The sequence below is a fragment of the Juglans microcarpa x Juglans regia genome, chromosome 8D, assembly GCF_004785595.1.
Source record: "Juglans microcarpa x Juglans regia isolate MS1-56 chromosome 8D, Jm3101_v1.0, whole genome shotgun sequence".
Taxonomy (NCBI): Eukaryota; Viridiplantae; Streptophyta; class Magnoliopsida; order Fagales; family Juglandaceae; genus Juglans; species Juglans microcarpa x Juglans regia.
In genome coordinates this window covers 4,489,432-4,547,320 of record NC_054608.1, presented here as the reverse complement: position 1 = coordinate 4,547,320, position 57,889 = coordinate 4,489,432, and the positions used below count along the sequence as shown (strand labels likewise).

The window sequence follows — 57,889 nt, the reverse complement described above, 5'->3', positions numbered from 1 at the left end:
AAGGAAGAAGCGATAATCATCATGAGCCTACGATGAGCGTTGCCTCCTCACATGTGATGGCTGTCTTTGGCTATTTACAAACAGTTTTATTATTATTTATAAATTATTTATTATTATTTTATAAATAATTTTAGATCATTTCACTATCAAAATTAACCTAAGAGCTTAATTAGAGGGAAGATCTCTCTCCTCTTATAAGGTGACTATAAACCACATTAAAGGAGTAGAACTCCACCTGGGAGGCGACCACACAAGTAGTCATGGTGGTCATGGTGGAGTGATAGATCTTAACTCCCTTCTCAAGCAGGTTGTAGTGGATATGAGATTGTCTCGTTTAGTTATGCAGATGAGATATTTTATTAAAAATTAAATAAAATATTATTATAATATAATTTTTATTTTGAAATTCAAAAAAATTAAATTATTTATTATATTTTGTGTGAAAGTTTGAGAAAATTATAATGATTCTATAAGGTGAGATAGTTTGATTTTGTGTAACTAAACCACCTAGGGTCCATTTTTGAAAACATGTTTGTTCTCGGGTATTCTCAAATATTTTTTTTCAAACATTACTAAAATACAAAATATTTTCTAATTTCAAATCTTCAACTTTTCATTTAATCATTATATAATCATTACAACTTTTTAAAACTTTCAAACAAAATACAAAATCCTATACACATTTTTCAAAATTGTAAACAAAAATAATATTAAAAAAATATATTCAAACAATTTTGTAACTTTATAATATTTTTATTCAAATTTTTTTCTCTTATCTTCTAAAATCCAATAAAACATCATAACAACTATTTCACTAGTACTAAAAAATTATGTCACAACTATTCACATATACTCTAAAATATTCTTAGGTGAGGTTTAGATAGTCAGTTGAGATGAGATGAGTTAAAATGAAAATTACAAGTTAAATAAAATATTATTATTATTTTAGAATTTAACAAGATTGAATTGCTTATTATATTTATGTAAAAATTTAGAAAAATTATAATTATTAGATGAGATGAGATGAATAAATTTATATCAATTCTAAATCCAAACTGACCTTAGTTTCCAAACAGTACTTATTGTTATCGCAGGCTGCAAATGTCCCCTACACTCATTTATTTTGAAAATTCATCATTTTAAGTTATTTATTAGTATTATTCATTTTATTTAATAAAAAAAATTCCACAGATAATTATTAAAAGCTCCCTATTATGATGAGGTGGTCAATTAAGAACAGCTCCTTTTATTTATTTTTTATTTTTTAAATATAGTTAATCTATATATAAATATCTATTTTATATATATATATATATTTGTGAAACAAATATGAGTCAAGATTGTTTAGAGCTTTTGTCCAATATTTTTTAGAAAATTTTGTCGGATTTTAAGACATAATTAAGTTAGTTCAATAATATTAACTTAATATATTATTCAGATAATCTAAGCAAATAACAATAAATGCTGAACATAAAATTACAAGTATATGAGATTCTGAAAACATTAAGTTCCGTTTAGATAGTGAGATGAGATGAGATGAAATGAAATAAATTTAGATAAAAATTAAAAATTAAATAAAATATTATTATAATATTATTTTTTAATAATATTATTATTTTGAGATTTAAAAAAGTTGAATTGTTTATTATATTTTGTGTAAAAATTTAAGAAAATTATAATGATGAGATAAGATAAAACTGTTGAATTAATTATTATATTTTATGTAAAAATTTAAAAAATTTATAATGATGAGATGAAATAAAATCGTTTATATATCCAAACTGAACTTAATGGGTGACATTTGGCACAGTTTTTGGTGGACCAAAGAAAAAAAAATTTTTGGGTAATTATGAGGGGTCGGATTGCACTGAAATTATTTGGATGGTTACCAAACTTTTATTCTTTTCGAAATTTTATGAAAAACACATAATTTTTATGAGAAATATTATTTATCATCTCTATATTACACATCAATACATGATTTATTAATTTTATTATTTTATTTAAATATTTATATTTAAATAAAATGATAAAAATAATAAATCACATTTTAGTGTGTGGGTGTAAGAGATAATAAATAGAATATTTTAATTTTTATTATTCAAAATAACATATGAAGTAGACAAAAAAGAAACAAATTAAAGGTTGCATAGAAAAATTTTATTCACAAGTTGACGTGAGTAACACACCTACTAAAATATTTACTTGATTTGAAAAATAAAATTTAAATTTTAAATTTTACAAGTAACGTAGATAGTATGTTTTAACATATATAATAGAAAATAAATTTTATACATAAATTACTATTCATTTTCACATTTCGTACTTATAAATTTTTTTTTATAGAGTGTGAAGATCTTTTTTACAAAATGTAAGATGTGCGATAATGAATAATAACGGATAAGAGGAATTTTTCATAATAGAATACTTCAAAATAATTACGGGCATTAAAGGAAGAAAGTTAGATGTGATGGTGAAACTAATGGGCAGTTTATGCTGTTTTTTCTCGTGTTGTTTTTAGTCAATTGCTGTTGGAAAATCATTTTCTTATTTTGTTTTTAAATTTTTTTTTTATTCAGTTCAAAGACTCGAAAGAAACCTTTTTGTTAATGTCTGGTGAATGCTAAAGACAGATACCAACTTAAGAGGAAAGTGATATATTGCGTAATTAATTTATGCATTAATGGACCCCATCTTACTCTTTTATTTTTATTTTATTTTATTTTCTTAGAGCAAAGGACCCCATCTTGACTATAGAACATAATTTCTCAACTACAGAAACCTGTGGTCGAATGCCAGTTAGCATCTTTTAAAAGATCCTTCACAAAAAATTATATACCAAATAAATATAATTTTAAAATAATATATATATGAATTAGATTTTATTATATTCCGTACATTTTTTAAAAAGAATTATATAAATTTAAGGAATTATTAATTATATATACATGTCTATCATTTAATTCGATAAAATGATCGTTTCTAAGCACAAAATGATGGAAGGAATCGAACAAAAAGCAAGTATTCTTTAGAACTTTAGGATGTAATAAAATCCCAATAAAATGATTAGGATTATTATTAAAATAATTATATATGCATAATCATTTTTACTATATAATCATATTTTAAAATAAAAATATTTATGTAAATTGACGTTCGCTTTATAAAATATTTTATAAAAATACCTCTAATATAAAATTAAAGAATTGTAAAAAGGATTGTGCATCTATCATTTTCTTTATTTTATTATTATGATTATAATTTATAATAACATTAATAAATATGATATTTTCTTGAAAGGTAACAATTAATGTTAGATTATTCTTTTAATATCATTATTTTTTGAGAATCAGATTTATAATATTTATTCTAGAAGTGTTTTGAAAGTTTAATTTAGCAGCAAATCAAATTTGATTAATGATTTAATTAAATAAGGGAAATTATATTTACAGTCTTGAATGAGAGATTGCGTGTACAGTCTTATTAATAAATAAGGATAAAAAAAAAAAATCATCTTTAAAAAAATATTATTATAATTTTAAAATTTTTTGTATAAGCTTTTATGAGCACTTCTTATATGGGGTATGTAGATTAACTCATTAAATAAAATGAAAGAAAAAAATAGAAAAGAAAAAGAGGAAAGGGAAATAAATAATAGGAGAAGAAAAAAGAAAGAAATTAAAGAGAGAGGGAGAAGTTGAATGCATGGAAATTAAACAAACGCGTCGTTGTCGTGTCTGGGGGCCACAAGGGTAATATAGTATTTGAACAAAAACTGTCGGTCTCGCTAACTGTGGTTAATGTTTTAACCAGACACCCGGGTCGCAGAATTACGTGCCCGACCGCTCGTGAGCATTCTGTCAGAGCGTCGGTGACTCGGAGCGACCCGTGTGAGTTAACCACGAGTTAGTTTTTAAAATAGGAGATAGAGAGGAGGGAGACTGGTATATAAATGCCATGGAGGCCTAAGCCGAAGCCAAATACCCTCTGCAAATTGAGAGAGAGAGAGAGAGAGAGAGAGAGAGAGATGGGTGATTCGAGCGACTCTGTATCAGTGGATATGGAGGGGATCTCTTTCGGCGGAAGGGTAACCTGCATTCTTCTCTTATCTTTGCATCTATTATTTAATGTGCGCAATGCTTTGTTTGGTTGCTTAGAAATGTAGTACACTGAAAAAAATTAAAAGACCAGTCTCTCCTCCCAACTAAGCATGCTGCAAACATCTGACCAACTTGATGTTCTTTTGAACAAGTTTTAGTTTGGCATTGAATAACAGAGTAATAATCTATTCATTTTGGTTTCTCTTGCCATGATTGTTATATTCTCTCTTTCTCTATAGTCGGTTAATTCATTGTGTTTTCAAGGAAAAATCCGATGATATGCTTGGAAAAATTGTCAGCATTAAAGTTGCTCCTGGTTGTTGACTGCAAATGTTGCTGTTAGGATTTAGTATTAGATTGGTTTCATTTGTTTTTGTATTTTTTTTTTATAAGTTTGTTTTTGTATTTTAAATCGAGCGAAGCTTTACTGTAGTGCCAACAAAACTGGACCTTGCTGTGTCTTTGATTCTAAGGTTGGGAATTCACAAATAGGATGGCAGGAATGGATATTGGGTCTTGAGGAGTTTATTTGCCTATTTAATTTGCTCGGTTCTGAATATGAATGAAACTGTTATGCGCCCATTGAAATATGTCTTGCAGGAGCACCGTATAGAAACTTCTCTTGGTTCTGTGTCTGTTGCTGTGTATGGAGACCCGGACAAGCCAGCTCTTGTCACTTATCCAGATTTAGCTCTAAATCGTGAGTAAATTTAACTTAATTTTTTACAAAGTTTTTTCCGTTCATGTGGATTCGAATTTTAGACCGTCATGTATGCGGGATGTCCAACACTGCATCTTCCTCACCAAGCCCATTAATTTATGGTATATCGATAGATATACTTAGTAATTTCCAATGCTTTTATGTTGATTTTTGGTATATATAGTTTTTTTTTTTTCACTTATCAGTATGGAGAACATGATCAAATTGTCCAAAATTTTGGGAAATATGAGTAACATAAGCATGAATTGCTGGAAACTTGCATCGTCCAGAATTTTTTGTAAATGATAGACTGCCAAATTATTTCAGCTTTAAGTTGCGTAGTTCTGTGGGACAATGAATGTCTTGTAACGAAATGTCAGAAATATGTTTGCTTTCCCTCAACTCTCATCAAAATACATGTGGTCTTCATGCATGGCCATAGTTTAAATTTGAATCCACACCGTGCATGTTTTAGGGTACGAAAAATGAAAATATGCATCATATGTTTCTTTTTCTTATCAGTAAAACAAGGATTTTATTGATAACATGTTTCTTGATTTGTTCCATCAAGAAATTAAGAAGTCAGATGATACTATAAACCTATTTCACCATGCTACCAAGCTCTAACTTATCTTTTGGCTGTATGTGATTGATCAGATGTGTCCTGCTTTCAAGGATTATTCTTTTGTCCAGAAGCATGTTCCTTGCTGCTCCACAATTTTTGCATATATCATATTAGTCCTCCAGGGCATGAGGTTTGTAACTTACTATTTGACATATTTTGGTAATGTTTGATTTTCATATCTGCATTGCATTACTATGTTATTTATTAAATGCAATAATTAACATAATTTATTTCTTCAAGAGCTGTTGCAGTTGGGAGCTGCTGAAATCAGCCCCGAAAAGCCTTTGCTTTCCACTGATGATTTAGCAGATCAGATTGTCGAGGTTCTCGATTTCTTTGGGTAATTTTGTTTCACTTGATTCGTATCTGTTCTCTTTTTAAGCATTGGCTAATCAGGAACTCTCCCTAGGGTTCTCATTTGCCTCATATAGTTTCAGTTTGTATGACTATCCTAGTTTATGTTGGTGGCTAGTAATGCTTATGTAGTTGTCTGAAAAGATGTGATATGACATTTCAAATGTTTATAAAAAAAGATCTCATTTATGTTGTTTTATTCTTTCATCATGATCTGTATATAATTAAGGGAAATGACTGATCTCTCTCTCTCTCTCTCTCGCCCAGACTTGGTGCTGTGATGTGTATGGGGGTTACAGCAGGAGCTTATGTCCTGACCCTATTTGCTGTAAGTTGTCTCCCATGGCACAGCACACATGTTTTGTTTGCGACTTTTAGGTTCTGTTTTGGACACTTGAAAGTCAAATGACCGAACTATCACTCTTGATGACAGATGAAATACAGACAACGTGTTCTTGGATTGATACTCATCTCTCCTCTATGCAAAGCACCCTCTTGGACAGAATGGTTGTATAATAAGGTTCTTTTTCTGAAACTTTTTGCTAATTATTTGGGTTGGAGAATCTTATTCTTATACGAGATTTAATATAATCTGTAGGTGATGTCAAACTTACTCTACTTTTATGGCATGTGTGGAGTGGTGACTGAGTTATTGCTTAAGAGGTACTTCAGCAAGGTATGCCTGTGCTTAAGTTTCCTCCATTGATCTTCATGTTTTGAGACTTTGGTCGGTAGATAACTGGATTTTAAATAATGGTGGCAGGAAGTTCATGGCAGTGCTCAAATATCAGAGTCAGATATAGTTCAGACATGTAGAAGAGTCAGTCCTCCAACTTAACCCATCTTTCCTTTCTTTTTTCTTTTAATAATCTATTTATTAATTGAAAGATGAGTGATAATTGTGGTAAAAGGCTGAGCACTTTGTCTGACTTCCATGACATTATGTTTCCTTCAACAGTCTTTGGAGGAGAGGCAGAGTTCAAATGTTTGGCGGTTTCTGGAAGCAATCAATGGGTAAATCCTGTTTTTAAGATAGTTTTGCTTTACTTTCCATAGTAAGGGTAAAATCCCTGGAATTTAGTACATAGGGCATGAATGTCTAATTTGAAATCCTTCTATGGTTGAGTGCAACCCTAGGGTGCATCCTCACATATTGTTTTATGGAAGAGGACGGGACCGTGCATCCTCAAATATTAATATGCAGACTTTATCACCCATATAATTTATCTTAAATTCTTTATATATCATAACTGATCAGTGTGAGGATTTGCCATCCTCTAGAAAATGTGCTGTTGATTATGTGTGCATTGATTGTTTACTACTTTATAGATGACTGTCTTCCATGGTGTGGGTTACGTTGCCCTTGTGTTTTTATAATTGAAGTCCCACATTGAAAAAACGTGATTCACACACATGCTAGTGCCTAGAGATTTGGAGTAACTCTATTTTTTATGTCTAGCAGGAGACCTGACATTACGGAGGGATTGAGAAAACTACAATGCCGTTCTCTAATTTTTGTTGGGGATAACTCTCCATTTCACTCAGAGGCTCTCCACATGACTTCCAATCTAGATAGGCGATACAGTGCATTAGTTGAGGTATGCAACAGCTCTATCCCATCCTGTTTTATGTTCATATATGGCTAGCGTGAGAATGAGCTTTATTTACTGGGGGTGTGGGGAACAAACATACAGGTTCAGGCATGTGGGTCAATGGTAACAGAGGAGCAGCCTCATGCCATGTTGATACCATTGGAGTACTTCCTCATGGGATACGGCTTGTATAGACCATCTCAATCAAGTGTCAGCCCGAGGAGCCCCTTGAGTCCGTCTTGCATTGCTCCGGAGCTTCTTTCACCTGAAAGTATGGGCCTGAAGTTGAAACCTATAAAAACACGAATTTCTCTGCAAGTATGAAATTAGAAAGATCAAAAGGAGTGGAGGAAATAATTTTTTGTAGTCTATTATATCATAGGGGTTTGCATTTTCTCTTTTTGTTATTTGGGGTTGATAAGTGAGAGGGTAACCATGTTGTTGTATAGATAGAGGTCAAGAAAAGGAAAGATGTACTGTGGAGGGGTGGGGATAGAAAGAAAGCATATATTTTCATTCTTTAATTTGTAGCCATCACTGTTATAAGTTGAGGTAGGCTTGAGCTATAAGCTAAGCTGTCTGTAAATCCTCAAATAATTCTTCATCAACGAGACAAACGAATGATAATAATCACAATAATAAGCCTTGGATATGGTGGCTATGCTTTTCTGATGTTTTAAATATGTCTTATTCTTCTTTGATTTCTCAATGACTATTATTTTGTTGGTAGTGGAGGAATTCTTTTTAGATAATATGCCGAGTTGCTAGACTCTTTTTTTTATGGGAATTTAGGTTGGCTGATAAGTAAGTGGAAGATTTAGTGGGTTTACACTTGTATTCTATGTCTGCCTCTTTTCTCTACGTAGTTGGTAAAAAGCTTTCTGTAGATACATGCATAAACAATGATTAGGACCCTTTTGTGGCAATTAAGTTGGAAAGCAATAGATGAGTAAGGAGTTGTTTCAGCTTTTATCGACCATAGTCACATCACGTGGGTCCAAGAAGCTACTTAAGTCGTGATATTGATAATGATAAGATCAAGAAGCGTATGTGATCATACATTGTTTAGAAATAAAAATTTCTTTGTAATGTTTCAACGAGACATTAGCTGTAAAAATTTTTTTTTTATCAGTTACTATTTATTACTTTACACTATATCTTATAAAAAATACTTTCACACTTTGTAAAAAATCCTCCTACATCTTATAAAAAAAATTGTAGGTATGAAGTGTGAGAGTGAATAGTATTGATGAGTAGAATTCCTTTTGATTGTATCATTGTATATTCTTTTTAGAGTATAGACATATATGATTTGCTCATTCCATTAAGGCATTACAAATATTATCAGAACTTATCTCAACGGTATGTGATAAGGGTATGTGACGTATGAGATCTCACATTGTTTAAAAATGAGAAGTTATTGTTCTTTATAATATTTTAATAAAGTTCTAATTATATCATTAATTAGTTGTTTTGAAGTATAGGTTTCGCTATTGGGCAGTCGTAATATAGTTCTTATTTTTAGGCCTTCTATTTCAGTTTCTGATAAAGAAGACGTAGGATCATATCATTGTTATAGCCAGAAAGATACAGGAAAAATGATTGATGTTTATATTGAGCCAACAATCAGAATTCTTTACAACTACTGGGGAACTGGGGGGTACTATTGCTCGAGGCTTCATGGGCAGTGATTGAACTCGTGAGGAACTTGCACTCAACTGCAAGTACCATTCGATCATTACTGCTTCTCACATTGTATTTCTCTTCAATGAAAAATGGGTTTATTAAATCGAGCAATATAGTCTCAAGGTCCTCCCCATCTTTCCACTCATGGACTTTTGCCTTGATGAGGCTTCGGTTGGTGCAAATTATCTCCCAGATAGGGTAATTCTTCCTTGGCATCAGAAAATCTCCTTCTTCAAGCTTCAAACCAGCGCAAAAATCTGCAGTTCCATCTCCAAGATAGATGATCTTTTTCTTTCCCTCAGCAGGAAGAGAAGCTCGGATCCTTTCCATCACTAAACCCTGTTGGAAGATACATTATTATCAGCCAAAAAGCTTTGAGAAACTTGGGTTGTAATAGCAAATATAAAGGAACATATCTTGGCATTGCAGCAATCGAAATTATTGGAGCAATTATACATATAACTATGAAATGAATAAACGCCGCGTAATCTTTTTGAAAAAGAGTGAAGTTCACTATTAAAAAATTAATTTTTTTTCATGTAGTCTCATGTTTTATTCACTTTTTTTAAAGAAATTACGTTAATTCACGGCTGCAAATATTTTGAAAGAGTAAATATAGATCTAGGACAATTTATATCACCTTGCACATGTTGGGAGGACAACTACTGCAGCCATGAGAATGAGAACTGAAATCATGGTATGGTAAGATTCTAAGCCAGCCTTCCTCATCAATAAAACTTGGGTTCGTGTTGATTTCTTTGAAACATTCAATCAAACCATGATGTTTCAAAATCGTGTCGATGAAAAAGGCATTTGCGTCACTGAGTATTCTCAAATCACACCTGCGAATCGTACACAAAATCCTTAACAGAACTCGGAATTCGTAACTACTACAGCATATGTAACACGTATTACTAATACATCAAATTCTCCTCATGTGTATATGTTTGAAATTTGAGTTGAGCAAAGTACGTACCCAGAAGCATGGGCTGATTTAATTGCAGAGATAATCCTGGGGTTCAGTGTTGCACGTTTCAAACACTCTGCAATGTCCTCAATCGTTTTTCCCCGTGAGTGAAGCTCCATCATCATCCTATCCTGAAAATATAGTAATTTTTACAGAGATTATAAACATGGCGAATTTGCAGGGAGAAAAAAAGTTGTAGGACACGAAGAATATATATATATATATATATATATATAATAAATAATGCATGGAATAAACACAAACCATGAGAGAATTCCAAGGCAAGGTAGGGAGGAACTGGGTAAACAACTCGGATATACCCAACTCATCCACAACCCAGTTATCGCTATCGCAGTCGAGAATCGTCTTGTCGAAGTCGAAAACCACCACCACTCCTGCCATTGCTACAACCACCGCTTATGCCTTACGTACCCTTTTTCAGAGAGAGAGAAACTTGGGAATGAAGCTTTTATACGTAAAAGCAATTTGGTTACAGCTTAGCAAGCACCATGGAGGCGGTCATATATATATATATATATATATATATATATATTCGTCTTCTGGTGTCCTAGTAGGACTCGAGCTCCTGGCATGGTGAAAGAAGAAAGTACATTTATATTTATATGCGACAGAGTAGTACTTGATGTTTGAGAAATGCGTGTCCAGTCACGCCTCTATTAATATGCGACAGTTGTACCTGATGAGACGATTCTGGTGTTGGATATACTGTTCGAAGGATATGGAGTTCGTTTGATTGCATTGAGTGTTTTATCTAATTTTATCTTATTATTATAATTTTATTAAATTTTTATATAAAATATAATAAATAATTTAATTTTTTTAAATCTTAAATAATAATAATATTAAAAAATAATATTTTATTTAATTTTTTACTTTTATTTAAAATCATCTCATTTCATTTTTTAATCAAAACGAACCGTGTTATATATAAGTAGAGTAAAATTCTAAATTCTAAGAAAAATTTATAAAACATATATTATATTCATGTGTAAGTTATTAATATATTAAGATTCATGAAACTTTAAATTTTAAAATAAAACAAACAAAATAAATATTGTAAATAAAATAATAAATATATGCGACACCACTCATGTGAAATTATTTATACTCTAGAAAGCAGGTCTAGGGCATCGCTTTGAAAAATGTAAGAAAATATATATAATATATACATAAAACTAATTTTTTCATGATGAATCTAATTTTTTTTCGGAAGTGATGCTTGGAATTTACACATTCTAAAATTATATTTAACATTAATATATATGGTAAGTCTGAAAAATGTACATTAACGTGATCTAATTTATATTAGATTTAATTTATTTTTTATAAATTAAAAGTCATGCAACTGCAATTGTGATTACATTAGCGTTTATTATTCATGAGAAAATTAAATATTAAAATAGTTAATAGGTTTTCTACTTTTTTTAAAAGATCCATTGGTTTTGAATTTTATTATACTAGTTGTTGGGATCCCCAGATGTACGTGACATCCAATAAAACGCGATTGCATATAATCAAAGGGTGGCTGTAGAGCCACGAGTTCTCGCTAGTATATTTTAGATTTTTTTTAGATTATTTTATATATATATATATTTAATACTTTTAAATATTTTTTAAAAAAATAAAAAAAATTATTTCATTAAAAAAATACTTTCTTAATTACTAAACAAAAAGATTTTTAAAAAAAATATTCCACAGGAGGTCCCAGCTCCTACAGAAAGAGCAGCATTGTACTATAATCATCGCCTACCAAACAAAAAAAAATAAAAAAAAAGAGAAAAAATTCAACACATCAACTTCAAAACATAAAGAATGCATTTAGATGTTAAAGTGAGTTGAGTTAAATTGAATTGAGATAATAAAATATTATTAAAATATTATTTTTTAATATTATTATTATTTTAGATTTAAAAAAATTAAATTATTTATTATATTTTATGTTAAAATTTAAAAAAATTATAATAATGAATTGAGATGAACGGATGATCCAAACGAAGCCAAAAACCCCCCACGGTGGCCTGCGAATCATGTCATTGCATTTTGCTATTATCAAAAGATTCAACACATCAACTTTAAAACATAAAAATGATAAAAAGTGTTATATTAATTAAAAATAAATAAATACAAAACAAAAACACAAGAAAAAAAGAACAGAAAAAAAAAATCACTTAGGACTTAAAAAGGAGAGTAGAGACGTCTCTCCTCGTCCTCATCGGAGCAATTGGAGAACCACCCCACCACGGTGGCCTACCAATCATGTCATTGCATGTTTGATTCCAAAATATATGCACAACTTCTTCCTATTCATATAACTTCCACACAATATATAATTTTTTAATTTTTTTCCTTCTATCCAATATTTAATAAATGAATAGAAGAATTGAAATAATTTAAAAAGAATAAACTCGAAAAAAAAATTTTAAAATATTAAAAAAATTAAAAATTTAAAAAAATATAGTGTGCGGAGATTGGGTAACATCAATCGTTTGATTCAGCTGGCCCTCACAAGGTGGTTTTCCAAGGTCTCCTTCCTTCCCCGGCCCCTCCCCCTCTATCCGGGGGACCTAAACCACTTCATCTAAAAATTTTGTATGCTGCAGAGTACTTGAATCTCTTTGAATACTTTTTATACCAATATCCTCAATACAAACCAAAGGGGGACCTTTAACATTTTGAGTAAGCAATGCTTAATGAAGCACATGCACACTCCAGAATGACGGTTTTAGTTTTTAAGATATCTGCTTCACCTTGACTTGGTATTTCTGGAGTCAAGTAATAATGTTTTCAGAAAAACGATTTTTCAGTTTCTGATCTGCAAATTGCGGCAGCTGAGGTTCAAGAGTCTCGAACCACAATTTTCCCTTTTCAATGTCTTTTTGTTCAACTTTTCCCAGTCAGGAAAGAATTATATTCAATTCACAGAGAGAGAGAGAGAGAGAAAAGAAAGTGAGAAAAGATTTCCAACGAATAGAGCCTATGGAGTTTGATGAAGCACTTGGAACCGGCAACTAATGGAAGACAAGAACTCTAAACTCAATGGAAGGAAATCTTGCATTCTGCAGAAAACATGCAAAACAATTCCACGTATAGTACACAGAATTCTGATTCGCCTAAGGCATTCATGCTGGGAAGCATGTGATTAAGAGAAGTGTAATCATTAAAGCCCCCAACACTTTAATAGAGCACTATGTACAGGATCTAGATGCGGTTTGTTTCTTACAGAATGACAAAGAAACTGTCCTCGAAATTTTCTATGTACCTTTTCTTCCTTCAGCTTCATGTGGAATTAAATCTATGGTTGTTGATGCTTATGTGGTTTCTATGATTGGCTTGGGTTCCTTCCTCATCTCGTTGTACCTTTCTTCTGTTCATCTCAGCATACATTTCTTCAATCATTGGTTTCCACAGCCGAACTCGAGCATTGATGAACCAATTGGATACCTGATCATATAATATAAAAATACAGTTCAGAAGAAATAGTCTACAAAAGAAGCAAAATTCTGGTCTCAAAGGAAGAGAGTGAGGGTGCGCGACTTGGTTAAAGAGTTCTTATGCTTGCTCGTTCTATCTTGTTCTGATTTTGAATTCCAAAAATGCAGTTTTGATTGGTTTTTCATAAAAGGAGGAACACAATAAACATTGCACTTGTCATTATTAAAATTTCCAAATATTCTATATCCTTCAATGATCAATCCACTATAATGGAGGCAGGAAGTACCTGGCTTCTAGTCAATCCACTTTTTACTGCAAGTAAATGCTTCTCTGCATCTTTAGGATACCTGAAATTAATCAAACGTGTAAGAGCTCCTTGTATATCAATCCATGTACATATGTGAAATTCACCAAATATATCTCTCTGATAATTGAACAATAATCTATTAACCTTGGGAGCACAAATGTCAAAATGTTATGCACTAAGAGAGCTTACGGATGAAGAAAGTTTTGAAACATCCATGCCCTTAAAACTGAGACAGATCTTTCCGGCAAGCCTCGTTGGGGTCTCCATAACTGATGATCTTTACTTTTTAGCTGCTGTAGAGCCCATTGCTTTTGGATGAAAGAAGTTTCAAAAGATCTTTTCTTCTCTTTCTTGCATGTGCTGTTAAAATGTGCTCCCATTGCAAGGATATAGTTGCTAATCCTTTCTCTCAGGTTTTTATACAAGAAAGACACTGTTTGCAGAGCAAAACGAGCATGTATCTGGGGGTCCAACTCGGTAGCAGCATGAAATGCAGATATAACAGTATGGATCTCATCCACGCATTGGTTGTATTGGTCATCAACCTGAATCTCCACAGAAGTATAGCTATTCAAGACTTATAAGTGCAAAAATATGGCCTAAAACAAAAAATTTACCATTGAAGTTTTAATATTGAAATTTTTAACATTGAAATGGGTAATTGAAGACACATGGTCAACCATTATTGAAATTTCTATTTTGATCCACTACTGTAAGTTACAAGGTCCCTAACCGTGAATGCCAATATGCATGACAAAATCAGAGCACTAATCTATTTCAACCAGGAAAATAATTAATATCAAGACCCAATTAGGTACATGTTGAACTAACTAGTGGAATAAACCAAACCCACATACCACTTGTAGCAGAGTCAGCAGTTGGGTTTTCTTAGCTTCAACAGTCCGTCTTTGCAATGTGAACTCCATTTGAAGCTCCAATCCACCATCTACATCAGGAACTGTGGGAGACATCCATCTTTCAGCAGGGAAACTTGAAGAGAACGGTATATTTGAACCAGCCTCATTCCTAGCAGTTGGATAACTCATATGGTCTAGATTTTCTAGTGAATAGTTTGCAATTTGAGCAAGTATCTCCTGGATTACATGAAGATATCTTGATCCTAGTATTACTTGAGAGAACTCAGGTGATCTGTGAGAGCCAAAACTTACAGAAAGCTCCTTACTGTTGCAAGTCTGTTCAGAACTTAATGTTGTTTCATTCAAGCAATGGCGAGTCACACCAGACATACCCATTTCAGAGCACTGATCCGGGATGTTAATCTCATTGAGAACAGAAGGCTCAGATGTAGCAAGAGTTAACGAGAGCTCATTATTAAAATTGGAGGAACTGTAAGGAGCATTTGCCGTCACATTTCCACTATGTGATGACATCCATCCATCTGGAATGATACTTGCTGTAGATGAATATGGCTGAGGCTCTGCTCTTACTGGGGATTTCCCAACAAGCTCTAGTGGAGTGGGGTACTTGGTATCCCACTTCGTGTTTGCATTACCAAGTACATCTTCATATCCACAGTTCAAAGATGTTGCAAAAGAAGCATTAGAACAGCCATTTGAAGCATAAGTTCCTAAAACATCCAAAGGACAGATTGAAGGGCCAAAATTGCTAAATTGTTTAGATTTTCTTGAAGACTAAATTTTGCAGCCAGGAACGTAGCATGTGAAGCAGCAGAAATAGCTGCTCCTCCAGCTGCTTGGTCTTGAAACTGAGTGTTACCAGTGAGACGTGAATTGCAAAGCGAGGCATCTCTCGCTGCGTTTCTTCCTAGCAATGTAATCAATGCATTAGAATCAACAACCCGCTCAACATTTGGAGTGTGAAGATTAGTATGGAGACCATTCATCGGTTCTTCTTGCAATCCAGAAAGAACTGGAAATCCAATCATTATGTGGTTTTGGTTGTTAAGGTCAAATGAGTTGGGCTGCATGAGTGTGTTTGACGTTGTCCGTGGTTGAAATCCATCTATGACAACAGGACTTTGGCTTCCCATATCTGTTGGAACTATACACAAATTATTCTCCATCATATGGGACACCAAAAATTACAAGGCATCATGCATTGACGGTCTAAGGGCTGCGTAACAGGATTCTTGTGCTTCAAATGTATTTTAGGCCAGCTTTATTTCAAGAACTGCAACCTGACTCCTGGAAAATCCAGTTACTAAAAGTTCAGGGGAGATCAGAACATGCTAATCCTGATTATCTTCACGCTTTCAATTGTTGTCGGTCAAGTAACATTAACCTGGACCAACCTAAAAAATAAAATAAGTTAAAAATCCATTGTAGCGCACACACCATTACAATATTGAGAAAACATATATTATTGTTGCTAGTACGAGGGAGGAAATCACTTCGAACCGCAATCTGAAGGCCTAATTTGTATGAAATTGCAACTTTCTTTTTTCCCTTCATCTTCTTAGCAAACAAACAAGACATAATACAATATCAATATGCAGAGAGGCAACATGTTAAGTTAATTGAAGTTACCAAATATTCAAGGCATAACTAACCATAAAAAGGTGAAGATTCTGTTCGACAATAATCATTCAACACCTGCGGAGGTGGAACAGATATTGATTAAGAAGATGCATACACGAAGGAACTATATATGAATAGCCATAAACAATGGGAACAGAGTGAGCTGGAAGCTCATTACAATTCAATTTGCTTAGAATAGCTCTTTGAGCTCTCTACATCTTTGGACACACTGAAATTTAAACGATGGGTACAACAGGAGATAGAAGCCTAGAAGCAATACCAAGTCAGACCTAAACCATGTTACTCTAACACAACAAAGTAGTACCAAAACAAGCAGTGGAATGAACCTAAAAACCTGCATCAGCATACTAAGTTTTAGAAAACTTTCAAAGTCAGAATTATAGCAGTTAGCACCATTCTGAGTACATTGCATAGAAGGTGGAAGCATACGCCATTAAGCAAAAGGAAACCTGTAAGAACAACCAACCTCCCATTCATATGCAGAGGAACTATCACGCACAGTAAAACACTCACGAAGACTGCAGATTTCTCCACCAAACCTTCCAGAAAGCAAAAGAGTAGTGTCAAGAATTTTCATGCAGGTTCATAGGATCTCCCCAAATTAGACCTCCGAAATCAAACAGTTTGGCACTGCATAGGTTTTCTTTTGGAACCCAAAACAAGTTCCTGCAGTGCAAAGTTCACAAGTAATCGAGCTTTCTCTTTTTCCACAAAACAGTATGAACCAGAAGTCAGAAAGCAGTGGTTTTAGAAAAAATCCTTCGTTTCTTTTTTTATCAAAAAAAGAGGTGGAAAAGCTAAGAAGATCACGGACGTTGTCCAAGCTCAAACCCCAACAAATTAAAGAGCCAATACAAAAAGTGGGTAAATTTCTTTACATGAAGGGGAAAAAAGTGGGTATTCCTTCAAGAACCCAAAACCCGAGAACCTGAAATTTAGAGCCTCAGTGACTCACTCAGACCCCATCAAGAGCCACAATCTTTCCCCTTTCTTTTTCTGTCCACAAAATTTAAAGGTCAAAACAAAAATGGCCAATGGGTCTGGAAAATAGAGGATATCGATACGCAGAACCCATCAAGCGCGAGACTTAAGAGAGTGCCAAAAAGACAAAAAAGGCTTCTTCAGAGAGCTAGGTGGAGATGAAAAAAAATGGATCCATTCATTGAGAGAGGGGGGGGGGGGGGGGGGGGGGGGGGGGGGGACTCGCGTCACGCGAGTAAAAACAAGGGGATAGGGGAAACACATTACTCCTTGGTGCAGTGCCACTCATTTCTGCTGCAGTCTTTAGAGGGCCCATCCCTTCCCTGTCTCTGATCTCCCTTGTCCTCCCCACAACGTCTCATTATATGCTGCTCTGCAATCATCACAATCAAAATATCTGGATTCTCTCTGTTCAAACTTCTGTTCATGCCAGGTCTTCTCAGCCCCATTTTCAGAGACAAAGTGCTTTGCTTTTCACCTATTTTAAGACGAGAAGCTAATGTGATTAGAAAGAAGAGTAAAATCGGGTAAAGTCTCACACTTTCTCTTAAGAATCTTACAGCCCAAGGGTTAAGGCAACGCAACTGTGCAAAGAGATAAAAAGAACACTGTTTTAGCAGTGTACTTTTTTGTGAGAGAGAAGAGTCTGAAATGATGATGCAAGCAAACTCACTAGGTGATGGGAAAATCTAGTGGGATTGGCAAGATCTTTGACAAAATTTATTGTAGCAATTACAAGCCCCATCTACTCCTCTTTTGGGTGGCTGGCATCCTTTGAGCTCGGACTCAGAGTCTGAGTGATCATAATTGTCTCCTCGACCCTAGTGATTATAAATTTATAATCTCTATAAACCTGTAAAACAGAGGAATCGAATGATGTCTTTTATTCCTGGATCATAGTTATATGCTTTAATGTTTTTAAAATGTCTCCTATCTATGGGGATTTTCTGGGATCACTGATGTGATAATTCAATCTTCCCTGCAATTTGGCAGTGATGAGTTTACCATAAAAATATATATAAAAAAAATAGTGATGTTACATAATATATAAGGTAAAAAAAAAAAATCTACATAACTTTTTATTATTTACATAACTTTTAGGCATTACATTTTTTTTAATTTTTATTATTTTTTAATTTTAGCAAATATTTAATATATAAGTAATAAATAAAAGAATTGAATTAATTTAAAAAAAATAAACTCAAAAAAATTAAAAAATATTTTAAAATTTTAAAAAATATGGTCACTAGAGATTGAGAGATTGTGTTGCATTACTCTTTTAAAAAATAGTATAGTTTATTGTTAAGAAATTAATTTCTTTTATATGTATTTTATACATATTTATTTTTTTTAAATAATTACACGATTTTTATATATTTATAAATATCATTTTTTTATAAAAACAAATTACAATTGAACAATAATTAATGCAGCTGAAATAAATAAACACTATAGCAGAACAGTGTGATGTGCAGTCTGTTTTTTTCCGAAATGACATTTTTTTTAAATAATGAAGAAAAATAATTTTCTTCTTGCAAAGTGTAATAACCTCACCTATAACATTAAATTCTGACAAGTGGGTGTTGGTGTGGTGGTCTCTTTGTAACGGATGTGTTAAATAAGTTCACTTTGTCTGGATACTCACGAGCAGTAATTGTAATTCTCAAAAAAAATATAGAAATGTGACGTCAAAATTTATGGTACAAATCATTTCATTTCATTTTATTTTATTATTATAAATTTTTTAAAATTTTATATAAAATATAATAAATAATTTAATTTTTTTAAATTATAAAATAATAATAATATTAAAAAATAAAATTATAATAATATTTTATTCAACTCATCTAAAATCATTCAGAGTGTATTTAGATGTTAAACTGAGTTGAGTTGAGATGATAAAATATTATTAGAATATTATTTATTATTATTATTATTATTATTATTATTTTGAGATTTGAAAAAGTTGAATTATTTATTATATTTTGTATTGAGATTTGAAAAAGTTGTAATGATGAGTTGAGATGAGTTTACTTTCCAAACGAAGCCTCAATCTCATCTCATCTTACTATATAAAAGAGCCATTAATTTTAAGATATATAATTTAAAAAATCATATTTATAGTTTTAGAATATATAAATTTTATATATATATATATATTTTAAAAATATTAAATATAAACTCACAATTTTTTTTTTTTTAATAATAGACCTAAACTTATGTATCCTAAATCATATCTAGCATAGTTTTTTGTTTTTTTATGATAATTTACCAAATATATACTCAAAGTTTACTTTTTGATAGGCCAATAACTGAAACAAAGATCCACAGCTGTTAGATGCTACTAAGAATATAACACTTTTTTGGATGTTAAATGCTTAATCATTCAATGGCTATACCTATAAGCTATATTCCTTCTAAAGATATATAGCCCCCCAAAATAAATTTTTTCACAATCCAAGATGATAATTTTATTTTCAGTTTTTGTCATCTAAATGTACTCTTTTTGCTACTTTTAAAATGATATGATCTTTTTTATTTATTAAAAAATATTGTATCATTAAAATAATTTATATAATATTAGTTTTTAATAATATGATGTCTTATAAAAGAACTACAAGCACATGAATAGCATGGTTTCACCTCTAGATGATGGTGATTAATTGAGCAATTCTCTCTTATGGATATGCCATGAGAAATATAATCTAGATAGAATTTTGTTATACATTAGTCAATATTTACCCCCACACCTTACGCTTAAAAGCTCATTTTTTTTATAAATTATAAAATATGAGGTAGTGAATAGTAACTGATGAAAAGAGTTATTCGATCCCATATTATCAATCTTCCTCCCCCAATAAAACTCAAAATACAAACAATATCCAAATAGTACAATCCTGTGATTATTGATTCCTTTCATGAATAAGGACACAGTCATGTGAACGAGAGTTAAAAGAATATGGCAGGAGTACTTGCATGCCCTAAAAGATTGGAATGAGTCCAAAGGAGTACCAACGTTTTGGTATTTTGACCTTTTATCTTATTATTCACCGAACAGTTATCTGGGCCTAACCTAACCTGATCACGAATTTGGGCCAGTCAGTTGGGTTGTGCAACCTACTACCTAGGCCCATATATACCAAGCAAGGGTTCATTTTAGTTATATTGGAAGTCCAAGTCCAAGTCCCACTTATTATAAAACTTTTCATGATTAAGAATTTCTTTACAAATTTAACCATGAAAACATTGCTAGGTTTTATAAACAAGACTGTAGAAGCAAATGTTATAAATTAATGTGTTTAATACATATTAGATTTACCTAACACTAAGATATAACCGTACCACATCAAACAACATTAATTTATAATTTTTTTAGACTAAGCATTTTTCCAAACCTTATCAGCATAATCTTTTATAGCATACTATCTACATATACGTTATACGTATAGGATTTAGATTTTTTAGAGTGTTTGACTGAATTTTAGAGCCTAAAGTGAAAAGGAATACACACATAAAACAAATCCAACTACAATATAGCTATTGGAGTAAATTTCTCGAGCAACAATAAAATGTGACAAGTCACGTTTATGTGTCCATGATCTCTCATTCTAAACCCTAGATTTGAACTCTTGGAAATATATATTGTATAATATACATACACTATAGATAGATATATGTAACGCCCCGATCCCGGAGGTCCGGAGAGTTAGCTCTTAATATTTAATATTAACTCTAATAATCAATAATAAATAAACAGAGACTCCACAAAGCACTTAACTTATTTGTTTGATCCAAAAATCCGTATCCCTCCGTAGAACTACTAAACAAAACCTCAATAAAATAAATAACATCTTAACAAAATCTCAAATTATTCATAACTTGATGTACCAAAATAACCACTAGAGATAAAACTACTAAATATGATCCTCCAAAATACTTGTACCCTTAGCACTCATTTATTTATGATCATCAGAATTTTCCAATACTTCCCACTCTTGATCTCCAGCTGAATCATAAAAATATCTGAAAAAAAAATGTTATGGAGATAAGGGGTGAGTTATCAACAGCTCAGTAAGCAGAGAACATATACTAGCATGTAAACATGAGTATTTACAAAGTTCGGAATGCAGAACAAAACACTTATTATTTTGAGAATGCAGAGTCAAAATATGTTATAAAAAATATCAGAGCGAAAGTTCAAAAATATTCATAATCAAAATCCCTTTGGCATAGTATAAACTGAAACATCACGTCATATTTTATCATATCAGAACATATACTATGTTTAACCCCCGTGATAGGATTGTGCAAATCCCGGCAGCCAACCGAGCAGAAACAGAATGTGAATCTTCTCCTTATTCATTCTCAGAGCCCCGAGTGTGCACATAGGAAAGACCACGCAGAAAATCACTTTGTTTCCAAAGTGGGTGCACCAAAAACAGAAAAGTTGGTACCAACCTAAACAGAGGCCACAGTTTTACACCCGTGGTAAGGTCAGAACGGAAGAGAAACATAAACAAAATGTTATGCCAGAGGTTTTCAGAAATCACATCATATTATATTAGAGTACATAACATCTTCAGAATAGAACAAAATCAGACTAAAAAAACGTAATTTATGCACAAAATTTCATATTCGCTCTCTTTTGCACAGTTTAGAAACAAAATGTCAAAAATAAGCTCATATATACACCAGTCATGCCAGAAAATACTTTATTCTTAAACAGAATCTCATGAGTAATGCAGAACAAATGACTGAGGTAGTTCAAATTTATTTTCATAACAAAACATGCATATTTTTCAAAAATCAACCTCAGCCCTTTTTATTTTTATGCAGAGTCTAGCATAGGAACTCCGTTTACCTGAATTTTTTTAGCTTTTTAGAATTTTCCTAAAAAATGCCGAACAATAAAATAATCGTCACCTATAATATAATCACGTAATTCCCGTAAATTTCCAATTAAACATGTATGTCAATATTTAAGCCTAAGATGCTAAAATAACTTATTTTAATTCCTCAAAAGCTAAAATTCTCATAATTCCTAAAAAATAACATCACTTTCCAAATTCCTCAATATCCTACTCGATCCCTGACTAAAATATTAAATCCTAACTTATTTACTATTGAAAACAAACTATAAAATTTAATACTAGATACTATAATTATCCCAAAATATTTTAAAATAAACCATAGCTATTTTTTATAGACTAAATCATATCTAAAGTGTTCAAAAATAAAATTACACAGTTATCGTTTACTTTTGAAATAAAACTTTACTTAAGAACAATTTAAATAACTTAGACAAATTTTTTGTACATAAAAGATTTTAGACTATTATAAAAGAAATAAAGCCCACCTATACATATTAAAATTTTTAAAACAGACTAACATAGCTTGTAACTCAATGGATAACACTGCTATTTTCATCATAAAAATATTTTATGCATGACCAACTTTAGGCTAAGCTTCCATGAGACTTTGATATAAGAAAACATGTTCGTGAAATCATAGTCTGTGAGGCAGAGGCTCACCGATAGGAAGTGAAATGTGCGGCGGAGCAATGGGTTGGGCAGTGGACGATAGTGGTCACGGCGGCAGGGCACGGTGAGAGAGAGAGAGAGAGAGAGAGTCTCGTGTGGAAAGAGAAATGGTCTTACTGAGGGTGCTGCGTCGTGCAGCATAGAGAAACCACGACAACAGCTGGGTAACGTGGCAGAGGCTTGCTTTTCAGTGAGTGATAGCGGCCCGGGGCAGTGGTGGCAATGGTTGCACGGTGCAACCCTCCTAGTGGTTGGGTAGCTCATGGAGGAGCCTTACGCAGTGGAGATATTGGCTCTGTTTTGATGAAAAAAAAACAGGGGATGACTTCTCGTGGTTCCTAGTGGTTGGCATCGTGTGTATGGTGCATGTATGATGGTTTACGGTTTCTTGAAGGGTTGGGCAATGACTAGTGGCTTCTGCCATGCAGGGGAAAGACTCGCACAGTGGTGGATTCCGTTCGGCTGAGTGCACACGGGCTTGGATTTTTGTGATGGTCTGAACGTAAAGGGCGACTTGAGGTGTTGTAGGGCAAAGCTTGGAGGCCTCGGTAGCATGAGTTGTTTTCTTGCATGATCACAACAGATTCCTCCATGGACTGATCGTGCGTGGGCTGGGGTGCGAGGCAACCTGCCGTTTGTGGGACATGGTGGTTATAGAAGAAAAACTAAAATATCAAAGGGTGGGAAAACTGGGTTGTGTGTGTGAGTTTGGTGCTGCCTGGACGTGGAGGCGTGGGGGAGTTAACGTGCGGTAGCCCTAGCTTGGGGAAGGAGACGACAAATTTATTTTGGGTTTTCTTCATGCATGAAAGATGTGTATATATGGGTGATTGAAAGACCAAGTTAAAATCCTAGATACGAGAGAAAGCGGCGTGCATGCATAGGGATAAAACCGATGTGAAACTATGTAGAACGTGGAGTATGAAAATAAGGTAACACGGGCTTCGGTTTTATGGTCCATAAAAAAAATGTAGTGAATAAAAAAATAAGTGGGCTCTTTCTTAAATTTTCTTAACTCGTAAAATAGTACTTGAAAAATTTTAACTGAATTTTTCACATATTTAACTCAAAATATGTAAAAAAAATTAGACTTGACACTATGCCCGGGTGTCACATGTTAAAATTAAAAAAAAAAAAACCTCAAAAACAATAATAAGTGGCTGAGGAGATTGACACATGATTTATGAGAGAGATGAGGAGGCTTCAAGGTCACATGTCCTCTTAAGTTACTCACAAGTCACCACCAAAAAAAAAGAAAAAAACAAAACAAAAAAAGCAATCTAGCTAGCTACTTTGTCCTTGCCGTTGAATTAGGGGTTGACATTCAAGCCACACGATAAAATGTTGCATGCACACACAGCTTGCACACTAAGTAATCTATAAGCTGCTCGCCTACTCATGTCTCTCAATAGTCTTCAAATAATCCCAATTCTCACGTTACAATATTACATGTACATGCATATATATATATATATATATATATATATATATATAAGCACATAAGGCTATCGATTGATATATTATATTCATTTCCCATGCAATTAGAACTGATCGATCATATTCCATCAATTAATTTTTTCACTGAAAGAAAATTACTTATTTACAATTTGTTACTTTCAATAAAATGATTATTTTCAACTAAAATGAATATATTTTTGTCGTAAATAGTTATTTTCGTTGTAAAAAATAGTGTTTGTTTGGAGTACACGAAAACTCATTAGAAAAAAAGTTCTCTGTGTTAGACTTATTTTTAAGATTAGCTAGCTAGTTTATACTAAAATATTTAATTAATTATTATGATGACTTACAAGCAAGTTTAAGGGTCATAATCATATGAAAAGATATCTTGAGTGTCATAATGAATGTCTAGTGCTTTTAGTTTAAGCTTGGCCCAAAATCATGATCACTAATGTAAATTAATAATTAGTTCGGTCAAAGATCTAGAAATATAATGACAGTAGTACTAGCCGCAAAGAAACAGACACATTGAGTAGTATACATGATTAAAAACAATGATTGAGGTTTAAAGAATTTTACACATGATCATATATATGTATAACACCATCATTAAGAATGATCTTAAAGCTTCTCGATCGATCTAATATATATATATATATATATATATATATATATAATACTGCTATTTTAATCTCTCTACACTATATAATACTGTTAATTATATGATATAATTTGATTTAAAAAATAAAATTTAAAATTTAAATCTTACAAATCAAATTTTACCATTTAAATGATAGTGTGGATGATATGCTTGATATACGGATGAATTATAGTACTATTGAAATTATATATATATATAGATATATATGAAATTTAATGGGATATACTCTCTATTCTGTTTCTGGTTTGGTCATTTGTCTATTTCTCAGCATTTTATTGAAGAGCAGCTGAAAATATATCTTAAACAATAGCCCCAGAATTACACAATAATGACTGGATCAGAACCCAACAAATTAAACCAAATATACAAACCAATCCAAACTGTCTAACCATTAAAAAAAAAATCCAACTTGCAAAGTTGAAAGAACCATTGCATATACCAACCACTTGATTAAAATTTCAACAAAAAAAAAAAAAAAAATCCAACCCTCCCACCGGCCATTATTGTCCCAAGCAACCATGCATGCACATCAATCTTCATTCATGTCCATGCAGTGAAGCCATGGCAACGACGGCGAGCTTCTGAAGGTTTAATTTCACGACAGTGTCCACAAACATCTTCGTATCCTCGCCGGTGTTTCCCTCCGGTATATCTACAACGTAAGACTCTAAGACAATGGTGTAAGCCTTCCCTTCCTTCTCAAACTCATTCACCGAAGTGACAGACCGATAATTATTCAGCCTATGCTCGCCACCGACAACCCTAAAGCTCAGTATATGCTTCTCGTCGTCCAAAATCTCCAGCCTCTCGGTGCTCGTGGAGGCCGGGAGCCCTGAAACGACGGTGACCTCTCTTATGCTTCCAACGCTGCCATCACCCATCATGTTGCAGCTCTTGATGAAATGCTTGTATTTTGTGGGGTTATCGAAGCTCCGGACGAAAGGCCAGACGGCATGAGATGGAGCATCGATTCTCTGTGTTATTAGGGACGTGCATGTGTTGGGCATGGGCTCGAATTTGTGGTAGTTGCAAATGACGGGCTCGAGCTCGAGGTATTCTTCTGGGGTTAGACCTTGAGGAGGAACTTGGTTAGGATCCATGGCCATGGCAGCAGCACAGAAAAACAGCAAATTTAGCATGCAAGAAGAAGAAGAAGAAGAAAGAAGAAAGAAGATCTCTTTGCTAGCCGTAAAGAGTAAGGCTTTTGGTGGAGGTGTTGTTCATGGAGTAAAGTAGCGAGCAATCAATGGAACACACGAGGGGGGTTTATTAAAATTTGCCTTTGCGATCGAGTACTGTCTCTGTCTTTTGGACACACATGAAGCTAGCCCTTCCCAATTTATTTCTTCAACCCACTTGTCAGTAAAGAGTAGTTGTCCTTTTACTTTAAAGGAAAATGTATTTTGCGTCTAAATTAAGAGAATTAAAGAGGTGGGCAATAAAATAACTACATTGGGAAAATGTACTACGCCTGTGATGATCTTTAGCAACTGTTGTGTATAGCTTGCTCTTATCTTTTAGCTAGGAACCTGACTTGGCCTATATTATTGCTCAAACAGTTGTCTTTGATAATTATCATATGAATTTTGAATGGTCATTCTCTCACCCTTATCAAGTTGCTTGGTTTTGAGTGATATCAGCCATTATATATATAATAGTTCTGACCAAAAGGTCAACCCCATTGATTCATTTGAAACTCAAGTGAATTTGGGGACAAGAACTTGACCAATCTTCCAAATTATTATTCCTTGAAATTAAAGAGTATATATGTCATAGTATCATTGTCCTGCTATTCAATTAATATCAACATCTTGAGTTACGTCTATGTCTTAACATATATAAATGCTGCGAATATCAACTTGATCTTATGATAATTCTTGTTTATTATACGTTAAATTAACCACATTATATGTTTCATTGTAGTTCTGTGCATGATTCAGAGTATCATTTTCTATTTGATCCATTTGAGTTCCATATTCGAAGTTGTGATCACGTCAATTCATTAAAAAGAATCGATTCTATACATTTATTATATACCCAGTGGTGTTATATATATTTGATTTGAATCATATCATTTCGAATCAATCTATATTGATTGATTGCTTCCATTACGTTGTTACTAGCAAATTTAGGTTAATTAGTTATGATCACTTGGTTTAAACTAATTAAATCTCAGCATCGATCGATCTCTTGATTCATAAGTACATGATCTTAATTAAAAGACTAATTTAGATCAGTTTGAAACGTATTGGAGAAGTACAGATAGATTGTGAATATTTTTTAGTCAATTAAAAGTTTCCAAAACCCACACAAACAGGAAATGATCAAGATCATATAATTAATTGCTAGCAATTTCTGATAAGATCATAAGGGATATAGCATGTAGTTGTGAGGATGAAGAACGGGGTAAAGTGGGATTTAAAGGGGAAACGAGGGCCAAAATCTTTAGATGCATGAACATAGATCGGTCGTAGTCGTTGAAAGGCAATTAATTAAGCTGGAGATTCGTGGATCATGTGAGAAGTCTAACTAACAAAACTCCGCGTGAGAGCCAGCCTTTCCATCTCTCTTTCTCTTGTTTAATCAAACTTCAGCACTACTCTGCAATATTATAAATCTATTTACGTTTTGAAAATTTGTCTTGGTGGACGACTAATTTATGATCTTTATGATACTACTTTTCATCTCAGATTTCGTCATCTATCTATAGATCATATCGCACATTTATAGATGACAAAACTGCATTTGTGATCGATTATTTACGACGATAATAACTATTTGCAATGCAAATAGACTCATTTTGATAGAAAGTAATCATTTTCATAAGAAATAATTGATCACAAATAAGCAGTTTTCTTGTAGTGACATTATTCCTAATTTTAATAATAATCTTCATTTTCGGCAGAGGAATATCACATAAAAAAAAGAAATTTGTGGTTACAAAATCCCAAACCAAATTCCAAAAAACTGAAACTATATATACTATCAATATTCTGTACTAAACAAAAAATATGAGGAAAAACAACATTAACAACTATAGTAAAAAAATACTAGTACTACAAATCTAAACTATAATTAGCAGCTAGCAGCAGTACGTAGGTGCTTTATAAAAAATAAGGTGCATACAAAATATTAAAAAAACTATAATCTATGTCTAAATTTTGGCAAACCTGTCAAATCCAATTTTATTAATCTAGGTAGGAAAGACGACAAGAAAAAAAAACTTAAGACTGATCACTTTTAATTAGCACCAGCTCTAGCCAACTGATCAGCAACCGAATTACCTAGATCATACGCTGCTAATTACCATATCAGTCAAGAGACTTGAATCCCCTCATGACTGAATTGATATGTGGCTGATCAGGGATGGTCCAAGTCATGTGTATATATATATATATATATATATATATCAGTGTGACTTAATTTGAAATAATTCAACTATCAACTTTGAATACTTCGGCCGGATTAATTACTTACATATCAACTTTGAATTAAATCCATAATTGGGGTTTCGCATAAAATAAATATAAATTTTGGTTTTGTTGGTATTTTTTAATAAATAGTATTTATCAATAACGTTTATATCTTTAAATTGATTGTATTTAGTGTTTCAGTTGCTCAACTTTAATGGCTCATTATCGTCCGTTTTTCAACCAAACCGTTTGAACTTTAGTTTTATCAATTATTTTCCTACCGGCTCTTTGTTAACGGTCCAGGAGTTTCTACCGTTGTTTTTTACGTTTCATTCTCTCATAATTTGTTGGTATTTAATAGATTTTCCGTTGGAGAGAGTTTGTGTCTTTGATCGTACCGTTTTGGGTTTCAAGCAATTTCATTGCTTTAATCTTTATTATAGACGTTGATGGGCTGCTTGTGTTTTATTTCTTTTTTATTATTGTTTTTGCCCGTTAGTCTTTTTACCTCCTGGGACGTTTATTGTCCATATGGTATAATATGTTCTTTTGATCATTGGGTACGTGTATGTGACTATTAAGAGAAAGTGAGATAAGAAAAATAAGTTTAGTGAATATATATTTTTGAGAGTATTTCTAGATAAAAGAAATGTATTCTTTTGAGTGGAGCTTTGGGCTCAACCACTTGTGCAGAGTAGGCTTGAGTCATATGACGATCAGTTGGGCTGTTGTATTCTGGAGGAGTCAAGTCAAGAGGAGTTCTATTGCACTAGTTAATTTGAGACTTTTTACACTGTAAAGAGCTTGAATATCTTTAAAGAGAGCGATATTTCCATGCCTCAGTCCAAACTGGCTTCGTCTTAAATTTAATTTTATTATATTATTGTGTATTTCACCAACAAATTTTTAATTAGCGTGTTCATGTTTCATTCAATGGCATGCATGGGACTTGAAATTAAAGATTCATATGAGGCAAAACCGTGTGCTGGTATGAACATCAGATCATCAGAGCGAGCCGTACGTGGTCTATTTTGAAACCAATCTGGGACTAGATCAGGATACCAAATAATGTAAGAGTTTTATTTAAACAATGTAAGAGTTTTATTTAAACTCTATATCCCGCACACCCATCTTGATAGAATTTGGAATAACTCAAAATTTATCAATTAATAGATGAGTTATAATGGAATAAGAAAATTCCTAAGAGATAAGATTAACTCTATATCTCCAATCACAGTCAAACACAAATTAAAATTTTAGATTTCTTGATGGGCAAAAGTCTATAAATAGCATTGAGGGGTTAAAGGGTTCTTACCTACAACATTAGAGTGCCTCTAACCATTGGGAGACACTTATGAGACAAAATTGTTAGGGCGATCATTCTCTCATAATTAGGTCAGATTCTTTATCATGGATCGTAGAAAATTCAAGATCCAATTATTAATGTTCATGTTAAAATATTTAACATGTGGTATCAAAGAGTCAAGTTACAGATATTTTATGATCTTGATAAAATAGATAATAAATAAATGGCTATATGATTTTATATGTGCCTTCGTGTCTCTATTGAATTTATAATGTTATGGTCGACTGAAAACACCATGTACTTTCGGTTTGAAAAATAAATTTATGATGGTGACTATTATGTGTTCTGAAGAAATTACAGTGTTGTAAACTTGTATGTGTTTCGGGTTTCTCTCTTTTATTGTATTATGTTTGACTGGGTAAAGGAAGTTGAGGAAGGTGACAAATTGCGAAGTGTTATATGTGTTTTTGATTCTAGCCTTTTGCTTATTTTCTCTCGTTATATTGTGTCTGATGGAGAAATTGAGTTGAGAAATTTGAGTGCATGTATGATGGTGGAGCTACTGTGTGTTGGCAACACGCAGCGTAAGGTGGCCATGTCACCGTGTTGGTGACTCGACGTGTATAGGGGCGGCGCAGAGGGTTTGTAGTCTCGAATGGGCGCTGTCCAGCCGGATTATGTAGCTCGTTGGGGCTGAGGGTTGTCGGTGCAGGGAGGAGGATCAGAATCTCCTCCACGACACCTCAAAGATGGTGGCAGAGGGCTCTAAAGCCCACTCGCAGCGGTGCATGACGATGTTCATTAAAAAAAAAAAGGGAAAGTGAGTCAGCGATGGAAGGAGGATGGAGACATCTTGCTGTCCCTCTCGCCGGCAAAGTCCATGGTTGCTCCAAATAGTGGAAAGGTCAACAGTGAGCGGCGTTGGAAAGGCGAACAGCTTGCAATAGCTTCTGAAGGAAGAAGAAGAAGAAACCCTTCTAACTTGCAAAGGGCCTGGCCCGTGGGCCTTGACCCAGTCCAAGAAAAAAAATGCAAAACATAGAATCGAGCCTGTACACAGAATTGGGCCGGTACAATAGGCCCAACCCAAGGCCATTTTTGACTAGTGGCCTCGTTGATGAACCGGGTTTTCGGGCCTGGTTTACTGGACTCGTCTAGACCCGAACCAGTCAGAATATAATATATTATAATATTATTATTTAATATTATTTAAAAAAAAATCTGAAATTTTATTCTTCTTTTATATACATGTATTAAATTAAATTAAATTTTATATGCATGTTATTATTGTTAAGTAAATGTATTAGATTTTATTAAATTTTCTATACATGTTATTATTGGTATATACATGTATTAAATTAAATTTTATGCATGTTATTATTGTTAAATACATGTATTAAATTTTATTAAATTTTCTATACATGTTATTATTGGTATATACATGTATTAAATTATTGTTAAATACATGTATTAAATTTTATGAAGTTTTCTTTACATGTTATTATTGGTATATACATGTATTAAATTAGATTTTATGCATGTTATTATTGTTAAATACATGCATTAAATTTTATTAAATTTTCTATACATGTTATTATTGGTATATACATGTATTAAATTTTATTTTGTGTATGTTATTATTGTTAAATACATGTATTAAATTTTATGTACATGTTATTATTATTAACTACATGTAAGAATTGTTTATTTTGGCTCTTAATATCATGCCATTTATATTTATTTATCTAATATGAGGTAAATGATTTACATCAAAATTAAAGAAAATATTGGTTGTCCAAATGTACAAGATTTTCTTAATTTTAGTGAAAAATCATTAAACTCCATAGTAAGGTAGATAAAGTTGGAGTGAACAATTTGTGTGTCAAGATCTACTCTCAAAGGAGGATTTTGATGACACTACTAGTTCATCCATTAAATTAAAGTTGAAGTGAACATTTTGTGTGTCAAGACCTACTCCCAAATGAGGGTCTTGATGACACTACTAGTTCATTCATCAAAAGCAAGGTTGGAAAGAACACTTTGCATGCCTGAGTTTACTCTCAAAAGAGAATTATGATGATACAACTAGTCTATCCATATAATTTAATACTGGATGAGTGAATAATTTTGTATGTCAAGATCTACTCCTAAAGGAGGGTCTTTATGACACTACTAGTTCATTCATCAAAGTAAAGTTGGAGTTGAACAATTTGTATGTCAATGTTTACTCCCAAGGAGAATTCTGTTGATACAGCTAGTTCGTCCATATAATTTAAGATTGAAGGGAACACTTTGTATATCAGAGTTTACTCCTAAAGTAGAATTCTGATGATACAACAAGCTCATCTACAAAATTTAATGCTGATGAGAACACTTTGTGTATCAAGATCAACTCTCAAATGAGGGTGTTGATGACACTACTAGTTCATCCATAACTGTTTAAATTCTGATTATTGTTTGTGAGTGTCGAACTCAAAGCATTAATGTGATTAAAATGCTTTTCTTACAGTAAGTATATGAATATCCTTACAAGATTTTCTGTATAGAATTGACTCTAGTGTAGAGAAACATGAGCATGTCAAATTTACAATAAGAGTTGTAGACCCTGGTTTATCCATTTTAAGTCTTAACATCAATTATTATTGAAAATAGTGATCATAAGGGTCAGAAAAATACAAGTTTAAGAATATTGGATTAATTACTACTTATCAAACCAAAGAAATTTCTTAGTTTTGTATAGAATGATTTACTTCAAAGGCATTATTATTTTATTAAAGTAATGAGATATGAAAAAGTTCGTAGCATGATTGTTAGCTAGATACAATTGTTTTTTTTTTTTTTTTTTGCTAATTTGATTGAAAAATCATTTGTTTCTTTTTGGGAAAAGAAGAGAAATGATGGTGATGAAAATATAAGAATTGTGTCAATTAAAGTTTGAAAGAAATAATAACATATAAATGTTTAGGTGCCGTAAGCATGAGACATGATTTGAAGGGAAGGGTAAACTTTTTTCTGTATAAGTTTTGAATCAAATCTTATACATGTTTATACATTCTTTTTAGATTGAACTTGAGCACAAATGTTCATATGTATTTTGTCTGTATAAATTTCAAATTAAACTCTATAAATGTTGATACTTCTTTTAGTGATTGAACTCGAGCACAAATGTTCAAATTTAAATTGTTTCAAAATGCCATTTATGTTTGTTTAATTTTCCATTCCAATAAAATTTTTATTTGTCATGCCTTCATATCAGTGTTGTTGTTAAAAGCTTTTCCTATTCACTCATGAGGCATGTATTGAAATCAAATGAAAAATGATTTATGAAAAATTTTACCATTTGTGGCATAGAATTTGAAACATATTTTGTGACATAAAATGTTGGAGAATATCTCTAAAAAAAGTTATAGAGATTAGTAAATAAAATATTTTCCGCATTTAGATTTTCAAATCTCAAAATGTGTGTTGATTTGTATAAAATGAAAACAAATCAAACATATCAATAAAAGATGATACAAGGAATAGAGAGTTTCTTGAGATAATGCATATAAACGCATGTAAATATTTTCTTTATAATATTTGATAGATATAAGTATTTCATCATTTTCATATATGATTTTCATGGTATGGATGTATCTATCTGCTACATGAGAAGTCTCAAGTCATTAGAAATTATTGAGGTACTTCTCATGAGGAGGAAATGTAGATAGGTAAAAAGGTGAAAATCATCGAATTAGATTGAAGTAGTGAGTGCCAAAAAAAATATTATGAGTCTGGTCATAACCCTGACCTATTTTGTTAACTTCTTGAAAATATATAGTAAAATTATTAAAGACAATGGTATATATCTTAAATTGTGTTCCCAGTAAATAGTCCCAAAGACTTATTTTGAGTTGTGAAACTTGATTTAAGGCATATACATATATGGATAGTTAATCTAAAGTAAGACTTTATAATCCAAATAAAAAAAAGTTGGATCGTATAATAGTTAATAGGTACATTGTTGATTACTCAGTGAGATCCAAATGATTTAGATTGTATTGTCTCTATCCGGAGAAATTGAAATGTCAAATTCTTTATGGTTGACAAAATCAATGAGAGTATAGAAACTAGAGATGCGATTGTTGTGAAATGCATTCTTGTACGTTGAAAATGCTTATAGTTCATTTTATGATTATCTTAATGATAATATGAAACAACAAGCAAATGACCATCTACCTCATTAAAGAAACACCGCTGAAAAATTGGCCATGGAGACACCAGAATAGGTAGACTCATGTGATCTTCGTGTTTTAATTTTTGATTACGTAGTATATTTTCAAAATTTGAATTTGACATAGAAATAAATGAAGGTTCGCATATGTTTTCACAAATTATATAAATAAGTGATTTTATAAAAGATCGATGCATAAAAGAGTGATTGAAATCCATGAATCAATGTAAAGTTTGTAATTTCATCTAATTGTCGAAATGTATAAAAAGTTGAATGTAAATAGGTGTTGGAGATAAAATCTTGACTTTTAAGGCAATGTTGAACGATATAAAATTAGATTTGCAATTAAGGATTTCACTCAGAAATGGGCATTGATCAGACAAATTTTCTATTAAACCTGAAAGAACTCATTAAGGATCACTATAACATTAGTAACTCATTATGGTCTAGAGTTACATCAAAAGGGATGTGAAAGTAATTGTAGAGTGAAAGTCTGAAATTTACAAGTAATGAATAAAATTATTACTTAGAAGAGGTACTAGATTTTTTAAAAAATTGGTATATGAAATTTGATAATACTAATACTGTTTGGAAATTAAGAAAAATATTATTAATGTATATACTCGTAAGTTAGTGAGAGTATATTTGTATTTATGGTCATGCATGTATATGACTTTTGGCAAGTATGAATTATGGTTTGTAGTATGGTATTAAAGTTATGTCTCTAAAGAACTTTAAAAATGAAATTCATGAATGAGACATCATTCGTAATTAGGATTGAATTTTAATATCAAGATGATGACTGTTAAGATTGTCTCAGTATAGTTGCATAGAGTTTTGAAGGATTTTACATGAAAAATTATTGTTCAATAATGTTTTAAAAATAAAATGTGACATGCTCAATATTTTTTAGTGTCCTCGAAATGATTAGGTTGTTAAGGAAATTTTGTATATGATTATTATAATAAATCTGTTGATTGCACAAACCTATATAAGGTTGAATGTTAGTTTTTCAGTTGACATTTTTGGTTGTTGGCAAAGTAATCTAAGGATGTTTGACCCAAAAGTTGTGAAAATAGTGTAAGGTTATTTGCAAGAAATTAAAGACTATATTGTTGCTTTAAGAAGAATTGATACTCTTAAGGTAACTGGATATTCAGATTCTATTTTGTAGGATTACTCTAATGATAGAAAAAAAAATTATGATTATGTATTTTGCTATCTAGAAGAGTTATTTTATGAAAAAATATTAAGCAAACCTCTTACTGTTTCATGTTGAAAAGATGAGTCATATGCTTATACCCATAATGTGAACATATTACAGAGATCATTGATATGCTGAGTATTTTGTTACTGGAAATTGAAAGATATCTATTATGATTGTTTATGTTTTCTTGTCTTTCCACTTTATATGTACATTGAATGTTGTGGATGAATGATGACAAGATAATGTCTATGATACACATGAATTGGAACCTAATGTATTACAGTATTAGCCTTAATTGTTCCAATTAAAAATCATGTCAAATTAAGTTACTGGTGTTGTGGTAAATGAAAGGGAATTTGTCGATCATATAACAGAGGACAGCCATGACTTGCATTGGTAGGTGGTTTGACATTGATATTGCAGAACTTATGAAATGTATTTTGAGCTATGAAGGTTTCAGGAAATAAATTTGTTCAGTATAGTTAGTTTCTTATGATAAATCCATGAACTATTAATATTATTTTATGGGCGTATGAGCTAAATGGGAGGATGTAAGAGTTTTATTTAAACTCTGTGTCCCACACACCCATCTCGATAGAGTTTGGAATAACTCAAAACTTATCAGTTAATAAATGAGTTATAATGAGAAAATAAAACTACTAAGAGATAAGATTAACTCTATATCTTTAATCACAGTCAAACACAAAGTTCTAGATTTCTTGGTGGCTAGAAGTCTATAAATAGTACTGATGGGTTAAAAGTGTTCTTACCTACAATATTTGAGTGCCTCTAGCCATTGGGAGACACTTATGAGACAAAATTGTTAAGATGATCATTCTTTCGTAGTTAGGTCAGATTCTTTATCAATCTGAGATTCAGAAAGATACATTTTCTAACTGTTATTATTTATTATCGTGGATTGTAGAAAATCGAAGATCCAATTATTAATGTTTATGTTAAAATATTTAACAAACAATACTCATGTGGTATGTCAGATCTAGCTAGCTAGGGATTAGAAATCATGTTTCTTCTTATTATGTTTCTGAATATTTGGTTGATTAATCAATTTAACATGTATCTGTTTGTTTATTTTAACATGAAACATGATCTACCAAATAAAAAAAACATAACATGAACTAGCAGAAGTTTGGGCATTTTTACATGCTTGCCACAGTATCCAATATGGATATATATATATATATATTTATATCATATATCACATTAACATGCATGGTAGCAAAGGAAACAGAGTGAAACAATGCTATAATATTACACCAAATCTTGGCAGAAGGCTCTAGGGTTGGGCCTTGGACATGGGTTAAATATTTTCATCAACTAGCATTGTGGTTTTCATGTTTCTGAACTGGTCTCTCTATCGGTGTAGGGGATGCTAGCTAGGCTTAGTCCGGTTTGGGTATAAGAAGTGTTTTATCTCATCTCATTTCATTATTATAAATTTCTCAAATTTTCACACAAAATATAATAAACAATTCAACTTTTTCAAGACTCAAGAGGATGCATGAGAGAGGCTTAAAATAAGTTGAGATGAGTTGAGTTCTTTATAAATAATAGTGAGTTGAGATGGTTGAGTGAGTTTTATGGGGCCCACCTAAAATGAGTTTAGATGTATTTGGATGTTAAGATGAGTATAAATATATTTATGGGAAGTTGAAAAATGTTGTGGGTCCCACTTGTAAAAAGTTGTTGAGTTGAAAAAAGTTATGAGTTTTACGTGTAAAGAGGTTTTGAATTAAGTGTTGTTTAATAATTTGAGAGTTGTGTATTTAAATATTAGGATATGTTTAAAACAAAACCCAACTGAGATGAGCTGAGCTTATTTAAAGATCCAAACGAAGCCTTAATTGCCTAGATCTCGACATTGGAGTGGGCTGCAGTAGTGGTTCCAAGCATTGACATTGGATTCGCCAAATGCCTTTTCATCTTCAAATTTAGCAAATATCATCCATATTTGCTCCACATTGAATTAGTTAAATTTTTTCATCCAAAATATAAGGTACAATAAATTCATTATTCTTTTCAAATGTGAAAAGAATTATAGCAAGTCTAAAAGTATTTTTTTAGATTACTATATTATAGATATAAGATTTTTATTTACATATGAGATTTCACCATCTATATACATATGAGATTATTATATTATAGATTGTTGGATTGTGAAAATGAAAATGAATATGATTGTTAGAGATTATTAAAGATTATGAAAATAAAATAAACAAGTAATTAAAAAAATCTAAAAATAAAAATAAAAATAAAAATAAAAATATTTTATTATTATAGAGAGTGTGATGACTAGTCCAATGTAGACTTCAAGTTTTGAATGATTAGTTAAAAGTAAAAATTCTACATATTAGTTAAAATTTAAAGAATATGATGACCAATCCAATGCTAATGCTCTAAAAACCTGTCTGGTTGGCTGGAATTCAAACTTTTCATAACTCTATGCCTGTCCCTACCTTATATATATTGGCCAATTTCAAATAGTACTTTTTGATTGTGCTCCAAGGGTACCTTCTCTGATCTGTTACCGATATTGGATGGTGTAGAATAGAGATGCTATCCAATTAGTTTTTACTAAATTGGTTGATTTGATTTGAAAAGATATAGATATTATACTAACAATTAATGTGTATATTCAAGATTCTCAAATTATGTGATGTTACATGATTATTTAATATATTTTTGATTGTGCTCCAAGGGTACCTTCTCTGATCTGTTACCAACATTGAATGGTGTAGAATAGAGATGCTATCCAATTATTTTTTACTAAATTGGATGATTTGATTTGAAAAGATATAGATATTATAGTAACAATATAATTAATGTGTATATTCAAGATTCTCAAATTCTGTGATGTTACACGATTATTTAATATCATCATATTCATCTCTACTCTCCTAAATATACCATTTAATTCGAGTGAGAAATTTGAAAGAACTCCAAATATTGATCATGATCGAGTTGTGTGAGTATGAGTAAGTACTGTTAAAAAAAAAAAGGCCTCTCGACGATAGTTTTAATTGAGTGATGATATTCTTAAGGTGTAAAAATATTGTACAATACTTCTTTTGAAAAAAGTGAAACTCATTATAAAAAAATAGATTTCTTTATATTGGTCCTGGATTGCTAACTTTTTAAAAGTTGGCAGAATTCATAGATTCTAAGACTATACAAATTATTTTTCTTTTTAATAAAGTTTTGCCCAAATTCAAGACCCAAGTAGTAAATTCTTATATATGAATATTTATGCAATTTGTTGAGAAATGATATTTAAAATAATTTATAGTGGTTGGTTTGACGAGAAATTATTGGTTTTACATTAACCATTTAAAAGTCAAAGTTTGGTTAGAATTTCTTTTTTTAAATTACATTTAAGAGTCAACGAGATGGTTTTTAGTACATTCCACACTAGCTTGGCTCCAGTTTAGTTTTTTTTTTAATATATATGAAGGGTGGGAATTTCGAATCCAAGTTCTTGGTCTTGTGCCATGATCTGCTCCAAATCCGGCTTTGCTCCGATTCCGATAAAACGGAGCCAGAGTCGGATTTATTTTTAATTTTTCAGTCGGAAGTGTTGCTGGACAGACTCCTACTCTGATCCGATCCGACTTTGCCCTCCAACTCTAAATTCGACTCCAATATTGTTCATATGTTATAAAAAAAATATGTATTTATCTATATATTTATCATATATACTAGTAGAGTTATATAGTTAAATTTAATAATATATTAGTATGAGTTAATTATTATAAAATAATATACTTATACTATAATATAAATAGACTAATTATAGTTCAGTATATGTAAACATCATAGTATCACTACCATACATAATCAAGTATAGAAATAAGTTAGACACTGGTATTTAAATAAGACTAGTATAATAAGTTAATAATACATATACTAATTTACTAAGGTATAATAATATGTAATTAGACACTATAATTAAGTTATAAATAAGTTGGATATTAGTATAATAACATGTAATACTAATGTATAATAACATGTAATTAGACACTATAATATAAGTCTTGTATATAAATAAATTAGACACTAGTATAGAAATAAATAATAAGTCTAGTATAATAAGTTAATAACATATAATACTAATTTACTAAAGTATAATAACATGTAATCAGACACTAGAAATAAGTCTAGTGTAAAAATAAGTTATAAATAAGTTAGACACTAGTATAACATAATAATATGTAATACTATAGTAATTTTTTTTTTTTGATACATTTGGGGGAGGGGGGTTTCGAACTCCAGACCTCCATTTTGGAGTCTGGGGTAATGCCAATCAGACCACAGACCTTTGGCTGTAATACTATAGTATGATGACATGTAATTAGACACTATAGTATAAGTCTAGTATAAACATAAGTTAGATATTAGTATAGAAATAAATTAGCAGTGAATGATTTACTTTTAGTTTTTAATCTTTTGTAAAAATTGAAATTTGAAAGCCCATAATTTTTTTAAATGGGCTAAATATGAAGATTAAAAAAAAAAGCCCAAAGTTGAAAGCTCAAATCTGACTCCGCTCTGACAAGTCGGACTCGGAGTCGGATCGGAGCCTACCCAAGTCGAAGTCAGAGTAGGATTTGGAGATGGATTTAGGACTTCAACTTTGACTCCGACTCTGAATTGGTTAGGGGTGTTACCCCGCCCCGCACCTCGTGGAGTTAGGGTTTCCAACCCCGCTCTGATACCGGGGGGTGAGGTTGAAACCGCACCCTGCCCCGCCCCCTGCTCAACCCAATGACCTCCTATTGCGCAATACAATAGTCATACTTCAAGTTTTTAACAAATTGCATATATCTATATACAATATATTTATATAAATATTAAAAATATAATTTTTTATATTAAATAGGGGAAGGGTGCGGAGCGGGGGTAGGGTGGGGCGCTTGCACACCCACGACTATACGTAGTATTTTTCAACATGAAAACAACTGATCAAGTAGTTTCTCATCAGGAAAGATAGTTTCATTCATGTCCGGCCATGTGATGGTTAGCAACTTATTTATGGTTTATGTATTACTTTTTCTTCAGAAGCCCAAAAGGAGGGAGGATTACCCCTCTAGGTATTACTTTTGCTTTTGTTTTTTGTTTGCTGGGGGAAAAGGAAAGGAAATAGAGAACAGGAAAGAGCTGGTAAAAGAATTGTCATTTAAATTTGCTTTTACATAGAACATGTCTTTGTTTTATGTGAACCAGAGGAGATTCTTGACTGTAAACGAAAAGGGACTCTTCCCTTAGACTTTCGGTCTTTCCTTCTCCCCCATCTCTCTTTACGTCATTTTCAGATTTTGGTTCAATTTTCTAATTTTATATATAATATATATATATATATATATATATATATATATTTATATATATAGCAGAAAGGTGAGGATGAAGATGGTGGCGAGGGTCCAGCAATTAGCAGCTTGGAGATGGCCAATGTTCAAATATATCTTATACGTATCAGTAGAGAACATAGACATCTTTCTTATGCTAGGTTTGGATATAGAAAACGTTTTATTTTATTTCATATATTAATCATTATAATTTTTTTAAATTCTTATACAAAATATAATAAACAATTCAATTTTTTTAAATTTTAAAATAATAATAATATTAAAAAATAATAATATTCTAACAATATTTTATTTAACTTTCAACTTTCATCCTACGTATTCATCTCATCTCAACTCATTATTCAAATCTCTCCAATAACTATACGTTATGAACTTATATATATTGTTCCAAGCCAAACGAACATTCTAATCTAGAAGTCAACCCGATTGGTAGATCGTAACTACCATCCGATAATCTGATGGTTATCGCAATGCCAACAATGGACGTGTTTTAATTAATTATATATTGATGAAAAAAATAAATAAAATTATAATGGAGCATAACTACACATTTTTTTGGTGGTACGTGCTCCGTACAGCTTTCTCTTAGGTTCAAGTACTCTTACTTTCTTTTATGACTTTATAAGCTACTTTCAAGGATAATTAGCATGAATGCATGATATTGCCTTAAAAAGAAAAGTAAAAGTAATATGTATATATATATATATATATATATATATATATATATATTGCAGTTAAATATTTTCTAATTTGTGATGGAATTTTTGTGGTAACACAATCCCCAAAGTGTGGAAATCAAAAAATATTATCGATGCTTGTAGACGTCAGTAAAAAGAATTAATGTCAATTTATTGGGATAAACCATTCCGTTACCGACATTTGGAAGCGTCGATAACACATTCCCAAAATACTTAGAATAAAAAATTGGTTGGTAGCATTTACATAAACTTTGCAATATTTTTTGAGTCCTAATGCTTTATATGATCATGTATTGGCTTTACCTATATATATATATATATATATATATAAAATGATGTATTGGCTTCAGGATACATACAGTACTCGAGCCAAATAATGGGTTCAAGAATTGCATAAACAAGGTGAGGTCATCAAAACTGCTGATCTCAAACATTTCTGAAGTAATTCACTCTTGACATTAAAATCATTTTGGATGATCTAAGACTCACCATGCATGTCTTTTCTTGACTCAGAATATTACACATTCTTAGATTATATAATTTGATAGTTAACTTGAGAGTGGGCTGATGATTACTTGCTGTTATCACAAGTATGTGGCATATTATGAAGACTTATTCCTCGTTTAGAAAAAGCTTCAAATTGAATATTTTACAAAACTAATATTTTCAGCTATTTTTTAGGGTGCTGAGAAACGCATTACCAAACTTTATGGGTTTGCTTATCACCTCACCTCCTGTAAGTCCTCCTCTAGCTTATTTTGGTTTTTCTTTGAAATGTAATTGCTGGTTCTAAGTGCTTGGTTTTGCTCAAGTTGGTAGAACTTGAAGTGGGTTGCTGATAATTAATCCTTATAGTAAAGCTTAATTCTTTTTTTTTTTTTTTTGTGGGGTTTATTGATCCAATGGAAGAGTTATTTGTGGGGAGAAGGGGAAGAATCTGAAGCTCCCAATGTAAGTACCTTAAACAGAGAGAAGTGTTCCTCTAGGAGTCTGACCAATATTTTCTTACTTAGGTGAACTTGACTTTGGTTTGGGCTTCTTGTTTGCATTGGTGCACTGAGGCTAGTTCAAGTAGCCAGGGATATTGCAGAATGATAACATGAACTGTCGGAAGGGCCTATTTGTAGAGACTAAAACTATTATAACAATGATGATAGAATTTATTGCACTTTGATCAACAGATAGAGAAATTAAAAAGGGTATTTAATGAGAGTGGTTAGTAAGTCTTAATGGCTATGGGAAGAGGAAAAGTGTTTACAAATTTATAGATGTTATGTTATATGAACTTGGAAACTATTCATATAATTAATGTTTTTTTTTTTTGTATTGGGATTTTTTTTGTGTAATGTTTGTTTGTTGAAGTACGCTGCTGCAGTTTAGGGATAAAAAATAAAAAATAAAAAATAAAAGAAGAAGAAGAAGAAGAAGAAGAAGAAGAAGAAGAAGAAGAAGAAGGTATGTTGCTGCAGTTAAAAATAGATTGATGTTTCCATGTTGCTGCAGTTTTACAAATAAGAGACAATTCACAGGATCTCATCTTTTTTGCATTACATATCTCCATATTCCTAGATGAGTCAAGTCAATAGGAGTTCTGCTGCACCAGTTAATTTAAGACTTTGTACATCGTAGAAGGCTTGAATCTCCTTAAAAAGAGTGAGATTTCCGTACCTGAGTCAAACTGATTTCATTTGAAAATTAATTTTATTGTAATTTTTATTATATTATTGTGTATTTCACCAAAATACATCCTGATCGGTTAGCCCCACATGGGCGGGCCTTTGTTTAAAGCATGAAGCTTGCCCCATTACCGAAAAGCCTAATCAATACCGAGAGGGCCCAGCCCACTGCCAATACCGACTAGGTAACCACTTAACGGCAATAGAAGATAAGAACGGTTATCATTTGAATTTATTAAGGGATGAACCTTCATATCCAGATTTAAATTCAAATAATGGGTAACCATTATCGCTTAAATAACGAAAACGGTTCAAAAGTTCTATATAAGAGGAGAACCAAGGTATGTAAATCTATATTAAAGATTTACTTCTCAATCATTAACTTCGGCATTAGAAGTGTTCCATCAAACCCTCAAGTCGTCTACTCTTTAATTGCAGGTAATTGTGAGATAGTGATGGTGAAACACGTTCAAAACAAATAGCATCTCCACTCGTAATTACCATAACGTCGTACAGACGCAAAGACAAGTAAGTAGCTATACCTACTTGCATTTGTATTTGTCGACCTCGCCTTCTACTTACTTGCCTTTGTATTTGTAGCAGACCTTCTACACCTACTAATTGCCTGGGTAGCTGCAGGCCTCCATTCGTAATTGTCAACCTAGCTCCATGGGTGAGATAGAAGGCGAGGTCGACAATCCTAGCTATGAATTGAAAAGAAAAACATGGATGCATCCCCTACTACTTTTGTTCAAACCAAGCATGAAACATGCATGAATTTAATATATCCGTCCAAAAACTGGCAGCTTTACTATAATATACACAAGTGGTCCGACATCCCGATCGATATATATAGGACTAGTGGACCATGCACTACTGTTCCATCTCCTGCATGCATTAATTATTAACAGTTTGCTTGCGAAACAAAGCATTAGCGGCTGATCAAGCAGCTAGCTAGCAGTAACGTGGGAAAATACTCAATATTATTCAATATTGCATGTGCTGTAATCTTGCCATGCCAATATATCTTTATTTATGATCTAATTTTGGGGAATCCCAAATAAAATACTTTACAAAAAGAAGTCCAACTAATCATTTAAATGGTTTTTAATTTGAATTTTAATACAATTAATTAATTGATAACATTCATGGTCGCTTTGATGACCCAGTACGTACTTTCAAAGCATGCAGCAGCTAGAGGTACTGGTATTTTGCTAGCTAGCTAGCTAGCTTCGATCCCTCGTCAACAGCCCCCCGGTCCGATCTGTCTCTGATGAGTAGGATGTCTTTGTTTTTACTCCCCCATTAAAAAAACGTGCGCATGTTTACAGCTTTCAGGTACCGGTACCTACCACTGCATGCTTTAACTCAACGGCACCGACTTTACTTCTCACTGAAATTAATTCTTTAATTTAGGTAAAACAGGAAAAAAATAAACATGACAATAATTATTTGGACACCTTTCTTGTATGCATGAGCAGTGAAGGGCATATATCGTGGAGGATCATGATACGGTACGGTTTGGTCGACATGATGATCATCATCTGCTGTAGGCGGCCATGCATGCATGCGCTTGCATATCATGGTATCATGGATATGATACATGCATTCATGTCAGGTACTGATTGGGCTCGCATATATATAGTACTAACCCCATGCATGATATCTGTGCAATCTTTAAACGTATATACATACGTAAGATACTTTCATGAGGCCGGCCCCCTCACACATGCCATCTGTGCGATTTTTGCAATTCGCTAGTTTAATTTGTAATTGAGTAAACAATTGCGACCAACATTTAGCACAGTACTAAAAATCGCTGGAAAGATTCAATCCAGCGATATTATATCTTATTTCTGGCAATTGTTGGCACCGAAAAGACTATTTTTCTTGTAGTGTCAGTTCGATCAAGAGCAAAAGAGCAATCTCTAATTTATCACTTTCTTGCTTTAAAGAGTAGTTTTTGTTTCTCTGAGAGCGAGAATGGCAAGAAAATGCTCATGCTGTGGGGATATGGGTCATAATTTAAGGACTTGCATCACTCATAAAATGAGTCTTACGGGTAATAAGTACTTTAGGCTATTTGGTGTGCAACTTGACCTTTCTTCTTCTTCTTCTTCTTCTTCTGCATCGTCTTCTTTTGTTATGAGGAGGAGTTTTAGCATGGATGGCCTGTCAAATTGGTTTACACCCTCTTCATCATCATCTTCTGACCTTACTACGGACGGAAAATCTCCTCAATGTAATGAATTTATCTCTGATGGCGTCGTCACCACAAGAAATCGGAAAATAAAGAAGGGTGAGCTTCAGTTTGTCACTGTTTGTAGATCTCTCTCTCTCTCTGTGGATCCTAATTTTTTATAGTTTTCATTCCCTTAACGAGTCTTCCTTGTGTTGAATCTCATAAACTATACAGACCCTTATTTTCTACTGAATTGGAACTGTTTCTGATTTATGGTAATTCTTCCTTTAGTACATGATCTAGATCTATGTACATTTTCAGTCTCTCTCTCTCTCTCTCTCTCTCTCTCTCTGTATATATATATATATATATATATATATATATAATATGTGTTCATTATATTATTTTTCTTCGGAACCTTCTAAAAATTCTCCTGTGAATATGTTAGTATGCCCTAAGATGTTTTGAGTAATATCTTCTTCAAGATATGTGCATATAATTATAATTAAAACCCCTTTGTATGGTGAAAATTTGTACGAACACTCTTAATTAGGTGTGCAATATTGGAGTGAGGAGGAGCACCTGGCCTTTCTGGCTGGGCTAGAAAAGCTGGGAAAGGGAAATTGGAGGGGCATCTCTACAAACTTTGTGACAACAAGAACTCCAATACAAGTAGCCAGCCATGCACAAAAACATTTTCTTCGACAGATCAAGACCTGCCCCAACAAAAGAAAGCGCAGTCGACCCAGCCTCTTTGATGTAAATGATGCTTGCATTATATTAAGCTGATCTCACTCTTAGTTTTTTTTGTAATAAATGCAAACTCTAATTAAGTAAATTGACCTAATCATTGTGTTTTCACCTTATTCTGGCAGGTGAGGATGATGCCCAAATTCACTCCTCAAATTCACTCCTCAAGTAGTACTGAAGCTTCTGTTGATCCATTAATGGAGTCTTCATCGAAGATAACAAGTTCTGCAGCGCAGTACTTGACTGCAGCAGTACTGAATCACAGATCAATTAATGGAAGAAATTGGCCATTCTGATCATAATGCATTATTTGAGCCTTCCCACTTCAGGTTTGACAAAGCTAGCTAGCCCATCATGTACTAGTACTCTTGATCAAAGTGCAAAACCTGATCATGATTAAGAACTAATACTTGCAACTCATGTGCACTCCTGATCATGTCTCTGGAAGAAAGTAATTAAATTCTGTTCTCAGGGAAAGTACGTAGTACTGTAAATGGCCGAGCCATGCATAGGGATGACAATATGAAAACTAAGACATTGATTACAAATGATCTATGAAATGCATGCTGCATGGTACACCTGTTTATATATATTGGAATAATCTATGCAGGGCCCATATATGCATGAAATTTTTGAGGTTCCATCACCTACTGGACCTATACATACATACATACATATATATATCTTGGTAAATGACCCCTTTTTTTCCTTTTTAGATAGACTTTATACTCACTTTCCAATAAGATTTGACTGTCAAATAATACGAGGTCATTTATCTTTCATTCATTTCAACGGCCATAATTGAATTAATTAGGATACAAAATGTGAATAATTCTAGTAATTTGAAGGTGCATAGTCATGTGTTTTTCCTTCCCTTCCCCCCCTTTTATTCCCCCCTTCAAGTAATAAAAATGATCGACTATATATTTAAATTGTTCATTCTTTTATTTGGAGAGATTGAATTAATTCTGATTGCTATAATATGTGGTGATGATCATGATCATCAGTTCTTGTAATTTTATTATTGGATATTGGTGGTGTAACTATATAATCTTGGTGGCAATAAGTCTATAATATAATTGATTTAATTATCATCTGAAATGAATTACTCGAACAAATCATTTCAATTGCTTCTGATTTTTTTTCTTTTTAAATATTTTTCTTACTTTTCACTAATTGCATGCGTCTCAAAATCTTTTTTTTCCCATTTAGGTATCAAATGAGTTGTCTTTTTCTTTTCACGAGAATGGCTGAACCTGATCTATCACATGTCAGCATATATATTTTTTCCCCTACATGTAACCAAAGATTAAGATGCGGTTTAGATAGTGAGTTGAGATGGAATTAATTGATATAAAAGTTAAAAATTGAATAAAATATTATTAGAATATTATTTTTTAATATTATACATTTTTTTATCTATCAACTCATCATCTCATCTCATCTCAACTTTTTTTTTTTATATAAAAATATTAATATTTTATTTTTTAATATTATTATTGTTTAGGGAATTAAAAAAGTTGAATTGTTTATTATTTTGTGTGAAAATTTGAAAAAATTGTAATGATGAGATGGAATGAAATGAAACACTTTCACTATTCAAACGAGATCTAAATTTTATTTTCAAATACAAAATACTTTTTAATTTCAAATCTTCAACTTTTTCATCTAATCATTACCTAATGATTATTATCCAAACACAAAAATCAATATAACTTTTACAAACTCCAAAATAAAAATTATATTAAAAAATTATATTCAAACAGTTTTTTAACAGCTTTTTGGGACGTCATTGCAGTTTATTGCTAGCAGAGAGAGAGAGAGAGAGAGGAGTTATTAATTTGGGATGAAATTATTAGGGATGTGTAAATATACACATATATAGGGTAGGAGCAGGATGAGGAGGGGGTTGAGATTTCGAAGGAGAGGCCATGGAAGACAACTAAGGTACAGATCATACCACGAAGAGAGAAGGAAAATGAAAACACTGACGTGGCTACGCCGATTGCAAGCCATTTACACCATGCACTTGCAAGTAGCATTTTTCATATATATATATATGAATTAGTATAGACCCTACAACATTTAATACCGTCGATGGTAGTTTTGCCCGCACTGTTTAATTTATCTGATTCAACGTGCAATACAGACTGAATTCCAGGATCGATCTCAATACATTCATTCATGCATCTCACAATTGTACAATGGATTGGTATGATTTATGTACAAAAGAGCTACGAAATGAGGATTACCACTCGTGACTCGTGTTGTTAACAAACTCCCCATCTTTCATCTTGCATCCACGTACGTCGGATCATCCACGTTTTAATTCCCAACAATTAATTAATTCCTGATTTAATCATGTTTCTTAACACCCAGCTAGCTAGGCTAGTAATCATTGATTAAAAAAACCCAACTTAATAATGGAACAGACATACATTGATTAGTAATATATATACATGATTCAGATCAAATTATAATAACTACATCAAATTAAATCTTGATCCGTGAATGACAATTTTCAGTTTTTAAGTTTACAAAATTGCAATCATAAAAACAATCTCATGGCAATAAAGACACGACTTTTATACATTGAGAATTCCATCTGTACTTGTAATTAATCATCTATGAACAACAATTGCCACAAAAGTTTACAAAATTGAAACTATGTAACAAATGAAAAGAATATGTCTCCACAAATCGGTCATGTGGCAGAGACGACTAAATCACAGATAAAAGTTTTCAGCTGTCAGTCCTTTCGGAAATTAGATTACCTCTTTCCCGATCTAGTCTCACCACCATCCGGTAGTTGCGTGAATGATGGAAAAGCTGTATAGCGAATAGCCGCAATTGACTTCACCGGCAGTAGTGTTGGGAAAGCGAGGGATGTTATATAGTTGGTATGATACTGAAATTCCCTTTCACTTCATATATATGTATGTCATGAATCATGAGGTCCTTGATCGATCAATAAAGTGCGCTGCTTCAGACTTTCGGACCGAAGGTTTTCTCCTTTGAATCCACTCTGAAGTTGAAAGTGGAGAAACGAACAGAAAACTCAAGATCCACTTGGAACAATAAAACTCAAAAAGATGAAACTGCACTTGAAGTGACCTTCTAACTACGATAGTACTGATAGAATGTAAAGAATTGGAACTTCTATTATTGCCAAGCATCTATACACTTACTGTAGACTGGTCATTACCTCCAAGGAACCGTCAGGGGAGAACCACCGTAACAGCACGCCAAGGTGCACTACGGCAGGAATTAGCTTGAAAAGCAGAGGAGTTGTCACCTGTGGAAGTTTCCGTGAATAATCCACTCAGAACAAAAACATGATTGTTATAGAGAAGATCATTACTGCAGCCACGAACACATTTATCCCTGACACATAAGATCGCTTCCCTAGAAAATGTTGACTCCTTAAGTACTCATTTCCGTGAACTCAAAGTTATCATCAATATCAACAAAAACCAAAGGAATATGGATGCTTCATTTTAACACAGGAAGAAAACAGCCTAAACTGTATGAAAAAATCAATTTAAGCTTCTCTAAAAATTTTCCAAGCCCCTTGCAGGGTATGCTCCTCTTGCTCATGTAAGATTTTGTCAAATCAGTACACCCTTATCATTTTATAAGTAAAAATATTCGAAGAAATCAGTATGCACTTATCATTTCAAATCCTCATTTCCTGCAGGATGAGGAAAAACTAAAATATTAACTACATTTCCAGTTTGAGTTTACTTTTCATCATCATATAATTTTTTTCTGCCTGGTTTCAGGAAATTGTTAATCCATCATTACCGGATTCCAGGAAAAAGAAAAGAATCAATAATTTCAGAAGTAAAAGGAGGAGAAAAGTTCGCCAAACCATTTTTTTTATTTATTTAAAAAAGATAAACACAAAATGCAGGCTCTTACAGTCCCATTCAGAATTATCGTCTGATGTAACTATGTTATGTACCAACGAAAACTGAGATGTTGTGGAACAAAACAAACAAGGTACATCGATAGCATGCATGGACTACATAAACTACATATTACATCAGCTAAAGCATAAAACAAAATGACTTCATACCAGACTAAGAGCGGTAGTTCCAAGAAGCAACAGGTACACTTTCCCCTGAAAATATTCAAAGTGTTAGTTCTATAGTACCTCATATGTTCCACACATTTTCCTGCTAAAAGTTATGGGTCCAAACTTCAAAGATCCATAAACATGATTATAAAACATGACCATTGTTGGAAAATAAGGGCACCAGACATAATTGCTCTCCAAAACTTTCCTAACAAAGAAACCTTAAGCATCAGACTGAATAACCGAAACTGTAACACTAACCTCAACTAGATGAAGATTAGAAGCCCGGCTGAGAAGAACAAAAGCAAACTCCCCTATCTGTGCCAGAGACATCCCAACCTGTACACACCAGAATTCCCTCAAAAATAGTGCACGCACAAACACAAACATAACTAGTGGAATATCAATATCTTACAAGAAGTGAAGTCTTGTTGTTGTAGGTAAATCCCTTGACAACAGCGGAGATTATAATTGTTTTTACAATGATCACCAGAAGAACAGATGCTAGTAATATATCCACGTGGTTCCAGAGAAATTGAACATGGATCAACATTCCAATGCTGGCAAGGAAAAGAGCTGCAAAAAGATTGCGAATGGGTTCAACCTGCACAGGTAACAGAATTCAATGTGAGATTACTAAGATCAATCAGAAGACTTCGGCATGTGACCAACAATTTATCTTACATGGACGAAGCACAACATGTTGCATCATATGATTTGCTCATGACAGTTGTACAGTTTATACAACAGAAAAGGAGGAGGAGGAAGAGAGAGGGGTTTAAAATTGCCGCTGCTACACTTGGGTAAGATAAAAATGTCAGCTCTTGGAAGTTGGAGAGAATAGCAAACCTAAATTAAATAGCCTTACTTGATCTAGTGTATGTTGAGCAAGATCAGTTGTTGATATCATCACTCCAGCAGCAAACGAACCCAGTTCTAGGCTTAGCCCCAGCTTGTCACTACACTGAAATCACACAAAAAATTAGACAATAGTTGCATGCTGAGGGTCTATTGTATGTGCAAGAAATGGTCATGACTCACAATGCCTTTTCAAAACCAAGAATTCAACCAATAAAATAATATTCTGAAGCAACAAACACTAGTTAAGAAGGATACTGCAGTTATAGCCTTCTGTGCCGTGTCACTAATCCTTTCACATTTCCCTTTTCTGGAGATACTCTCAACAAAATTATGCCAAAATTCAAACTCATGCATGAGGGTTGATGTAAGAATATATAAATACTTTCTTTATCAACCACAAGTTTTTATCAGAAGATTTTTCTCAAGGTGATATTAAAATAGACTAACTTGATGCAGCATCTTTCAATCCACTCAGACAAACCCTTTTCCCCTAGGCTTAGCCAATACAACAGCATCCATCACAGTGATGCTCCAAAGTTTATAACTCGACTATCGCAATCCAGTGGCTTAGATGTTTTTACAATCATCAAAAAGTACTGATGGGATTTTTTTATTGGGAAAAACAAGTTATTGGAGTCATCAAGGAATATAACTCCAGGTGTCAACCTTTCCATTACTTTTTGTGCCTAATCCAGACACATTATATCGAATGAAGATAGGGTATTCTCTAAGCGAAAACAATAATTTCAGACATAAAGAATTAGGAAGCAAAACGAACCCAGGCTACAAGCAAGCAGAATGCAACCGATGCCAACTGATATAGTTCGTTGGTCTGCACAAATAAAGATAAAATTAGAGAACAGATTGAAGTGAACTAGGTTGCTATCTCTAACATTATGCAAAAGACAATACCCATACCTGTGATGATAGGCTTATCATGAGTTTAAGTAACCAAGGAACACAAGTACGAGATAATATAGTTAGAACAGCCAAAAATGTAATCAACACCACCAACCTGGCAAAGAGAAGAACTACGATGTTATAACATATACTACTGAGAACGGAGAAAGAAGAGCAAAATGAAAGAGGAAAAGTTCTGAAACGAAAAATCAATCATAACTGTACTGACTCCAACCCGTCATAGGGTCACCTCATCAAAGCCAGATTTTCCTAGGCCATTTCATCTTCATATTTACATGTAGTATCATCATATCAAGTAGAAATTTACTTTTCCTTTCAGCTCCCTTCACTGTTAAAGAATAAAAATGTCTTATCCAGTTTAATGGAGATAGCACAAAAAATTGCAAGTTTCAATTCAGTTCCAGATAATCTTTTCAATACGTAGGCTTCACATTGTTTGGTATGCAGTACCCCATGGCTTCCCTTGCCCCCACCAATAAAAATACACTTCATGCCATTTCTTTTATGTACTTCTATAGTCCTAAGGCGCCACTGGTGGCACTTCAAAATCTGCTGCCTTCTCTTTTAAGACTTCCAAAATTTTCAGCTATTTGCTAAGTAGCAGAAACACATCTTTGAATGAGCCATTTCGCATCAGACACATCTACACTTCTCAGACAGAGAAAGAAGGCTGAAAATTTGGAGAGTTTCATAAGTTCTTTACTTACACTTTAGTCATGGACATCACTCCTTGAAGGACACCAGAAGTCCCACCCAGTACAGGAAGCAAAGCAAACAGTAAACCCACGGCACAGTCCTGGAGGGCCAAAAGTTATTAAGACGATAACACTGAAAGAGCATTTGAATGAAGAAATTGATAGTTTGCATCAATTATTTAGTAGAAAGAATATACTAAAAAATAAATTGGAATCCATGGAAGGAAGACTGTTAAAGAAAAGAAAAGAAAAAGCAACTAAAGTACCTGCAGAATAAGGGTGCCGATGGTTACTTGGCCATGAAGGGAATTAGTGGAGTTTTTTTCCATCAAAAACTTCAAGACCTGAGTCCCAAAGTATAAAACCTCAACGTTACGGGGATTATTTATCATTCAACCAAGTATATACACCTAGAAGAAAAAATGCATTCATTCATATGCCAAAATCACATAAAGCTTTACCACTGCTGTTGAAGACATAGACAGTAATGCACCAACAAATACACCCTCTGAAGCTTTACCACCACACAACTGCAAAAAGACAAATTGGCGGCATTGAGTGAGCACCATACATATTGTACCTTGTGTACTAGGGTTGTGCCCCTTTATGCTTTTAGTAGTTGACATAAAAACCAAAGACCCACCCCATCAGCACCCTACTGCTTTATCTCTTGAGCCAAGCCCCCAAGGACTCCATGCAAACAAGTTATTAATAATGTTTATGGTCAGATGGAGGAGGAACAGGTTCAAGATGCTATAGTGGAAAATCCACTGGCTCGACCAAAAATACGGTCTGATACTACCATATAATTCACCAAAGAACTGGAATGCCTAATTCCAGTGAACGATATCAAAGTTTTCTTTTACATTACCAAACCTACTATGGCATTACCATACCACTGACATAAAGTCAAAATTCTTAATAGAAAACAATAAAACCTATAGGCTGGATCTTAAGAGCCAGAACCCAAAGCTCAACAAAATAATTACGTAGTGTAACGGGATAATTAACTTTAGCAGGAAATAACTCTTCAGTGGTTGGAAATGAAGTTGATACCAAACAAGATCCTCAGTAAATTTGTCTTCTACATTTAACTGTTTGTATTGCTTTGAAAATTGTAATTCTCGAGTATTTGCAACATTCAGAATTCAATTGAACTTCTATATGGCAGAGATCCTCATGTGCAAGCAGTTTTCACAAGTAGAAAAGCACAAACTTTCAAAAGAGTTCTGTGAGAACTGTAGCCATACCGAGGCTATAATACCACACAGGCACATAAATAGGAAAATTTGTAGCAGGCCCCCTAGAACAGCAACTGCTCGAACAACTCGAAGCTACAATCACACAGTAGTAAAATTTCAACCACCATTTCACTAAAAGACAGAAAATGAAGCAGGCTAAGGAAAAAGATTAGACCTTTGTTGTGGAGAACTCCAGGCCCAGTGCAAAAAGAAGAAAAACTACACCAAACTGAGCCACTGTTTCAACCTATGTGCATGCAGCAGTGCAAAAAGTAAGTGACATGTAAAAATATTTGACAAAAGGAGAGGGTATTGATGTGATATGAAATCTTCACCAGAGTATCCTCAGAGAATGAGTCTATGAACCTAGCAAATAATTGCACATGTACAAATCATCCGTATAGTTTCTCAAGCAATCAGAAAGAAACTTGGTAACGAAAGTAGCCAATGTACAAAAGAAAGCCCACTAATCAATACTTTATTAATGAGTTTGTTAAATTTTTCGTGCTATTACCCATTTAAGCCAACAAAATGCATGATCTCTAGTATATTTCTAAGATAGGCACATTGAAATAGATTGTAGAAACGTAAGAATCAAAAATAACTAGCCTATAACAAGTAATGGTCTTGGCTTTATCTGAATTATAAAGGAATCAATATGATAATAATCAAAGTAAGTGTTAGATATGTCAATTGAATCATTACACTCATTCGATATCATTCGTTACCTATCATGGCACATTTTTTTTAATAAGTACCTATCATGGCACATAAGGGGATTACTCCGGTAAAACAGTGAAGTATGACATTAAGGCAAACAAACAATCATATTCAAGAGTTTAGAGGTAATTAAAGATAAAAGGCACGAAAAGTTTTCAAAGGAAAAAGCAACATACTTGGACCATTTCACTAACAAAGTTAAATCCTCCAGGTCCAATAAAAGATCCAGCTAGCAGATATCCAGTGATAACCTGAGAACATTAAGCATGATTAACAATAATATCAGATAATCAGTTCAATATAAAACTTGAACAGATTCTAACATTGCACTCTGTCAAGTAAAAAACATAGATCAAATATAATCAGACCGGCTGTCCAGCACAAGCAAAGGCAATGCCACCACAAGTTGCTGAGACAATAACAACTACCAAATCGGATATCAATCTACAAAGAAATAAGTAGAAAAGCTCAGAGAAACTCACAATGTACATGCAGAAACAGAAGTTTACAAAACTATAGTAAACTCTCAAGTTTACCTTAAGTCCAGCTGCAGAACTGGATATTTTGATTTAAAATTAGATATAATAAAGACATTGTCCTGAAAACAAAGCACAGAGATTATTCATCTAAACTAAATCGATAACTACGACCAAGGAATTTTTTAAATTACATAACAAAAGAACATATTTTTAAATGAAGAAATCTACCTTTCGATCTATTAATGTTGGTGTATCTTCAGCTCTATTATCAGTATCCAGATTAAAGACATTATGCAATTGGAATGACCTAAAAGTTAAATCAACAGTGGAGGGTGAGAAAAGCACGAACTGTTGACATACATAAAGAGAGGAAAGGCCATTTTATTAGCGATGAATTATAGAGAGATGGACATTAATCCTCAGTTTAACAAAGAAACACATACTTATCCTCTTTCGTATCGTTTTTCTTCGATTTAACTCTGGCTACAGTCTCCAGAACTGCCTGATCAACAACACAGAGAAAAAAAAAAATGCAATTCAGCAAGTGCTTTGTGCTATAATGGGTACCTGATAAATTCAAACCAGGACAGAAAGATAAGATCTAGCGTATCCAACAAATTAAGAGCCAGCAACAAAAATAAAATGCATTTGAGAATAAAGAATACATGATAAGAATGTAAATGAGATATGCTATATCATTTCCAGCATATCACATCGTAATTATGATTAGAAAAGTACGCAATCAAAATTTGCATAAAATTAGATCTGTGATGATTGAAATCACACCATGTCGTAAATGAAATCAAGATTTAGAATTGTAACTATTAAACCAATCATAAATCAATTAATCATAAATCAATTACCTCCTAGTAATTTAGTATATTTTTTTTTTTTTTCTTTTTTCGGCGTAGAAAAAATGCATGTCAAGGGCACAAGTGAAAATGCTTGCTCTTTTAATGGTTATAAAAACTAGTTCTTTTTCAAAGATTTTCTTATTTGAATTCTAAAAGAAAATGGTGCCACCAACCTGCTGTTCTGCTACACTGTTATTGAAGCCTCCAGCATCTGCCGCTGCCAAAATAATTAGGCAGGTAAAGAAAATTGAAAGTCCAAATCTGTAGTTATACTTAGGTCAACAATCAAGCAGGTCTTGTCGCATATCGGACTGGTTCTTCGGCAAACAAATAAAGATAAAGATAAAGCCTAATCAAACTAAAAAGCAGAAAGATCGGATCTGAGAACCTTCGGGCTGATCGTTCTCGGAGAACTCGTTGGCGAGAGCTTGATCAATCATTTGGGCGAAGCTGGCTTCTTTAGGAGTAGAGAGAGAGACATTAGACTCGGTGGAGTTGGTGGAGTCGAGGCGATCTGATTCGGCGAGGGAGGGCGAAGTAAGTAACAGGGCGGAGAAGCAGAGTAGGAGCAGCGTAGGGGCTGCCACTGCAAAGAGGAAGAGACTGGACTCCAAGGACGGAGATTTCTTCAACATTGCGGAGAGTGACGCAGGATAATCGAGCCCGGCGCAGGTTTAAGCGTGCCTGTCTGTGTGAGCCCTAAGAGAGACAGAGAGAAGCACAGAGAAGGAACGAAAAAAGCGAGAGGAATAAGAAAGACGCGCAGATGAAACAGCAAATCTGCAAATGGATAGAGAGTCTGAGAGAGACCCACTCAGAGAGAGACTGAGAGAGAGAGAGAGAGAGAGGAAAATGAAATAAGGATGGAAGATGGAGAGGAAAAGAGTAAACATGGACCGGGTTCGGGTCAACCGTAAGTCTGAAACTCGTCAAAAAACCTGCAAATTGTCTTCGATCCGGAAAACCAACACGGTTACCCGATAAATTTATTCGGGTACAAAGCCCCGGTAGTTTTTTTTTATTATTATTATTGAAATTCAAAGTCACGAACGTTCAACTTAGTTAAGTTTTTTATAAATATTAACGAATAGAGATGATAGAGTAAGTTTTTTGAAGCCTTTTTAAAATAAATTTAGATATATTTGAATGTTAAGATGAATTTAGATATATTTATATGAAGTTGGAAAAGGTTATGGATCCCGCGTGTAAAGAGATATTGAATTGAAAAATATTATGAGTCTCAAGTGTAAAAAAGTTTTAAATTGAAATGAGTTTAATAATTTAAAATTTTGATCTTTAGATATTAGACTTAACTTAAAATTAGATTTAACTGAATTGATTTCAATTCGGTCTAATTTCCAAAGAGAGCCTAAGACTTAAAAGTGATAGAGAAACACATAAAATATATCATATATATGTGTATATATATATTTATCAAATATTCAATATTATCTGATTAATTTCTTCAAAATATTGTGGAATCTATTTTATATATTTATATATCTCATTCTATATTTTCAATTGAATTCTAAGCGAATCCAATTTTATTTTGCCAACGTGACTATATAATATTTCTAATCTTTCTACTTGTAAATCATAAGATTTCTGATAAATACAACATAATTTGATTTACAGGATAATTTAATTTTAAATTTCACTCGCAAAGTAAATTCTACCATACAAAACGACGTGAATGATGTATTTTCCACACCTGGCGTATAACTATAATTTTTTTTAAGTTAAGTCTTGTATTATATATAGATTATTTATAAACTTCAATATATTTGGTTAATTTATTTTAAAATTACATAGATTTTTTTTTTATCCAATAGAGTATATAATAAAATTATTTGTGTTATTTTTTTCAAGGAGGATTATGGATTAGTTGCATTTTGCAATAACTTATATACTTCTAAGAAAAAAATAAAAAAATAATGGTATCAAAAAATTTAGTTAAGTTTTGGAATATTAATAAGAGATCTCCATCCTAAAAAAGAAAGGGTCCAATCACCTACAATTATTTGCCTGAATTTCACGAAACCAAAGATCTTCATATGATTAATTTAGCTTGCCAAACATATATTTATTGAAGTGTTCATTTGTTTAGGAAAGTCAACCTAAGTGGCTGGTATTTAGCAAGGTGTTAATTAAAGGTGTTAGTCACAATACCTTTGTATCTAAAATATTCAAGGGAAGTATGCTTTTTATTTTTATTTTTTCATAGGTTGTTTAATATTCAGTAGCTATTTTATTTAAGAATAATGCTACTTT

At 32.7% G+C, this 57,889-nt stretch overlaps 5 protein-coding genes and 1 pseudogene across 8 annotated transcripts; 2 read left to right on the top strand and 4 right to left on the bottom strand.

Annotated features, from left to right (window-relative positions):
- Positions 1 to 3,911: 3,911 nt before the first annotated feature.
- On the top strand, positions 3,912 to 8,043 carry LOC121243359 (protein NDL2). Its single transcript, XM_041141473.1, has 11 exons — positions 3,912 to 4,087; positions 4,701 to 4,800; positions 5,458 to 5,555; positions 5,677 to 5,765; positions 6,047 to 6,107; positions 6,213 to 6,299; positions 6,378 to 6,455; positions 6,543 to 6,599; positions 6,738 to 6,793; positions 7,242 to 7,377; positions 7,474 to 8,043. The coding sequence occupies exons 1-11, from the start codon at positions 3,953 to 3,955 to the stop codon at positions 7,693 to 7,695; spliced, it is 1,119 nt and encodes a 372-aa protein (XP_040997407.1). The 5' UTR covers positions 3,912 to 3,952; the 3' UTR covers positions 7,696 to 8,043.
- A 916-nt stretch (positions 8,044 to 8,959) lies between these two features.
- LOC121243355 (inorganic pyrophosphatase 2-like) lies at positions 8,960 to 10,467 on the bottom strand. The gene is made up of 4 exons (XM_041141470.1): positions 10,289 to 10,467; positions 10,034 to 10,155; positions 9,698 to 9,899; positions 8,960 to 9,396 (listed from the first exon to the last, which is right to left on the bottom strand). Exons 1-4 carry the CDS (start codon positions 10,424 to 10,426, stop codon positions 8,998 to 9,000), a joined length of 861 nt encoding a protein of 286 aa, XP_040997404.1. The 5' UTR covers positions 10,427 to 10,467; the 3' UTR covers positions 8,960 to 8,997.
- A 3,502-nt stretch (positions 10,468 to 13,969) lies between these two features.
- On the bottom strand, positions 13,970 to 18,241 carry LOC121243354 (annotated as a pseudogene).
- Positions 18,242 to 25,283: 7,042 nt separating this feature from the next.
- LOC121243358 (abscisic acid receptor PYL2) lies at positions 25,284 to 42,610 on the bottom strand. The gene is made up of 2 exons (XM_041141472.1): positions 42,567 to 42,610; positions 25,284 to 26,104 (listed from the first exon to the last, which is right to left on the bottom strand). The coding sequence occupies exon 2, from the start codon at positions 26,080 to 26,082 to the stop codon at positions 25,480 to 25,482; it is 603 nt and encodes a 200-aa protein (XP_040997406.1). The 5' UTR covers positions 26,083 to 26,104; positions 42,567 to 42,610; the 3' UTR covers positions 25,284 to 25,479.
- A 1,954-nt stretch (positions 42,611 to 44,564) lies between these two features.
- LOC121243356 (transcription factor MYBS3-like) lies at positions 44,565 to 46,357 on the top strand. The gene is made up of 3 exons (XM_041141471.1): positions 44,565 to 45,136; positions 45,573 to 45,778; positions 45,895 to 46,357. Exons 1-3 carry the CDS (start codon positions 44,821 to 44,823, stop codon positions 46,063 to 46,065), a joined length of 693 nt encoding a protein of 230 aa, XP_040997405.1. The 5' UTR covers positions 44,565 to 44,820; the 3' UTR covers positions 46,066 to 46,357.
- A 1,977-nt stretch (positions 46,358 to 48,334) lies between these two features.
- On the bottom strand, positions 48,335 to 56,476 carry LOC121243353 (K(+) efflux antiporter 6). Of its 4 annotated transcripts, none has more exons than XM_041141468.1 (20): positions 56,007 to 56,476; positions 55,792 to 55,835; positions 55,208 to 55,266; positions 54,993 to 55,071; positions 54,822 to 54,883; positions 54,654 to 54,729; positions 54,462 to 54,536; positions 53,741 to 53,812; positions 53,575 to 53,658; positions 52,786 to 52,854; positions 52,591 to 52,668; positions 52,337 to 52,425; positions 51,627 to 51,723; positions 51,487 to 51,540; positions 50,716 to 50,811; positions 50,263 to 50,451; positions 50,109 to 50,186; positions 49,848 to 49,892; positions 48,958 to 49,064; positions 48,335 to 48,794 (listed from the first exon to the last, which is right to left on the bottom strand). In XM_041141468.1, exons 1-20 carry the CDS (start codon positions 56,251 to 56,253, stop codon positions 48,755 to 48,757), a joined length of 1,740 nt encoding a protein of 579 aa, XP_040997402.1. In that variant the 5' UTR covers positions 56,254 to 56,476; the 3' UTR covers positions 48,335 to 48,754. The 4 variants fall into 4 exon arrangements, with proteins under 4 accessions (XP_040997402.1, XP_040997400.1, XP_040997401.1 ...); XM_041141466.1 differs by having other exon boundaries at positions 48,975 to 49,064; positions 56,007 to 56,475; XM_041141467.1 differs by having other exon boundaries at positions 48,975 to 49,064; positions 55,792 to 55,829; positions 56,007 to 56,475.
- Between the last annotated feature and the right edge of the window lie 1,413 nt (positions 56,477 to 57,889).

Excerpts from the sequence above, each read along its gene's own strand:
- LOC121243359 (XM_041141473.1), top strand. The coding sequence starts at position 3,953 with ATGCCATGGAGGCCTAAGCCGAAGCCAAATACCCTCTGCAAATTGAGA. Across the intron at positions 5,766-6,046 it reads GAGGTTCTCGATTTCTTTGG|ACTTGGTGCTGTGATGTGTA; the intron begins GTAATTTTGTTT and ends TCTCTCGCCCAG. Across the intron at positions 6,108-6,212 it reads ATGTCCTGACCCTATTTGCT|ATGAAATACAGACAACGTGT; the intron begins GTAAGTTGTCTC and ends TCTTGATGACAG.
- LOC121243355 (XM_041141470.1), bottom strand. The coding sequence starts at position 10,426 with ATGGCAGGAGTGGTGGTGGTTTTCGACTTCGACAAGACGATTCTCGAC. Across the intron at positions 10,156-10,288 it reads TGCCTTGGAATTCTCTCATG|GATAGGATGATGATGGAGCT; the intron begins GTTTGTGTTTAT and ends CTATATTTTCAG. Across the intron at positions 9,397-9,697 it reads GTCCTCCCAACATGTGCAAG|GGTTTAGTGATGGAAAGGAT; the intron begins GTGATATAAATT and ends ATCTTCCAACAG.
- LOC121243358 (XM_041141472.1), bottom strand. The coding sequence starts at position 26,082 with ATGCTAAATTTGCTGTTTTTCTGTGCTGCTGCCATGGCCATGGATCCT.
- LOC121243356 (XM_041141471.1), top strand. The coding sequence starts at position 44,821 with ATGGCAAGAAAATGCTCATGCTGTGGGGATATGGGTCATAATTTAAGG. Across the intron at positions 45,137-45,572 it reads AAATCGGAAAATAAAGAAGG|GTGTGCAATATTGGAGTGAG; the intron begins GTGAGCTTCAGT and ends ACTCTTAATTAG. Across the intron at positions 45,779-45,894 it reads GTCGACCCAGCCTCTTTGAT|GTGAGGATGATGCCCAAATT; the intron begins GTAAATGATGCT and ends TTATTCTGGCAG.
- LOC121243353 (XM_041141466.1), bottom strand. The coding sequence starts at position 56,253 with ATGTTGAAGAAATCTCCGTCCTTGGAGTCCAGTCTCTTCCTCTTTGCA. Across the intron at positions 55,072-55,207 it reads AACGATACGAAAGAGGATAA|GTCATTCCAATTGCATAATG; the intron begins GTATGTGTTTCT and ends TTTAACTTTTAG. Across the intron at positions 48,795-48,974 it reads CCCCTGACGGTTCCTTGGAG|AGTGGATTCAAAGGAGAAAA; the intron begins GTAATGACCAGT and ends TTTCAACTTCAG.